Source organism: Pinus tabuliformis, chromosome 3_2 (assembly GCF_031772625.1).
Source record: "Pinus tabuliformis cultivar Carrire ecotype Pingquan chromosome 3_2, CPIR1, whole genome shotgun sequence".
Lineage (NCBI taxonomy): Eukaryota > Viridiplantae > Streptophyta > Pinopsida > Pinales > Pinaceae > Pinus > Pinus tabuliformis.
This window is the reverse complement of record NC_142302.1, coordinates 553,772,021-553,844,109: the sequence shown is the minus strand read 5'-3', so window position 1 is coordinate 553,844,109 and position 72,089 is coordinate 553,772,021. Positions and strand designations below refer to the sequence as shown.

At 37.6% G+C, this 72,089-nt stretch overlaps 2 protein-coding genes across 2 annotated transcripts; one reads left to right on the top strand and one right to left on the bottom strand.

The window, feature by feature from the left end:
• The first annotated feature begins 15,576 nt into the window (after positions 1-15,576).
• On the top strand, positions 15,577-16,338 carry LOC149181716 (uncharacterized). Its single transcript, XM_089414301.1, has one exon. The coding sequence runs from the start codon at positions 15,577-15,579 to the stop codon at positions 16,336-16,338; it is 762 nt and encodes a 253-aa protein (XP_089270427.1).
• A 1,533-nt stretch (positions 16,339-17,871) lies between these two features.
• On the bottom strand, positions 17,872-69,069 carry LOC149181715 (uncharacterized). The gene is made up of 4 exons (XM_089414299.1): positions 66,997-69,069; positions 62,923-66,883; positions 35,910-36,211; positions 17,872-17,928 (listed from the first exon to the last, which is right to left on the bottom strand). Exons 1-4 carry the CDS (start codon positions 69,067-69,069, stop codon positions 17,872-17,874), a joined length of 6,393 nt encoding a protein of 2,130 aa, XP_089270425.1.
• Between the last annotated feature and the right edge of the window lie 3,020 nt (positions 69,070-72,089).

Below are 72,089 nucleotides of genomic sequence, written 5' to 3'. Positions count from 1 at the left end.
TACCTCGGAAAGAAAAATGTTATTCTACCAAAAACATTAGTGTGTTTTTTTCATTTATTTTGCACAAAAACAATTGGTTTTTGCACAAAAAAATTTGGTTTTACTGCCATTATTTAAATATGTTGAAAATTAACCCTAAAAAAACATCGTTCCAGAATACACACTTTTCGTTTTTAGCATTGTTTTTCATGTTTTTTTGGGGTTTTTTTTGCTAGAGTTCCCATTTTGAGTTTATAGTTCTCGTTTCAAAGTTACGTTGTTAGTTGTATGTATGTTTTCCTCACTAGTTTTGGCATGCATGGCATATGCATGTGGTTGATTGGTCATGATCTGTCAGTGGCATGGAGGTTTTCTTGGATTGACAGTGGATCTACCTAGCCTTTCCATTTCCTAGATAGTCATGGTGTGGTGGGTTCATTTATTTGTTTTCCTGGTTGATTCTCATGTTTCCTTTAGCTTGGGTTGAGTTACTAGTACTGGAGCCTTGGTTGGACAAATGCTCTGGAGCCTTGGTGGGTTGACTTAGTCCTAGAACCTTGGTTGGACAAATTCTTTGGCACCCAGAGGCAGCGGTGGATTGGGTTACTAGTCTTGGAGCCTTGGTTGGAACAAACGGTCTGGATCCTTAGAAGACTTAGGTAGAGACCAACCTGGTGATGGTTTGTGATTTCCAACCGTGAGGTGGAATCACTGCTTGATGTGTTGAGGTGGTTTTGCCTCTGGAATCCCTGGATGGTTTTGATTGATGTGCTTTATGAGATCCCACATTCATGCTTGGAATATGGCACAGGGGTGACTGACTGAAGAGAGATTTCGCTCAGCGATGTCTATGGTTAGTTGGTTCATGGAAGTCTTAAACTTGGTTGGCCTTTGCATCATTAATATGAGGTTATTTCTCCTTGCTAGTCTTGGAGCCTTGGTTGGAACAAACGGTCTAGATCCCTAGAAGGCTTAGGTAGAAACCAATCTGGTGATGGTTTGTGATTTCCAACCGTGAGGTGGAATCATTGTTTGATGTGTTGAGGTGGTTTTGCCTATGGAATCCCTGGATTGTTTTGATTGATGTGTTTTATGAGATCCCACATTCATGCTTGGAATATGGCATGAGGGTGACTGACTGCAGAGAGATTTCGCTCAGCGATGTCTATGGTCAGTTGGTTCATGGAAGCCTTAAACTTGGTTGGCCTTTGCATCATTAATATGAGGTTATTTCTCCTTGCTAATTCATGAGTATTATATTGGTTTATATGTGGATTATATGGCTATTGTTTCCTTGATATTTTTGTTGTTATTATGCTAGTTATGAGCATGTATTATGACAGTGGCTATGTATGGCTCTCATCATGTTTTTACTTGTAAATGAATGAATAATTTATCAATGGCCTAATAGCTGAAATTGTAGCTAATGTGTTGATGCTTCAATGCTTCTTAACGATTCTCAAATAAGTATGATACCCCTATGCTCAATTCTATTATTAAGACATGTAGCTTTTATGTTTGTGACATGTTTAATGAAATACCTGTCATGTCTAATAGGGGTCCAGTCCAGCCCTTATCAATGTTTTTCCAAATGTATCATTGTTTTGTTGTGTAAATTCATTTTTGAGCCTGTCATTGAATTCTAGGCAGTGACCTGGGCCCTCGGCCTAAAAAAGTAGCACAAATTCTAGAGTCGCAAGCACAGGTCTGAGGAGAAAATTCCCTGTACGAATGCATACCTAGGTTGTGGGAGTGTCTAGAGCCTCCTAGACGCATGCTTGTCCATATCAAGGGATAATCTCGGGGTTTAATGGTGGAAGGTATATATGGTGTGTTTCCATCAATTCCATTTCCTTAAGGTGACTTAAGAGGTTGAATCCCATTATAGTGGCCTCTCGTCGCATATTTACCCTGGTTGGCATGTTACTTGGGTAGATGTGAGAGGAGAATGTTACATATTCATTATGGTAGAGTCCATGTATCCCCAATTTCTTCCCTTCTAGCCCTTCCTTCTGGTCCCCCCCCCACCCCAAAGGCCTTCATCAAACATAACTTTTACGGGGACTCAAAAGGAAATCCAGGCAAATCCAATTATGGTGGATTCTTTTATGATGTTGATGGGTAGATTCTACATGTTTATGTAGGTTGCATAGGCCTCAACACTAATAGTTTTGTTGAAATATGGGCACTAAATGAGGGTCTCTCAATTTCTATCTATAAACAATTTCACAAACTCATTATTAAAGGAGATTCCAAGACCATTATCAATATATTCCACAAAATTCAATGTGGATCAGATCCTTCCAAAGTCTCTAAGAGTTGGAGGTTCAAAGCTCAAATAGGTAATACTAAAAAGCTACCGAAATAAAATCATATCTCCCCTCCACTCATTTATGCAAAGAAGGCAACAAACTCGCTAACAAGATAGCCAATCTTTGTCTTAGCATAACAATTGATCCCCTTGACTTGGATGAGTGAGGACATTCCATAATCCATTTGAATGCAATATCAAGATCTGGCTATGAAGTACCTTATCCCCTAAGGAGGGTGCCCATGAGAAAGCATCCCCCCTACCCTTATATGATGCCAACTCACACAAAAGGGGGTTTCGGCTCACATTATATTTGGCGCATTGCATGTGCTCCCATCACTTCATCGATCATGGCATGAATCTGGAACAAGGTTAAGCATCATGTGAATATTGCAGGTGGCATAAGGAGGTATAAGAGGACTCAACAGGAGAATCCTATCAAATTTGAAGAGATATATGAGAAAATTGGAAGTATATACCACAAGTTGACCATTCTAGCCAAGAGATTAGCCAACATCTCCTTCTCCTCGAATGAGGTTAGTGACCAGCTAGCGCAGATTCTTGGACATTCTACCCAATAGTTGTTATGACACCCTACTTTTTTTCTTGCAGCACTAGTAGTCAAGGTATGGAACAACCAACATGTTTTTATAAGTTTTTATTTACAATATTATCTAGTTAGACAAGGTCTTGCTAACCTCAAAATTTTGTACTTATGTCACTGATCTAGTTTCCCTTTGGGCAGGCTAGTAGCAAAAAAATTGAACTATGTAATCTTCATTTGATGTAATGCACAGTACCTAACTTCAATATGTGTGTCAATGTGTAAATTTATTTTTTCTAATAATAATTTTAATATTTTACATAATTTAATGCATATGCCGATATAAATGTCGCATTTAATATTCTAGATTATAAAAAGAAGGAAAGAAGGAGAATAAAAAAAGTCAACATAATCAAAAAATTATGACTTTAAATATCAATTTGGGTTTGAGAACCTTATCATAATTAAACATGTTTTTAATATTAATTTTTTATTTTTTAAATATTATTATAGAAAAATATGTATGCGTGTGTGTTAGTATTTTTTATATCTTTGATAATTTATATATTTTAAAATTAAGAAAGTCAACAAAAACTTGAAATTATGAGGTCAAACAGTTTGATGGACTTTTATTTTTATTGTTTATTATTTAAGGATAAGACAAGAAAAATAATACAAACAAATAAAGTACGTATTATAATATATATCAAGATATAAAAAATAAATATAAATCACATCATTTTTAAAAGATATGTATTTTCATAATCATGGTCATATATATTTGTGTGTGCAAGTAGACTATGAAATTTTAAAACCAATTTAAAACTAATGTCTAAAATTCCTCAAACTAATGTAACTAATGTTTAAAATGACGTTACGACAATGCAGATGACTAATTCCTCAAAGCTCTCCAGGATCTGCAATTCCTCCCATACTATGGGAATGATGTAACAATACATTTTCCCATCTATGAATGACATGTTTCCCTCGCTTCCCCTTCTCTCCAGAACGAACCTCTTTCCCAGGTACCTCACATGGAGTGTATATTGACTACCTGCCTCGATGCCCCTCTTCGCAAAAACAATTGGCTTCCTTCAAAATTCAACTTGAAAGAAATTGTAGTCGATAATAAGTTTGAGAAAGTCCAAGTGGTCACAGTAGCTAACCGACTACACCTTGTATAAGCGTAGCTAATAAGTTTGTGAACTACCATACACCCACACAGACTTGCAACGCCAATACGAAGTTTTCATCAACTCAAATTCCTTTGAAATCCTCCCTTCACTAATGATGAGCAGAAGCAACAAAGTCAATTTAGTGTGTTGATCATTGTCCTCCTTCAAAAGTGAAGTCTGATAAAATTTCTTATCCTCTACTTGATATATTAATCCTCCTTTTTTAACGAAAAGAATGGCATATTATTCCTTTTTTTTTATCTTGATATACAAGTCATCCCTCAGTGATCACAAGCCCTCCAAGTTCTTGACATGATTGCAATGTCCATGTCATATTTTCCTTATGTTTTTATTCTATTCTTATGGAAGGTCCAAGATGAGATTCCCATGCATGTAAATTAATGTTTGATGTTCATACCTTACTTTTGTTTATCTTCTACTTTTACCTTGAGAGGAAAAGAAAAAGATACATTCTAGGTAAAATCCTTAAAAATGATAACACTCTTCATGTCTCTTTTTCAAGTACCTCTCTTTTTTTATTTTATTCTATTCTTCATCTTGTTGCAGGTCCGAGATGAGATTCCACATGAAACAGGTTTACATGTGAAAGAAGGCATTCCCCTTTTTCTAACATTTTCTCTTTTACCTTTACATCTTCATCTTTGACCATCGACCACTGGTTCGAGATGAACACATTGTCCATGTCCTTTTATTATTATTCTTTCCTCCATCTTCTTACAGGTCGGGGTCCTAGATGAGAAGGTTCGATGTTCAATGTTCTCATATAAACCAACATAGACCCATCTTAACTCTGGATCTATCAAGCGTCTATAGGGATCAAATTTATGGAGGTGCAAACATTTCCTCAAGTTGTGGACTCAAAAATGATGTTTGCAAATCAAGATATTTTATTTCTCTTTTCACTCTATATATTTGGAGTTAAGATGGATCTACACTCGTAATATATACAATATTTGCCAAAAAAAAAAAAATATATACGTAGCTATCTCATTAAACCATCTATTCTAATTTACTAAGATGTTTATAACATTACGATCATGGGGTCTTGGCCATAAACATTGTTAAAAGAGTGATCATGTTCATCTATGTATTTTTCTCAATATTGCTTCTTACATAATTCTAGAAAAGAAAGGTACTCGAGAGAAAATAACTCTTCTTTCTATTTTAAATTGAAAGGTACTCCAAAGAAAATAACTCTTGTTTGTGTTTTAAATTGACGATTATCATGGTCTTTCCTTCACAATTTTATTGATCAAAAGAGGTTTTATTGATGGACTATGTTATTTATGGGATTAGAAACAATTATCATGGTCTTTCCTTCAAAAATTTATTGATCAAAAGAGGTTTTATTATTTATGGGACTAGAAACAATGAAGCATATTTTATGAGAATGTTCCTTTGTAAATCTTGTTTAGTTCTAATTGAATCTCAATTCAATGGAATTCTCTAAAGCTATTTACATTGGCAAGTAATACTTGCTGAGACAAAAAAAATAGATGTCAAATTATTAAAAATAAATCGTTATTAAAATATATACTTTTTATTAAAATAAACATGATACTTCAAAACTATACACCAAACATTTGTCAAAACATTTGTCATAAGGAAACATGATACTCCAAAATTATACACGGAGGCTTACCATATCCCTATGACAATTGCTTGAAAACACTAAATAATCATATCATTAAAACACTATGTATTAGTTGTTCCTATTCTTGGTCAGTATCAAAACACTTTGATTAAACACATTCTTTGAGGGTCAATATGCTTGCCCTGTGCTAGTTTTTAAGCATGGATAACTCTTGCTAAGCTTGTGAATTTTATTTGAATCAAGATTCTTTCTGGGATATTTACATAGGGCTATCTAAAATTGTTTGACTCAAAAGATCTTACATTTTACACCATTATTACTTAATTTTATATATTAAAATATTTTATTAATAATCCACATTGTAATTATTTATTATTATAAATTTTTTAAATGTTACATATTAATTTTATATTAAAAAGTGAATGAATAATGAATTTCTCCCTTATTATTCTTATTAGGAAGTATTTTTATTCTTATTATGAAGTATTTGATATTTTTATTTTTATTTTTCGATTATTTTTTCTTCAAGATTAAATTTTTTATTATGTGCAACATTAAAATATTGTATCTTAACATTTTATATGTATATAAAGTTGATATTGACATAAATTAGTTAGCATAGATTTTCAAATAGTTTATTTAAATCCTACATTGAAATACTTTTGGAAAATATATAAGATAAATATTCTATTCACACTTTTGTTTACTTATAATTAATTTATCTTCTTTTTTTAAATTGACATGAAATTTTGTGACACTGAATATTTTATTTCTAACTTAGAGTGAGTGAAATATTTTTCCACATTGGGTTTTAATATCTATTTTTTCTTCTTCTTTTTTTAGTTAATATGAAATTTTATGATGTCATGTAGTCATGGAATTATTTATGATTTAGGATGAGTAAAACATTTTTACCACATTGGATTGTAATATCAACAACAAAATTAGGTTGTAATCGCTGATGTTTTATGATTCTTTCAAACATATTTATTTTTTGTTTTAATTATACTTAAAATTGATTTTTTATTTATAGAATATTTTATTTTTATTTTTATTTAAAAAAAAAACACTCTACATTATTTATGAGTATAAATAGATTCACACATCATTGTCACACTGGTTTGTAGAATGTACAAGGTTATAAACTAAAATTTCACAATGTAAAAAAAAAATAATTATGATATTTTAAATACTTGTAAACTTACTTAGTGTTTGCTTGGTTTTTTAAAAAAATCTTTCAAACATTTTAAGAGAAATTTTAATTAATCATTTTGTATTTCAATTAAAACAATTGCAACCCATCATTTTACAAATTTTTTAAATTTACACAAATATTACAATCACAAAATGTACGTTTTTGCAGTATAAAATGAACTAAATTAAAAATTTATTAACTTATCATCTCACATTTAGTTACGTTAATATCGTTACCTATCATCTCACATTTAGTTACTATCGTGTATTGATAAAATTAACAACAAACATATAACTACAAATATACTTTCTACAAAGTTTCAAGTGAGCTAACAAGTTTTAAGTAAGTACGGGATTTACTAAATCATAGTTATCAAGTTTGAGTTTGAATTTGAGTTCGGATTTTATATGAAAAAATTGAATGTTTAAATTCAATACGTTAAAAGTTTAGAAATAGACATTTTACATATACTTAAAATTTAATATTGAAAATCTAGAAAACATCTATTATCAATTATTTAGTGATCCAATGAAATCAAATTCTAAATTGTAACAATTAACAACAACATTTGTTACCTATTATTCTATATATTACAAAACTTTAAAATTTAATATTTACTCAAATTTTTAATAAATAAAAAAATTTAACATTTTTTTCTCTCATATATTTTTATTTAAATTTAATAAATATAAACATATAATCTATTTTAAAAATTATAATTTAATATGTTTTGAAATTATCAATAAATTTTGTATTAATTTTTTCTATCAAATATTTTAATTTAATGAATATATCACATATATTTATCATTTGGTTTACAAACTAATAATCTATCCTATCACTTCTACTGACCATCTGATTTTATTAATAAAATTCAATTTGCAAATCTTAATCCAAAAGTCTTTACGGATTTTATTAACAACCTTGTTAAGAAATTTACCTTGCAAAAATCCATTGTATAAATAAGCAACCAGCTTTACCATTAATTAAGAGGTAAGCTAGATGGCAGATGTCAACAATTTCGAGCGCCATGGCTCCTGCATCACAAAATATCGAGCTTGTGGTTTATTCCCCTCTCTGACGCACAGCTCTCGCTTGGCCACTGGGCATTCAGTGTCCTCTACCAGGATTGACAGGATTTTACCTGCACTAAACTGGTTTACTCACTAAACTGGTTATCCACATTGTCTCCTCGGTAGATGGTGTTTCCATGGTCGCTTCAGTTGGAGTTTTTTGCCGAATATACAGTTTTTGGTTGAATTGGGTTATGGATTCAATCTTTAACACAATCTTTCAAGTGCTCTTACATCAACACCACCTTTAAAGGGGCATCATGGCGTTTACGAGCTTCTACCGATAAATAATAACAACATTTCAAAGGTATGTCTCCATCGTTATTTATCGAACCATAAATTGAGTTTTCTGCCTACTAAAAGTGATTTCTGGGTAAAAAAATTCTGTGTTTTTTTCTAGGTAATTGCTCATTGAGCTGGCTTATAGTATGTTTCCCTGGTTTCTTCCTGGGTATATACACATTGTGCTGGTTTATGCAAATTTCCTCGTAACTTCTGCGAATTTGCTCATTTCTCTGGTTTATGTAAAATGTCTCTACTTGTGTGGCTTGCTAGTTAATACTCCGTCTATCTATCCTCCTAGCCCCATATGTCATGGGGATTTCAAGCCTTTAGAGACATTTTATCAGGGTTCTTTACCTTCAGGCTATCTTCAAACCAAATTGATTGTCATTTCCCGTCGTGGCTCAATTTTTCAAACCACCTTATTATCTCCAAACCCCACAAGCAGTGCTGGTTTCGGTTCTGCAATCTATGGTTTGTCTGTAACGGTTGTTACTGCTGTGTTTGAATTTCGGGCTCTAATTTTAGATCTCATATCGCTATTCACCATGAATCTATGACGTAGCATTACTTTTACTAGTTGCTTTCTCCACTCTGTTTGGATTGTCAATTTCCTCATCGTCTGGTGATTTTTTGCCATTGCCGGCCACCTTCGACGTCTCAGTTCTTTTCTCAGCGCTCCCAATTCGTCGGCTGGTTTTTGTTTTCTCGGGTGGTTTTTACTTTTTCCGGTGGGTTTTGGGTGGTTCCAACCACAACTGACGTAGCATATCATTTAAAACATACGCGTCAGCCGGATGCATCTCAAGGTATATATTTATTATTACATCAGTCCATATCTGGCGAAAAAATCCGTCTGTCAGTTTTTTATTATTATTCCTTTTTTTGGATTGATATCTTGGCGGTGTTCGACCTCCCGATTCTAAATATTTATGTACCTTGCACGCTCCCGTATCGCCTCTTTCTTCGGGAATTGGTGATCCCAAAGCTGGAGGTCCATTCATTGCATTAGACAGTCCTCCTCCCCTAATGTCAGGCCTGCATATCTTTATTAGGTTGTCAGGGTCCGCTGACTTTTATGCCACTTCTTTCCTTGTGAACCAAGCCCATGGCGGATTATTCCTCTGACGTATCTGCCAGCTCGACACTTATTCGTGCCACCATGGAAGCTGAATCCCATCGTATTGGTTGTGTTATCCACGTCCGCCAAAATAGTCCCCGATCACTTGATGCATGGCGTACTATCCTGGGTGACGGCAGTATGCCAGATGTCGCTCATGTGCCTCTTGATCAGATGGGTGGTGGGCATGCACTCCATCATCGTCGTTCAAAACATCACTCCATAAAAACTGCTCCACCACCTCCGGCTTTGGCTTTGGACAGTGATACCCTGGCGGACCATATTAACAGTCTCCAAAAACGCGCTTTAGTAGGTAGATGGTATTTCTCGGAGATGGAGGACTCTGAAATGTGTAAATGGATAGACAAGAAATGGAAGTCTATGCTAGGGTACTTGCCTACAGTTGTGAGGCTACTGAAGGGATGGTACAATTTTCATTTTCTCAGTTAGGAGGACTTGGAGAAAATTAAAGCCATCCCATGGATTCATGGAAAAATCTTCCTTGCCCTCCATAAATGGTACATCGGGTACAATCCTCTTCGCAATACACCTTCCAACAAATTGGTATGGGTCAAGTTACCTGGTCTCCCACTTGAATTATGGACCAAACAAGCTCTCTCTGACATTGGCAATGCCATCGGAAAATTTATCTATGCTGACCCACACTGTGTGGGGGCACAGGACAAGAGGGTTGCCTGGATTCTCATTGAGAAGGATTATCGTGGTGTTTTTCCAGACCACATTGAACTTCATTAGGGTGACACTTTCCTCCAACAAAGGATGGACTATTGGGGGTTCCCTTCAGATGCTCTTTCTGCCACAGAATTGTTAAACACACATGGACAGTAAAACAAGGAAAGATAAATCAGTGAGTTCATTTTTTTATTAACAGGAGATGTACATTTATAATACAATGTTGTGACTCTTGGGTTTCAGATCCCAAGGTCTCTTGGACTACTTAGTCTTTTCGGCTTCCACACTAACCCTTTAGGATTAGGTGTCCAACATTCCACCCCTTAATCCGAAGGGTTATGTATGAGTCCAAGAAGAGAGCTGTAATACAAAATGTGCAAAAAATGCATGGCAGCACTAGGCTGAATGTGCTCTATGAAATGTTGGTAAAAAGGGCGGTGGTTTAAGGATGACCACCAACACTCAAACGCTTAGTGCAGTTCCCGGAACTCTTCCAAAACTGGCAAGAAACTGAAGTTTTCTACTAGAGGAAGTGATCCTATTGTTTTAAAGAGGGAAACCTTCAACCATAAAAGGGAGGTCTCACCCCGCATAAAAGGTAAAACTTCAACCTGAAAAGGGAAGTCTCAACCTGTGATGGTTTAAGGATAACCAACAACTCTGGAATGCTTAATGCAATTCCTGGAATTCTTCGAAAACTGACAAGAAGCTGGTGTCTTCTGCTAGAGAAAGTGTTCTCAATCTTTTCACGGGCATCTTTGTCTCTGGCTACAACTCTGAAACTGGTGTGGCAGGTTGTGGCTCAGGCTCGCTTGATGTGGCTTTGAAGCTTGTAGATGACCATCATTTCCCCCCTGTCAGATACAAGGTGAGATGATGGAGAAAACTCAACTGCAAGACTGTTCAATATTCTGGAACAAGTTCTGACATGTGCTTTAAATATTTTTTTGGCTGTTGATGCCCATTGCCAAGAAGCGATCCATCCAAGATGAATCTTTGTTCTTGCAGGACGTTTGTTTTTTAAGCATCTGTGTGAAGAATGGCTGGTTTTATGACAGTGCTTACATGGATGAAGATCAAAACAGTGATCTTTCGAATGGCCAGCTCGGTCACAGTGTTGGCATTTCACAATCTGTTGTTGTTGTTGTTGTGGAAGAGGAGCAGATTCTGGAATAGCTGAAGCTGAACTGTCATGAGGAGCAGGTGAACTGTCATAAATGAATCCAGCACTCTGAAACTGAATGGGCTTTGAGTAGTCTGGAATATGAAAGGACAAGTCCTTGTCATATCCAAGACCAGTTCTGTGCTTGTTGTGGAAAAGCTGTTCCCAAGGTCTGATGATGGGCTTGGGAAGTGCAGACTGAGTTTCTGCATCTGCATGTACAGTTGCTGCTTTATTAGGTACTGAATCTGAATGAACTTGAACAACATTGACTTGCTGTTTATGGGAGTCTGCTTCATTGTTCTGAACAGAAACAGGTTCAGAATGATGACTCCACTGCTGTAATTCTTCCTGCTGTAGCTTTGTTTCCAGCTGCAAAAACTCAATATTTTCTTGTACATTTTTCAAACAGATTTGAATGTTTGCGACAATGGCTTTATCAATCATAATTGTATTGTCTGTGGTAGAATGTATTAGAGTGTTCAGTAATTCTAATACAACACTCATTCTATCCATTTCACAATAATATCACTGCAAAAAATTGATTGGTGTACCACTTTGTCTTTAAAAAATCTTCAAGTATGTAGCTTCTCAATATACTTCCATATACAATGCAATGAACATATTCCGCATAACAGGATCAAGAGAATATCTGGAATCTCCTCTACAACCGAACACTTCCTCTTTGTAACAGTGAAAACACAAAATAATGTACCATATACAGTGGCAACTTTGGCTCAGGAATCGATTATCCGTCCGAACTAATACCGAATTTCTGGAAAGAAGCGGTTCTCGTGAGTTTACATAATCTGTTCCACCTACTGTCTCATGCAGAAATATATTATATCCTGCCCGTGTTCCACATGTCTTTAGTATGCGCATTCCAATATAAAACATTGATGTGTCATGACTAGATTGATAATTCCCAAAACCAGCTCTTTTTCTGGATGAGAAGTTCACACCCTGAGTTAAAGTAACAAACACATGTATTGGAATACGTGCATCAGGACCCACTGCCTTTAAACGAAACTGTGAACAAGAGAATGTGTAACAAGAAAAGTGACTTGAGCTTGAACAATTTCCGGGGCATGAAGTCTTATCATGCAGGCTATATGACAGTGGCTGGATGGAACTATCCAGTGCACTACCTTGTAAATTCTGTTTTACGGCAGCAGCCCGGAAAGAGTCTTTCTGTGGGAAATGATGGTCAAAAAATAGAATATTTAGATAGCAGTAGAACCTCAAAACTGCACTTAAAAATGCAAAATAAAACCCTTTTCGTTCAGAAGTAAAACAATGGTAGCTCCTAAGTTTTCCCAACAAAGTTTCCGATAATAATCAGAGTAAGCTAACAAATTCTGACCATAAAAACTATCGAGTTTTCTAATGAACAAAACTTATGCTGCAGCAGTTGCAGCTGCATTGCGTTTCCTGGCCTCATCAATGATGGACAGCTTGACACCCTTACCCTTCGGTAAAGAAACCCAAGGCTTTGTGCCTTTTCCAATGGTGAATATCCTTGTAAACCTTACGAAATCCCCATTTACCAATATGCTTTCATTGCGGAACCGTTCGTGGCGATGTCGAGCTATAACACTAAAAACATGAGAGTTTTCCAAATCACAAAACACTTTGAAATTTGACTGCTTTGCTTACTGAAAAGCGTATGCCCATAGTCTGTACAACAGTTATTTATATAATGATTGCTCACACAACTTATTGAATAACCAGGTATGGAAATTTGCCCGCTATGTTTGCTCAAAAGCGTATGCCCATCGTCTGTACAACAGTTATTTGTATAATGATTGCTCACACAACTTATTGAATAATAGGTATCGAAATTTGCCAGCTATGCCTGCTAAAATGCGTATGACTATCGTCTGTACAACAGTTATTTGTATAATGATTGCTCACACAATTTACTGAATAATGGACATGTGAGTTGTTCACCAGGCTGCTTCAAATTGGCACAGCTTGCAATTTAAGTCGGTTCTGTGTTCCTTGTGTTCACAATTTCAATCTGCAATTCTGAGAATTACCCAGGGAACCCATAATTCTGTGATTTCACTTTTCACAAGATATTCTTAATGGATCTCTACCAGAATTATTGAAACTATTATTGAAACTTTGAGCATGGAGTTTCTCTAGCCAGCACAAACCCAAAATTTTGAGCAGAGAAAAGCAGAACGAGAGCCTCCTCTGATACCAGATACGATACCTCCCTCTGATACCAGATACCAGATACGATGGGAGCGTTGAATAAATGATGGTCTTCTTCAAGCACGGGGCCGTCCTTCACTGGGCCAAGAATATATTGCAGCCTGATCGCGTCTCTGAAAAGTAAGCTTCCGTAGCGGTTATTGGATCCTTCAGTTCTGGTGCGTGATCGACCACTGAGTGGCAGAGTTGCTCCTCTGATTATCGTAGCGATGTCTTCTATACCTGCAACCACAGAGTCTCTCAGTCGTGCCTTAGACATCAAGAGCACTGACCCTGCAGGGGCTATTTCTTTTCTTCACCAGATAATTGAGAATCCTTCATCTTCACCTGAGTCTCTTCGGATCAAAGAGCAGGCAATTTCAAACCTTTTTGATCTCCTCACACAGGAGAAGCGGGGGGAGGAGCTGAAGAGTCTCCTTACAGTTCTACGCCCCTTCTTTTCTCTGATTCCAAAGGCTAAGACTGCTCTAACTGCAGCCAGAACAGCTGCAAATGCGATATATGTTCCGCCTGCTCAACAGGGGACTATTGATCTCCAGAGTGGAATCCTTCATGCCGAGGAGAAGGATTATAAAACAGCTTGTCCATGCACATATCCTTCAGACCGGCTTCGAACCCGATACCTTTTTAGAAACCAAACTTATGATAATGTATGCCAAGAGCGGGTGTTTGAGTGAAGCTCGCCAATTGTTCGGAGTGCAGAGGGCGCAGTCAAGGAGTTACAATAGAAGGCGGAGAATAATGTCAGATATTTGCAGCGTCTAAATAGTGGCAGCGTTTAATGGGTAGCGACTGTGGAGGAGCAGTGGACAGACTCCTCAGGGACAGAATGCACAGTTTCACATTTATTACAATGCAGCCAACGTATGGAGAATTCAACCGTTTATGAAACAGCGTTAAACCGATATGGACAGATGTGCAACAGCAGCAGCTAATTATATGGAGCAGCGCAGGAGCAATGGACAGAGATGTCAGTCAGGAGTAGCGCGTTAGCAACAAAAACGTACACAGTGACAGAGATAATGAAGACCACATCAGCGCTATTCAGGGCAGCTCAGACACAGAATTATGGGCAGAGGTGCAGGACTGACATGCACATAACAGGCCACAGAAAAACAAGCGGCTCTGATACCATGTTAAACACACATGGATAGTAAAACAAGGAAAGATAAATCAGTGAGTTCATTTTTTTATTAACAGGAGATGTACATTTATAATACAATGTTGTGACTCTTGGGTTTCAGATCCCAAGGTCTCTTGGACTACTTAGTCTTTTCGGCTTCCACACTAACCCTTTAGGATTAGGTGTCCAACAAGAATTGTTCATATGCGTGATCAATGCCCTTTCCGACCTGGCGGACACTTCCATGGAAAAAGATGCTTCAATGGTGCCATGGTGTCTCGGTCTGACATGGGTAGACAAAGTCTCAATGGTAAACGAGCTATGCCACACAATCATCATCCACATCATCTAGGTATGCATTCACACCAAAATTCCCATCTTCCACATGCTTTCGGTTCAATAGTTTCATCACCCATTACTATCCCATCATCCCCGAATGTCTCCCCCAAATCGGACTTTCCTCTTTCTGACAGTCCACCAACCTTCATATGTCATTCACCACCTAAGCCTACCACTAGTCAGGACATTCCAAATCCTTTTCAGCCCCACATCCATATCCGGACATTCCGTCTACCTCGCATGTAGCATACGTTTCCCCTTTGACACCACCTCGTCATCAGTCAAAAGACAAAGGTCCATGTATCAGCATTACTCCACCAAATTCCCCTACAGCTTCGCCTACAAATTATATAGGGAGCGACCTGGACTTCCCCTTACAAAGGAAGACACTTGATCTTTGTACCCTCACTATCCACAAGCCTGGGGGTCAATCATCTCCCCACATCAGCCCTACCTCTGCGGGCAACATTACTGTGTGAAGAAAGCAAAACTGTGGTAGTCGTCATTTTCAGGGACGATCCAATAAAAATCCATTTTCCTCCCCAATGGACCGGTTTCTGGTTGACATCCCCATTGCTAACATCTCCCCCTCATTGGCCCTTAGAGCACGGCTGCCCGAGAAAGATCTTCCATGATGTGCATCATCTCCCTTAATATCCGGGGTGTGGGGACTACCCCAAAATACTTAGCCCTCAAACACCTTTTGTTGTCTTTATAGCCTTTCATTATTCTTATTCAAGAAACGATGCACAATGTTCCCTGTACTGTCCAATACTTTTGGAAAATGTTTCCGAACTGGTATATATCTGCTACTGCTGTTGTGGGTCTCTCGGGTGGTCTAGTGGCCTTATGGGATCCCAACTGGATCAATATAAAGGCCTATGAATGCTTCGTTGGTATCTTGCTAGAAGGCAGTGTTCATGGCATGCCTGATCGTGTTCATGTCTTAAACATATATGCCCCATACAGAGATAAAGGGAATTTTTGGGATTATTTCATATCTTCTAGTTTGATGGACCTGGAGTCGCTTATTATAGCGGGGGATCTAAACTGCACTATTTGTCTAGATGAAGTTTGGGGATGTTTCAGGAAAGTTGATCCTCTTGCTGGGAAAATACAGGATGCCATTCTCATGAACAACTTTGTGGACATTTGCCCCACCAAAATTGCCCCTACTTGGGACAATGAGTGTATTAGCTCTACCTACATCGCAAAGAGACTGGATCGATTTCTGAACCATGAACAATTGCTGGACCGTCTGGGGGATGCCCAGGTAAAGATCATCAGTAACTTCATATCGGATCATAGACCCATCACTCTCAAATGGAGGAAAATGGAGCTTCGCATGGGCATCCCCTTCAAATTCAATAGAATAGTCTTAGAGGACCTTGATTTTAATAAACTGGTGCTCGAAACTTGGGGCAGCTTTGGCTCTGCAGGGACCTCTCCCATGGTCAACATTCTGGAGAAACTTGACTCCCTCCGGGGAACTATCAAACACTGGTAGAAAAAGAAAATTAGGGACAACAAGAAGGGGCTTGTTGATATCCAAAATAGTCTGGACTCTTCCCATTCCTCCATGTCCACTCATTATCTCCCTGCTCACATCCGCTCAAACATTCAATCACTGGAACTCGAGAAGAAGCAGATCCTTACTATGGAAGAATCCATATGGCGATTAAAGAGCAGGGCGCTATGGTTAAAGGAAGGTTATTGCAATACAAAATTCTTTCACATATATGCTAACCATCACCGTAATATAAATACCATATGGGAGATTACGGACTCTAATGGACGCATACACCAGACTCAAGAGGGGATAAGTGATGCTGTTGTACAATTTTTTCAAAATGCTTATGGCATCACTGAAAACATTTCTGCTAAAGACATGGTTTGGGGTATAGATCCATACCCAATCATGTATGATCCGGAGAAAATGATGATTTTTTTATGGAAGTCTCTGAACAAGAAATTTTGAGCGTTCTTAAATTGTTTAAGAGTGAAAAAAGTCTTGGTCCTAATGGATGGACAATCGAACTTTTCACACTCTTTTTTGAATCTCTCAAAGTTGACCTTCTGGGCATGATTGAAGAATCCAGGACCATGGGCTTCATCCATCATAAGATAACTTCCACATACATCGCCCTCATTCCTAAAAACAACTCTGCTAATGGTTTCACTGACTTCAGGCCTATTTCTCTGTGCAACGTCATCTATAAAATCATATCGAAGACTATTGTTGGGCGTATGCGCAGAACTCTCTCACGCTTCATCACCTCAAAACATCATGGTTTTCTTCCGGGCAGACTCATCCATGACGTTGTGGCAAATGCACAGGAAAGTATGCACTCGATTCACACCAAACATCTTGAAGCTGGTATACTACATATTGATCTTCAAAAAGCATATGATTGCCTGGACTGGGGATTTCTCATACTCGTCCTTAACAAGATTGGTTTACATCCCAGATATGTTAACTGGATCATGGCCTGTGTGGATAATGTAAACTATGCTATCATTATCAATGGGTACCCAACAAGGTTCTTTCGGGCTGGCCGGGTTCTCTGACAGGGATGTTCGCTATCCCCTCTATTATTTATTCTGGTCATGGATTGCCTAAGTTTGCATATAAAAAAAGTGGTCCCGGAGGATCAATTTCAACCACTAAAGTTGGGAAATAACATCAACATTTCACATAATCTCTTTGTTGATGACATCCTTATAATGGGTATGCTCTACCACTTTTCTTGGTTATATCTATTTCACATTTTCAGTAGATTTGCAAATGCTTTTGGGTTGATCATGAATATTAATAAATGTGGTTTATATTATGGACAATCTTACTTGGAAACAATTGCATATATCAAAGGTTTATTTAGAATCAAGGCAATGCCTATACAAAATGGCATGAAATATCTTGGCTATCATCTCAAACCCACCTGCTACAAAACCGCAGATTGGAAATGGCTTGCTGATAGATTCTACAAAAGAATCTCTGGGTGGGAGTTTAGATGCCTGTCTTTAGGGGGACGGGTTATCCTTACACAAGTTGTTCTGTCACAATTGGGCGTCTATTGGGCTCATCTTTTCCATATCCCTGCCTCCATCATTAATGATATAAACCATCTCATGGAAAACTTCATCTGGGCGGGTAGCCACAGTGGGAAAAAATACCACTTGACCAAATTATCAAATATCACTCTCCCAGAGGGCATGGGTGGTTGGGAAATTATGGACCTTCGTTGTTTTGGTGGGGCAATGCTCATAAAATCCCTCTAGAGGGGCTTATTTGGAGCAGGCACATGGAGCAAGATCATCCAGCACAAGTACCTAAAGAATAAAGATTTCAGTGTTTGGTACAGATATGGCTCCATTGGTATCAAACAAGGTTCAGCCATGTGGCTAAGTTTTTTGAAAGTAGACAAGTATTTCATTCACCATCTAGAATGGAAATTTCAGTGTGGCAATAACATTCTTATTGGCATTGACCCAATATTGGGTGCTGGTTCGGATTTCTCTATTTCTGACAGTATCATCCTACACTTGAATGAGCGTGGCATTTTTTTTCTGGGGCCAAGTTATAAATAGGTGGCATGGTTTGATCCTTATATGGAAAAATGCCTAGGATTTGGGGTTCACTTGCCAAAAGGAAGGGGAATGGATTCAAAGTATTTCAATAATGAAGCAGCTTGGCATTTGCTGCATAGGAACACAGGACAAAATTGTATGGTCAGGTAGAATGGCATCTAATAACATTATAGTGGCAAACACATATTATACTCTATCAAATATGGTTGCCAGACAGGGGGATTTTAAATCATAAAAAGATCGCGTAATGTAAGGAGGTGGAGGAGTTGCCTGGAAAGTCATGGAAATTTAGGTCATATTTAAAGAAAATTTCGTAAAGATTTTTGTAAATCCAAGTTATAGTTGTTAAATTTCAAAATTTTAGATGTTCTAGACGTTTTTGATGGTGTTGAATCCATTTCCACCCTCAAAAATGCTATTCAAACAATGCCTCTACAAGATTTTTTGAATTTTTTTTTACCCGAATTCCAGTCACTTTTGACCATCTCAGCAATTCCTCCACTTCATTAGCCGACTCCTAAAAAAATTATTCCTACACTGATTATTCTTAAATCGTTAACCTAATCAAATCATGTACACGACAATGAATATAATTCGGTACAGATCCGAATGTCTAGTCAACTCATGTGCATGGCAGAGAATATAATTCCATACAAATCCGGCTGTAAAACATGGCAACTAATATAGTCAACTCATGTGCATGGCAGAGAATATAATTCCATACAAATCCGGCTGTAAAACATGGCAACTAATATTTACAAGTTTATTGAGCTTTTAATGTACCTTTTAAGAAACCGCATACATAACATGGGCATCCACATTCTTTTTATCCGGTGGGCATGATTTGATTTCTCTTGTGCATTCAATGTCACTCTGTCCTCGTGATTTCAAACTGCACGCCCACTTGATAATTTGAAATGAAATTATAACTTGGGTTCTTTTGGTGGTACGATTTTCTTTCTTGATATTCGACGTTACTTTTTTGATGTTTTTAGTCACTTTCTTGGTAATGAATCTTCACACTTTATGCCAATGTGTATGCTTTGGCCTAGTTCCTAGGGTAGATATTGTTTTTCTATTTTATTTAAATTATAGTACATAAATATGAGTTTAAAGATCAATTTCTTTTATATGCAAATTTATTTTAAAATGAAAAAATAATGTGTATTTTTACATTATTTAAATTGTATTTTTGAATACTATAGAAATTATATTACTTAAATTTATAAGTCTAATTTTTTTCTTGGATTTAGACAAAAAATGGTATACCTAAAAAATGATTAAAGTGCAATGAGACTACTTCAAATGTTTTAATCAATAAAACTTAATTTTTTCAATATATATATATATATTTTTAAACAATATATAAAATATTTTACATAACATGTGCACTGAGCCATTTTATCTTTTACATTAAAATGATTTTTTTATTAATATATAATTCATATTAAAATATTTTGTTCATAACCCATCTTATTTTATTATATTAGGTCATATGGACAACTAATTAAACATGCATTACAACTTGAGTGGGCCTAATGGTTGAGAGCATGTGTTTCCTCTTAAGATGTCACATGTTCAAAACCAGAGGGGGGTAGAGTATGTATGTCTTCGTAGACTTAGTAGTAAAATTGTTGCAAGGAGGTGGGGAGCCTCTCGCCTCAACAAATGTGGGTATTTTCAAGATCTTTAAATACTTTAACTAATAGGAATTGTTTCCCAAATTTAGTAGCGAAAAGTTAACTCCACATCTGTTAGATTTTGGAATCCACGTTGGCTTGTAAGTTTGATGGGTTTGGAATCCATGTTGGCCTGTAAGTTTGATGGGTACATGTGTAAAATTAAACTTATGAACCGATTTTGTTATAGTAAAATTTGAGTATCTAAACTTATTGTTCAATTATTGACTCACTCCTTATTACACTCAAAAAAAGGGAGAGTTGCTTGGTTGGTTTAGGATTTGATTTATTAGAATCACAACAAATTAAATCTTGTTTGTTAAACGTGAAGTCGAATTAAAAAAAATAAAAAAGGCAGCGTTGATATCAATGTCCTCAGTCGTTTGCCACTGACGCCAACCTACAACGTCATCCCAGTGACTCCATTGTGTAGTCATGTATTCCGCGTGACATAATTGGAGAATTCTAGAGCTTCTTTCATTTATAAATTTGTAATATCTCCTATGCCTGAGCAATGCAAGCCAAGGTAAGGCCTTCCAGTAATGAAAAGCTTGTGTTTTTTGTGCTTTCAGTTTTTCATTCTTGTTTGTGATCTGTTGCGTGTCTCTAAAGTTGTGAAGTCTTGTGTTCTCTGTGCTCCTATGCGCTCCTCTGCGCCCATCAACTGGTATCAGAGCCTTCTTGGTCTTGGTCTTGTTGTTGCTTTAGACTTAGAATGCGAATAGTTAGATGTAAAAACTATTTTCCTTCATGGAGAATTGGAGGAAGAAAATTATATGGAGCAGACAGAAGGCTTCATAGAAAAAGGAAAACAAGACCTTGTTTGCAGGTTGAAGAAGCCTCTATGGGTTGAAACAGGCACCTTGACAATGGTACAAGAAATTTGATTAATTCATATTGGAACATGGTTTTCACAAGTTGGAAGTTGACCATTATGCCTATATTAAGAGGTATGATCAAGGAAAGTATATCATATTATTGTTATATGTGGATGACATGTTGATTGTTGGGAATGATAAGAATATGATCAATAGGTTGAAGAAAGATTTGGGCAGCAAATTTACAATGAAGGATTCGGGTCCAACACAAGAGATATTGGGCATGAGGATCATGCATGACAGGAAAAACAAAAGGTTGTGGTTGTGACAAAAAAAATATATCAAGAAGGTGCTTGATAGGTTTAATATGTAGGATTCCAAGCCATTCAATACACCCCTTGCAACTCACTTCAAGTTGAGTACTAAGTTATGTCATAGTGATGAGAAGGAGAAGGAAGAGATGAGCAGGATTCCTTATGCACATGAGTTTGATCTCTATGGGATGATTGGATGATGAAGGCTATTCCACAATCTTTGGAAAAGGAGGCTGGAAAATTAGAAAAGGATCATTGGTCATGGATAGAGGACCCAAGACATGAACATTATATACATTGAAGGAAATGATAGGAAATCATATTTGGTTGTTGTCATAAAAGAAGGAAATTCAGTAGATCTATGGCATAAGCGCTTGGGTCACATGAGCGAGAAGGGCTTAAAAATACTTGTTGATAAAAATTTATTGCCAGGTTTGGAATCCTACAATCTCAATCTTTGTGAGCATTGTATATATGGTAGACAAAGAAGGGTTTCATTCCTTAGAGGTTGCCATGACAGAAAGAAAAAATTGTTAGAATTGATACACTCATATGTGTTTGGTCCTGTTAACATCAAGTCATTAGGAGGAGAATCATATTTTGTAACATTTGTAGATGATGTATCCATGAAGGTTTGGGCCTACCCTATGAAAAGTAAAAGTGAATTATTTGAAATATTTCAAAAATTCCATGTTGTTGTTGAAAGAGAAACTAACAAGTTTATCAAGTGCTTGAGAATAGATAATGTTGGAGAATATTGCTCAAATGCATTCAAGGAATATTGTAACGGGTTTGGCATAAATCATGAAATGATTATGCCTAGTACTCCTCAACAGAATGGTGTCGCAAAAAGGATGCATCACACCATTATGGAAAAGGTGAGAAGTATGTTGTCCAAATCTAGTTTGGAGAATAATTTTTGGGCCGAAGCTGTAAGGACAACTTGTTATCTTATAAATCGATCTCCAAGTATAGCCTTGGATGGCGGCATCCTTGAAGAAGTTTGCACTGGTAAGAAGTTGAATTATTCTCATTTGAAAACCTTTGGATGTCAAGCATTTGTACATATTCCAAAAGAAAATAGAACTAAGATAGATGATAAATCTATGAAATGCATTTTTTTGGGATATGCGGATGAAGAATTTGGTTATCGTCTATGGGATCCAGTCAAACATAAAATTATTAGAAGGGAAATTATATTTAATGAGTTAGAAATGTTTAAGAGGACTCTAGGTGAGGTGGAGGTCAAGAAAGTTATTGACAGGTTTGAAGAGCAACAAGAAGACATCCCACCAATGCAAGAAAATGAACAACAAATTCTGGAGCGGGAAGGACAACAAGTGTAAACTGATGAACACCAATAAGAAGGAATCTTGCAGGAACCTTTACAGGAGATTCAACCTGATAATGCACCACCATAGTTGGTTCGCATATATTCTAGGCCTCATAAGCATTCACAAAGGTATCCTCCTTCAAACTATATACTATTGACCGATGAAGGTGAGCCTAGTTGTTTTTAAGAGGCTTGTAAACTTGAGCACAATAAAGAATGGAAGAAAGCGATGGAGTAAGAAATGAACTCTTTGCCAGAAAATAAAACTTGGGAGTTGGTAAAGCTCCCAAAAGGTAGAAAGGCTCTACAAAACAAATGGGTTTATAGGATTAAACATGAAGGTGATGAAAAGGAGAGGTATAAAGCACGAATGGTGGTGAAAGGATTTTCCCAAAAGGAAGGTATTGACTTCACTGAAATTTTCTCACCTGTTGTTAAGATGTCATCCATTAGAGTCATTCTTGGTCTTGTTGTTGCTTTAGACTTAGAATGTGAACAGTTAGATGTAAAAACTACTTTCCTTCCTAGAGAATTGGAGGAAGAAAACTAATGGAATTATATGGAGTAGCTAGAAGGCTTCATAGAAAAAGGCAAAGAAGACCTTGTTTGCAGGTTGAACAAGCATCTATGGTTTGAAACAGGCACCTCGACAATGGTACAATAAATTTGATTCATTCATGTTGGAACATGGTTTTCACAGGTTGGAAGTTGACCATGGTGTCTATATTAAGAGGTATGATCAAGGAAAGTATATCATATTATTTTTATATGTGGATGATATGTTGATTGTTGGGCATGATAAGAATATGATCAACAGGTTGTAGAAATATTTGGATAGTAAATTTGCAATGAAGGATTTGGGTCCAGCACAACAGATATTGGGGATGAGGATCATGCATGACGAGAAAAACAAAATATTGTGGTTGTTACAAGAAAAATATATCAAGAAGGTGCTTGATAAGTTTAATATGAAAGAATCCAAGCCATTTGGTACACCCCTTGTAACTCACTTCAAGCTGAGTACTAAGTTATGTCCTAGTGATGACAAGGAGAAGGAAGAGATGAGCAAGATTCCTTATGCTTCAACAATTGACAGCTTGATGTATCCCATGGTATGAACACGACCAGACATTGTATATTCAGTGCGAGTAGTGAGTAGGTTTCTTTCCAATCCAGGAAAACAACATCGACAAGTAGTAAAATAGATTTTGAGGTATCTCAAGGGTACTAGTCATTATTGTTTATGTTTTGGTCATAATGAGACTATGCTTAAAGGATTCATAGATGCAGATATGGCTGGAGATATCGACACCAAAAAGTCCACTACATGTTATTTGTGCACATTTGTAGGTGCAACAGTATCTTGGGTGTCAAGGCTACAAAGAATAGTAGTTCTCTCTACAACAGAGGCAGAGTACATAGCTGCAACAGAGGCTTGTAAAGAGATGTTTTGGATGCAACGATTCCTAGGAGAGATAGGTATAAAACAGGACAAGTATGTGCTATATTGTAATAGTCAAAGTGTCATTCACTTGATGAAAAACCCATCATTTCACTCAAAAACGAAGCACATTGACTTAACGTACCATTGGATCTGGCATGTGTTGGAGGAAGGACAATTATCCTTGGAAAAAATCCATACAAATAAGAACCCTGTTGATATGCTCACAAAGATTCTACCAAGAAATAAACATGAGATATGTAGAGGCATGGTAGGACTTAGTGTGACTTGATTCGGGATTCTTCATTCGGCTTCAAGTGGGAGAATGTTAAACATGAAGCTGAATATATATATATATATATATATATATATATATATATATATATATGTTGGATACCTATACCAATAGGTTTCATATTTCATGATTGGCAAGGGAAAGTCCAAATATGCTCTGCTTTGATGTCACAAAGATCCCATATTTCCTAGAGAACAAAAGGTGTGTAAAGTGTTTCAATGTTGATGACCTTGTTTCAATTTTGGTGGATGATCCAACAGTTTAATCTGGATCATGCCATGTTTTCAATTTTCAGTTATAGAATAGAGAAAGGAGTCTGTCCAAACTGCTTAATCTTGGCAGACAACTAGTTCAGGTAGAGAAGAAAAGGCTCCCAACAGCTTAATCTGGGACCTTGGAAGAGATAAGGGTAGAAGTAGATAGAAAAAGCAAAAGAAAAAGCCAAAGAAAAGAAAAGGCAAGTAAGGGTCTGCAAGTCCAAGTGCACCCTCCAAGAAGAAATAAAAATGCTAGGCAAGTAGCTGGGTAAGTAGTTGGGGTTGCAGAAAGGTTATCCCTACCATTGCAGAGATGGTAACTGTGTGCATCAAAGCAAAGTCAATTAATTGACAAAGGTGTTCTTCTTCATCAAATTGCAGCAGGAAGCATGACTAATTTCCCTCATTCCCCTCCAATTTCATTTCTAACATCCCCTCATCAGCTAAGATTCATGGAAGAGACTATGGTTTCATGGTGGTTCTTAATCTTTAGAAGCCACATTTCTTGTCTAAAAATCTTTTCATTTTGATCTACTCTTAAAACCAAGTTTGTTTCACATAAACTTAATGGTTTCCCCTCCACTTACCCTCTCATCCATATTAACTCTAATTCTACTATGTAAATCCCCTATATTACCTTTCCCCTATTAGTACTAACACCATGGTGTATAAACCCCAAGCATTATATAAATACCCCTCCCCTTGGCAATATAGCCAATAAGTCCTATATCAGGGATCAAAGTGGCATCTGGCCACTTGGATGAACCTACAACTCATCTACCCTCCCTTTCCTCAAGTCATTCCACTCACCAAACCATTATTTGCCAAGAGAAACCTTATAAAAACCCTTTTACCCATGAAAACCCTTTGAAACTGCCAAAATTCCCGAAAAACCCACTTTCTATTCCCTAACCAAAGTTTGCGCATATAATTTGATTTTTGAAATACATTGGAAAAATCATTCAAAACACGTATTTATGCCTCCGCCCGCTGCCGTATACACTGGTCATGTCACCTCCCCGATGGCCGTTGGATCGGGCCCTCCAGATCCGACGGTCAGCATCCATATCGGAGCAGATCCTCTGTCCGGGCGATATCTTCCGACGGCCGTATTTTGGGTACGTCACTCCGCTGCCACGCGCCCTCGCCACAGCGCGTCGGAGGTACAACTGATACTTACCGCCACCGTACCGTAAGCGGTGCGATACGAAACCGCTGCCGGTTTCCGGTTTCCCCATTCCGCTTGCATTACGTCCTCGCCGCGTCAGCTCCCCGTCGCCTTACGTCACCGCCACCTATGCCGTCACGTCAACTTTCGCTCCAGCCATTGGCCGATCTGTCCTGCCACCTCATCATCCCCGTGGACCAATCAGAGCTCGCCACGTCACCCAATGACGTCAGCATGACGTCATCCGACCTTGACCCCACCAATGACGTCATGCTGACGTCATCGCAAAAAGGCGCCAAATTGCTAAAGGTCTATATTATGGCCAAAAATCGCATTTTTTACGTTCTTTTCATTCATTTTTCGTTCTCTCTGCTGCATGCGGTTCACGTCCGAGCTTACTGTCAACCTGCTAAATCGACCAGGAGACCTCCAGCGTACGAGTCCAGCCTGCATATACGACCTCTGCTCACTGTTTTACCAGGTATTCTTCATCATTTATCCTCCGTGCGCCTGCAATTCTCTATAAATCACTCCGAAAGCTTAAAAGACGTTAAAACTTATAAATTCACCAGTGGATTCCTCTGCAGAGCTTCCAATTTCCAACTACCACCTCGAAAAACACTAGCCGAGCTTTGTTCTACCTACATTCTGTTGAAAAACTAAGTTCTGTCTGCGCAATCGCGGCAGGCTCATTTAAACCAAATTTCACCATTGAGAGAGACAAGGAAAAGCCAAACATTGGTCCTAGTTGCCATAAATAGTATTTCAACTGCTATTTTCTAGAATCCCTCTCTGTTCCTGATAATCTAACCTCCCTGGTACAGAGGCATTCCCCTGTGCTGTCCTGCTCAAAACAAAATCACTTTACACTTGATTCAAAATCCTCCTGTGCAATGGAGACACCTGTAGTGCTAAATGTTCAACCTCTGAATGCTCCTCAAAAGGACTTGAAATGGCAAGCCCTGGCAGATATGGATTACCAAATTTCAGAAGAAAAGCTTATAAGCAGCAAGTTCCACATTCATCTGTTGAATGAGTTGAAGGCCAAGCATGAAAATGGGACAGATATATTGGGCTTATGGGACTCTTTCCTCCCTATTTTTAAGCTCCCTCAGGTCAACCAATTCCCTGAACTAATCCACCTCTGTGCTGAACAATATGATGTTTCTCAGAGAGCTGTTGTTGACCCATCTGGTGCAGTACTTTTCTATGTTACCCCTCAAGCAATCAGAGACATGCTTTGCTTCAACCCTCAGAAGAAGTTGGTTCCTTTATCACTGGTAAACCTGATAAAACAAGGGGATAAACTCACAGATGCTCAAATTGTCAAATTTAATCAATTATACATCAAAACTAACATTGTGATGGGCCCTCCAATTCTTCATGTATACCTCAATGAGCTGGGCAGAGACCTTGCAGATATGATTTCTCCCATCTTGGGGTATAGTTCAATTGAGCATATTGATGCAACTGTGCTGGTATTGATGCTTATGTTTGCTCCTGGCAAGTCACCAATCTGTTATGACTACGCCACCTACATATCAGACAAGATTCATGAGCAATTGATGAATTTAAGGAGAGATAGGATGTTCAGATACACCTCCTACATTTACCATTTGATCTTGTACCATCAACATGAGAAGTTTCACTTTTCAATCAAAAGAATGGATGCCCAAGGAAATCCCAGATCAGTGGTCTACTGGTCATCTGTCTTCCACATTAGACCTGAGTCTCCATATACTTACTGTGAATTCATGGATCTGTTCATCCATCCAACTATGGCAATGCTGATGAGCTCACCTCCTCCGAGACTCACTGAACACATGCAGAGGGTTCTTCTGCTGTCCAAATCTTATAGCATTGGGGACTGGTACTTCTACCAAAACCACACTGTCATCAGGATATATGGGTGTGATCTACCTCCTTTCAAATTACCCAAGTATGTGCCTATGAGGCTATTTTCCCTAGAGTACTTTAGACAATTTGGCAGAGTTGATGTGCTTCATTTTTCAGGAAAAGGCAAAAAGGCACAGTTGAAGGTCAAAAGCCAACTTGGCCATATTATCTATAATGAGAGGGAGCAAGGATGGAGGGAAGCAGAGAGAATGCTTGAGGCCCTTGGCCTGCAAACCAGTTTCGTATGGGTACCCTATGACCCTAATCATTTCATATCCACGAGGAGGCTCAAATATAAGTTATCTGCCTATGATCACCATAGCATCCCTCACATTGAAAAATATGCAAACCAAGACAAATGGAGGAGAGGGACCTTAGAAGAGCCCTTGTCACAAGAAGAGCTGAACGAGAGGGCACTAAGGAATCTAAAGAAGTTGGCTGACCTTGAGCTTTGTCCACAGGTATTCACACTTCCAACCACACAAACGGGAGCAGCTGAATCCTCCTCAACTGCCAAGCAACAAACTGCCAAGGCCACTGAGAATATATCCAGCAGAGGCAAAGAAAAGGAGATGGAGACAGAGCAGACACATCAAGAGAAGAAGCAGTCACCTCCAGTGACTCAAGAGCAGACAGACAAAGAAGAACAGCAGCAGGCAGAGCAACAACAGCAACAAGATCTGCAGCAAGGAGAAGGGCAACATGGCAGACAGCAGCCCTTACAGCAGGAAAGAATGGTTGATACTCCAACAACCACCGAGCAACAGGCTCAACAAAGAGTACCTCCTAGGCCTGAAACTACAGTTGATACCTCGGTCCTCCAAACTCCCCAAAAGGAGGACTTAAGCAGAAAAAGGGATAGAGAAACTCCCCTCACTTCATCTATCGACCAAGGAGAAAAGAGACAAAGATTAAATGATTTCTCAGAGGAAGACATAGCAATAAGACAAGCATTGGGAATGGGCCCACCCAGCAGAGAAGCTTCAGCAAGTTCCTTCCAGCAGGAACAGGACAGGACTATGGGAGGAGAGGTCAGCTCCTCCAGCCAGCAGAAAGAAGGACAAGTAAGCATCAAACAACAATTTATAGACATCAAAAGGAGGAGTGATCCTATCAAAATACAGCTGTACAATCATCTGCTAAACTTGGCTCCCACCAATCAGCAAAGACTCATGTCTGCCTTTGATGTAAGTGAAGGAAAAATGATCATGAGTCATTTTATGCCCACATCACTGTACCCTCAATCTGCCTCAGACTACCTCAGGACCAACCTGGAGGTCATGGCCAAAGACATACACCCAATGGATAAAATTGAGCTGCATAAACAAACTGGCGAGATGGTGTATGCCTCATTAGCAGATGAAACATTGGAAAATTATAAGCTAAAAAGCAGTCTCAATGCCACAGCCTCTCAACTAGAATTGGAGAAGGCATCATCCCAGGCAAAGGACAACAGAATAAGGTCCCTGGAAGACATAATCATTGAAATTGGGCATGATCCCAAAGATCTGTCAGGGATACAGGAACTCTTGAAGTTAAGGGATGCTGACTTGGCCGCCATGAGGAAGAAAATCAAACTCCCAGCCACCATGCACCCTCAGACAGATGAGGTAGCCAAACAAAGACAGGAGAAGGACACCACAGATTTATTGATTTCTATTTATAAACAACTTCTGCAGGCCCAAGAGAAATTAGGAGAGTCTGAGGCTGCACAAGCGGCACTGCAAGCAGCACTAAAGCAAAGGGAAGAGGGCCAGACCTCTCAGCCTCCCCCGGTCATCAATCTTGAGAACACTACTCCTACCACTGTGCCTCCACCTCAACAAACTGAACAAACAGCTACATCCACTTCAGCAGCACCAACAAATACAGAACAGGCACAAAGCCTAGACATGCAGAAACTGAAGAATGAGATACAAGTCCTGGAAGCTCAAATGACAGAGCTGCATGAGACCAGGGAAAAGCTGGCCAAGATCAATGATAAACATGATAAATCAAAAAGAGAAGTGGCAGAAAAGGGCAGGGAGATCAAGGCCCTTAATGACAGGATCAAAGAGCTGGAAAAAGAGCTCAGATTGGATAAGATTGTATCTGAAGTCAGAGCAATGATATGGGCCAATATTGGCCAATCTATTACAGATCAATGGCAATACATTGAGACAATCCATGAGCAATTAGAGCTCATCCCAAAAGCACAAAAGGAGGTCCATAGAGCAAGAGCTGCATTGAGCAATATGCCTGAAGTGGCCACCAGAATGATCAATGTACTCAATAATAGGACAAGCTCTCAGTTAGCTACCATTGGAATCACAAACAGAACTGAGACTATTCAAATAATCAAGAGGGTGCTTACTTTGAGAAATTTGGTGCAAACACTGGACAGAAGAACTCAGGATATGCACACTGAGGTAAACAGGTTCATGGAGAGATTTCAGGTATTGCAGAACAGAGGACTCCCTAGCTTACTGAACAGCGGAGGGAAGCTATTCACCCATGAACAATATGCCAAAAGAGTGAATGCTTTTGCTTCAACTCAGATCAATGAGAAGGTCAGCACTTTAGAAGATACAGGGCCAATTACAGGACAGGTTTTCTACAGTAAAATAGAAAATCTATTTTTTATAATGAATGAAATCACACACTTGTTTGATACAGCTCCCAATTTCTTCAAATACACAGAGGCAGAGGAAACAATGGAGGCCATTCTCAGGCATCAATTGCCTCCACAGGACTGGTGGGTCAAGGCAATTCAAATGATTTTATGAACAGCAGGCCATCCACTAAATTTCGGTTACAGAAAAACTGAATTGTCATGCACAGGACAGTTTATTTCGGTCAGCAGGCATTTAAGACGAAAGCTGAGCCAACTCAGCAAAGCCCATAGCCAGCACAGCAAAAGGAAAAGCTACAGGTGTCCAAGCCGAGAAAAGACAGCGGAACAGCTCCACAACGCCTTCTTCAGCATTGATGCGGATCACTCCAACCGACTCGTTGGATTCCCAAAGCTAAAATATCTTCTGACAAATGCAAGAGCATTTATGTTGTATTAAAGGAAGCATTAACTTTTACTCCGCTGTAATGACAAAGTTGGTGAAAGAGTTATTTCTCAGATGACTCAACGCCTTGATATTTTGTAAAGATGTTTTGTATTTATAGAGCCCTCGCACTAGAGATGAGGGTTGTTGTTGATTTCTCCTGAAGAAGTTCTTATGCTGTAATCCTTTCAGAAGTTAATAAAGAAAGCAGTGGAATTTCTCGGATTTCTGAGGTGTTGGATGCGTTCTGGTGTCTGTTGATAACTGCTGGATTCCTGTGTAATTTCACCATACAATAAGTATCTGTATCTCTCTCTGTTAATCAGTTGTTTTGTTAAAATCCATATACGTTATCTGATTTCAATACTAAACAACAAGGAAAAAGAATAGCTTTCAGGATTTATTCGCTGAGTACCCTGAGTTCAATCTGTGTTGTTTATGAATGTTTTCTTCAGCTGTAATCTAGATAAGTGTAATTCTTAATTGCTGCACTTTCAGAATACATCTTTCACAGTGGCCTTTGTCACAGGAATTCAAGTTTTGCTCCTGTGCAGTGTGCTCACCTTCACCCCACCAACTTAATAGAAAATCCTTAATTGCTTTCTGTTGGTTGACATACATCACCACCTGATCTAATTTTGTCTGTTTAAAATACACAATAGGCCCTGCAGTACGAGCACCATCAAACCAGCATACCAAATCACTTCATTACTCCAGACTCCATTGCCCAATGGTATTTCACTATCTAAACACTATATCATAAGACCTGAAAGAGATCCTTCAACCAAAAACATAAACCAAAACCTGAGCACAATAGCTAGCCTAAAACACCATCATAACAGAGACAAATCATAAAGAGAGAGCCCTCTCTGATCACAGTTTGGCTAGAAACTGTGATCCAAAGATTGGTTAGTGGTTACCCCGGCCGTATTCCCTTGGGAGTCATAGGGAACAACCTGGGTGTTAACAATATATATATGAAATAAAATAAAATGGTGTCGACCTCATCGTCCTCAATCGTCTGCCACCCATGCCACTGATGCCAACCTACTATGTCGTCCCAGTAACTCCACTATGCAGTCATCTATTCCACATGATAGAATTGTAGAATTATAAAGCTTTTTCCATCTATAAATTTGTAATATCTCCTCTACCTGAGCAATGCAAGGCCCTCTAGTAATGAAAATTTTGTGTTTTCAGTTTTTTTTCAGTTTTCCATTCTCGTTTGTGATCTTCTGCATGTCTCTGAATTTGTGAAGTCTTCTGTTGTTTGTGCTCCTCCGCGCCCATCAATTTTTCCCTCTTTTATTTTTAAATTACATCAAACAAACAATAAATAAATAAATTTCATTCCCCTCAGTGGTAGAATTTATGTTGAACGTAGTTTTATTATGCAGATTCGGATGAGATAAATGTACAGTCCCCTTCCTCGCTTCTCACAATTTTCTATGCAGGGAAAGTGAACATTTACAATGTACCGACAGATAAGGTAGTGTAGCAGTCTTGCACAAGAAGGATTTTTGCTTAGCTTGTGGATTTTATTATATTTCATTGGAGTCCTTGCAATATCAAATTTGCAGAGATTTTTTTGGTAATTTGCATTGAGATTTTTTTGTGTTGCGGTGGCGGTGCAGGCAAAGGCCATAATGGCAATGGCTAGCAGAATAAATGGGACTCCCTCATCTTCTGCGTTGATGCCCTCTACACCTTCAACTCCCATTGCTCCCTCCTCGTCACTTGTAGCGAGTGGTAGCAGAAACCAAATTACTCTTACGATAAAAGGTGATAAGAGGAACTATAACTAAATAGTAAAAACCATTCTAATTACGAATGTTTTCCAATTAATGGAAAATGTAAATTTGACAACTGTTTGCAATTTTTGTTGCAGTGGCACTTCCAACAACTCCAAAATATTGTTGTTGCAGTGGCACTTCCAACAACTCCAAAATTTTCTATTCAACGATTTTTAGAGAAGAGAAATGAGAGGCTCCATGAAGGAATGGCTCCTTACTCTCCCCGCTGCAAAATTGATTCATGTTTAGACTCCATGTCACCATATAAAAAATATCAAATACCTTTTGTCTTTCAAATTCTTTTTATTTAATTAAAAAGAACCCTTCACCTTAATTGGTGGGTTATTGGCGGAAGTTTTAAAATGACAAGTTTTGATGTTGGAAATTGTAATAGAAATTACTTTTATTTGATTGTTGGAGCAGACATTTCACTTATTTGAATGAACAAGGAAAGAAATGAAAGAAAGCATTTTTTATGGGAAAAAAGTCTTTGCACCCTGCATAATATTCGATAAATAATCTAATAATCCAAAACGAATTAAAATATTTGAAATTTTTCCATGTTCTAAACTTGTTCTTAATCCATATTATTAAATATCTCACAAACTATCTATAATTTTTTTAATTTAATTAAAACTTACAAAATCTCATTATTAAAGTGACAAATTTTTCAGCTGAGAGAGTCATTCTACAACCAAGTATGAGGGGATGTGTAAGTTTGTCTGTGCCCCTTTAAAATAAAAACAAAAATTAAAAATTATGTTCTAAATAGAAAAATAATGTCGGCTAAAAAAATGTTTGAATTAGATGTTTAAATCTTATACTTTTCAAAAATATTTTAACAAGAGATTTAAATAAACTATTTGAAGATTTATGTTAACTAATTTATATTGATATCAATTTCATATATATCTATATATAGAAAGAAACAAATTTTAGTTTTTATAGTTAAAATTTTTATTTGGTCCTATATATATTCTATTTAGCATTCAAAAATACAATTTAAACAATGAAAAATAACACATTATATTTTGCACTCTAAGAAAGTTTGCACATGAAGAAATTTGATCCCTCTCGGCTCATGTTAGATCCATACTTAAGATGAATCTATTTTGGTCTAGCCAAAATTCGTTAATTATCTAATGGGAAAGGGATGTATACGTTTTCTCTGTCGAATGTAAATGTTTCTTGTAAATGGTAGTCAATTATATTATATTTACCAGCATTGATCCATCTTAAGCATGGATCTAACATGAGCCGAGAGAGATCAATTTTCTTCAAATGCAAACTTATTTTAGAGTGCAAAAACTATGTGTAATTTTTCATTGTTTAAATTGTATTTTTGAATGCTATAGAGATTACATTACTTAAACTTATAAGTCCAAAAATTCTTTCTGATTTCTACAAAAAATGGTATACCTAAAAAAGGATTAAACTATAATGAGACCACTTCAAATGTTTTAACCAATAGAACTTATTTTTTTCAATAGCTTTATATGATATATACATAAATTTTTAAAACAATATATAAAATATTTTACATAACATATGCATTGAGTCATTCTATCAGCACACATTAAAATGTTTTTTTTATTAATATATTTTGAAGTATACGTCAATATTAATTCATATTAAAATAGTGTGTTCATAACCCACATTGGATATTTTATTATATTAGGTCATATGAACAACTAATTAAACATGCATTACATTTTTTTTCTTTTTTATTATAGCAGGCATTTCTTTTATATTTAGAGAATATTTTATTTTTATATGAATAGGGATACGTATCAACTCCAAGTTGAGCACGGGCATACAGCTTGAGTGGGCCTAATGGTTAAGAGCATGTGTTTCCTCCTAAGAGTTCATAGGTTCAAAACCAAATGGGGGTAGAGTATGTATGCCTTCTAGACTAAGCCAATATCATTGCAAAAAACCATTAATTTGCAAATAAGCCTTGGTATAATACCATTGGCCAATACCATTCCAAAAAACCATAATGCACGTTCGACATTTTTTTATTAATTAATTTAATTAAAAGAGCAGAAAGGGCATAACTACTTTTGAGATAAGTTTAAACCTTTGATTCATGACTACTACTACATATATTCTAAAATATTATGCATAGTTTAAATCCCTACCATCAACATAATAATTATTGATAATTAAATTATATGTATACCTATTCCAAAATAGACACAAAATAATTAAATTTGTTAAACACAACCATGGCAAAGATGGGATGTGAAAAATAAAACATGAATTATATTTTATAATACACTCTTGTGACTCTTCGATTCATATTCCAAGGTCTCTTGGACTCCCTTTGATTGTTCAACTTCCACACCTTAACCCTTAGCAGATTAGGTGTCCAACATTCCCCCCTTAATCCATAGGGGTATATACGAGTCCAAGAAGAGAGCTATAATACAAAATACAATAATGCATGACAAAAATAGGCTGAATTTGTTCTCTGAGATGATGGCATAAGGTGGGAGAACTCGAGGTCTCAACCGACGGTGGTTTAAGAATGACCACCAACACTGGAACACTTAGTGCAGTTCTCAAAACTCTTCCAAATCTGGCAAGAAGTAGAAATCTTCTGCTAGAGGAAGTGTCCCTAATGCTTTGAAGAGGGAGACCTTCAACCTGGAAAAAGGGAGGTCTACAACCTATGATGGTTTAAGGAAGGCCACCAACCAAAGGAATGCTTAGTGTGATTCCCGGAACTCTTCCAAATTTGGCAAGAAGTTGAAGTCTTCTGCTAGAGGAAGTGCTCCTTAATGCTTTGGAGAGGGAGACCTTCAACCTGGAAAGGGAGGTCTGCAACCTGTGGTGGTTTAAGGAAGACCACCAACCAAAGGCATGCTTAGGAGCTTCTGTGTCTCTATCTACAACTCTGAATCTGGGTATGGTTGTCTCTGGCTATAGGCTTAGGCAACAAGGCTTAGACAACATGTTTAAGTTGTGGCTAAGGCTCGCTTGATTTATATTTGAAACTTGTAGATGACCATTACTTCCCCCTTGTCAAATACAAGGTGAGAAGATGAAGAGAATTCAACTGCAAGACCTTTCAATACTCTAGAAGAAAGTCTGACATATGACCGAAATATCTTCTTGGTTGTTGAATCCCACTGCCAAGAAGTTATCCATCCAAGGTGAATATTTGTTCTTGTAGGATGTCTGTTTTTGAAGCATCTGTGTGAAGAATGAGTACGTTGACCACAATGCTTGCACTGGTGAAGATCAAAACAGTGAACCTTCACATGGCCAACTCTATCACAATGTTGGCATCTGATAATCTGTGGTTGTTGTGGAAGAGGACCATAATCTGAAACAAGTGAAGATGAACTACCATGAAAAAACCCTACACTTTTAAATTTTATTGGATTTGAGTAGTCTATAGTATGAAAGGACGCCTCCTTATCATATCCAATACATGTTATTTTCTTTTTGCTGACAAGCTCTTCCCAAGGTCTAAGAATCGTCTTGGGAAGTGCAAGTTGAATTTCTTCTTTTGCATGCAAATCTGCTCTTGCACTAGGCACTGAATGTGAATCAACCTCAACTTTGTATTCTTGCTTCTGATTGGAGTCTGTCTCAATCTGGAGCAATGGATTGTTCTGAACAGAAAATAGTTTAGAATGATGCTTACATTGTTGTATCGTTGTCTCAAGCTGCAAAAACTCAATATTCTCATATGCATTTTGCAGACAAGTTCTAATATCAAACAAAGTATCTTTGCTGATTTTAATTGTGTTGTCTGCAGAAGAGAGGATTAGAGTGTTTAGTAACTCTAATAAACCTTGAATTTTCACCATTATTCAAACAACTGAAGTCAAAAAAGACCAAAAAATGTATTAGTAAAAGCAAGGAGTTTCAAAATTAATTGTTCCCAATGATAAGAGGGAAATCCATTGAAGAGAAGGATAATCCCATTATTGGTTGAAGACTCCTCTCAAATTCAAAGAGAAGACAACAATGTTACCAATAGTACCATTCTTCAACACATTTTATGTCTTCCTCCAAGCTTTGAAAATAAGAGGAATTGATATTCTAACCACTTTTTCCACAATGGCTATATCCAAGCTACATGTTATCCAACATATTCATGTATGCAGAGAATAAAAACCCATAATCCACCAAGTGGCATACCCACATTTTCAACCATACTAACATTCACAACTTCATGCTCACCCTTAAAACTGCATTGTCTATCAACTAGTAGGCAGACAGGTCTCTAGTGAGAATCACGAGAATCATTGCTGAAAATGACAATTACTCAGACATGCAGGTCCGTGGTCACAAGGATTCTTCAACTTCCAGCAAGAGAAGGTTCCACTACGATGTCACCATATCTTTAATGGGATTCTGTCCAACGCACACAATACATTCATTTGACCAAATCATTGATTCAACGCAAGTGCCAATACAACTTATATTAATAAATATGAATAATAAATATAACCAACAGATATTGAATGCAGGTGCCAATAGATATTGAACACAAGTGCCAACGCAAATATAACCAACGTAGGTGCCAATAGATATTGAACACAGGTGCCAACACAAATATAACCAACGTAGGTGCTTATACTCAGGTCACTGTAGGTTCACTGGTTTTGTGGCAAATTCTAATTGCTTGTCTTCGGATTCAACACCATTATCTAATGACAAATTCTCTGTCGCCACAGAAGCAACTCGCACGAGCTTAATTGAATGTCTTTCCTATGGATTAGTAACCTTTAATGGGAAATCATATTCATTCATACGCACGACTTATAGAGAAAATAAGTTAAACAATGCAGAGGATTTGTTAGGATTACGCACAGCAATATGCCACAGTTCACGACCTTTGACACCAAATATAATATATACATGCCACGAAGAGGAGCCTTGAACGCATAGATTCATCACCAGTTTACAGGAAATTCTTCAACGCATTGTATATATGATATATATCCTCTTGCAAGAGCCCATGCACCATTGAAATGATAGTCACGACTTGCACATATTCAACCATCGTACATACATTCCAATGCATAAGAACCAGCGAGAATCCCAAGGCAGCGCCTAACCAGCCATATATCAAGTATTAAATGTATCCGAGATGCATTCGACATAGCTTGTTAACACGCAAAATGCCTTTTTTATTTAATGACGAGTTTTGCATTTTGCTTATTAACGAGTTATGTCGCGTGCATCTCCCGATGCATTTAATACTTGATATATGGCTCGTTAGACGCTGCCGAATCCCAAGGGGCAAAGAATGTAGCTTACAGTATGATCCAACACATGCAGAACAATGCACATAGACTCCTTCAAGTGTTTTGTATTAGTGTAACAACAACAAGATTGAGGCACAGGTGGGTGAAATGGTCACAAATGGAGCAAGCATATAGTATTCCATTCTTCTTCTTCTTGGCCACAAGTTATTGAAGAGCAGAGGAAACGGTGCCAAGTAGAGAAATGGCAAGAATAGGGTTGATACATCCATCGCAAGATTAAATACTCAAAGCACAATCTATTCAACGCATACTTGAATGGAGACGGAATTGTATACATATGAACCAATTGTATGTGTATGAATGGTTAACCAGCGCATGAATAGGTAAAATATGGAGGAGACGTGATAGAGAATCTATGATTGTGTGTGTGGAAGATTTAATAGCAGGGACAACTCTCAGAAAAATTGGTGCTAGAGCTCCTAGGGTTCGATGCTCATTACAACAGAACAAAGAAAAGTATGTCAGGGATTCCAAAAATTGCGTTGTTTTGATAGGTAACGCAGACGTAGTCTTATGGGCTGAGTGAATGGAAAAGAAACGTTGTGTAGAATGGCATGCAGAGAAAATAAATGATTTACCAGACAAGCGCCCAGGTGGAGTAGAGTAACAGTATTTCTATAGCTGACAGGCCAAACATAGAAATGGCAGACAAGTTCTGGAGAGGAATTATCATTTCAGAGAGCATATTCAAAATGACAGAGTGCCCAGATGCAGATCCCAAGGAGGCAGGAATGAGGGCAGAATTGGTCACAAGACAAGTGGATCAAATGGATCAGGGCCAAAATTTGTCTTGCTCTGATACCATGTTAAACACAACCATGGCGAAGACGGAATGTGAAAGATAAAACATGAATTAAATTTCTATTAATAGAGATATACATTTATAATACACTCTTGTGACTCTTCGATTCATCTTCCAAGGTCTCTTGGACTCCCTTTGATTGTTCAACTTCCACACCTTAACCCTTAGCGGATTAGGTGTCCAACAAAATTACATAGGATTATTTACAGTATATTGCATTTTTTTCCTTCTAAACAACATGTAACCAAATTATATATATATATATATATATAGTCAATTGAGTTTAGTTTAGGTGGTTGCATCGAATATTTATTATCCTCCCTATCCAAGTTCAAGTATCGTAAGTTGATATGTTGATGCTTCGGAATTGCGTAGTCTAAATAACCCACAAAATAGCCCTGAAATAATAGAAATTTCGGCAAGATTATGACAAAATCTAGCAGAATTTTTTGAAATTTTGGCTTACAGTTGTCAAACTTCAGGATTTTTGGTGCTTAGGGGTTCTTGATGGTGTTGAATCCATTTCCACCATCGAAAAAATGAATCAAACACTCCATCATTCTGATTTTTTGAAAAAACAATTACCGGATTTGGGCAAAAAATCTGCAATCCAGGTGAATTTGTGGCTTTGGTAGACAATGCCTTTTGGAATAGAGTGAGTCTATAGTGAGGGATTGCTTAGTACTAGCAATCTCTCTATTGCCTTTGGGCTAAGAGAGAGGTCCAATAACTAATGTCCAAATTTGTTTATATCTATATATATATATATATATATATATATATATATATATAATTTCAAAATATTTTCACTTATTTTATGTTAATTGAATATACTCAATTTTCTTTAATAGATGTAGATATATGGTTAGATTCATCTCTACCTAAAAAAATTCAATAATTCAATTTTTTAAGTTGAGAAAAAATGTATTTGAAAAACGGAGAAAAAAAAAGACCATGTTATTCCTTATTTAAAAATAACAAAAAATGCATCCATATTTAAAACATAAATAAAAATTTCTAAACCTATTTTTTAATCAAGATTCAACCTTCACTAATTTTTGTTGGAAAAGGGATATGATGACAACATATATAATTACCATTTTTTATTTCATATATATTTCTCGTTAGTGGATCTAATCATGTAATTATCTTGATTTTATATTAACCAGCATAGATCCATCTTAACTTCGATCTACCAACTAAGCAGAGATCAAATTTCTTTTCACTTTAAAAGAGGTTTGTATGTGAGTCAGCAGATTTGATCTCTGTGAACCCTTGGTAAATTCTTAAGTATTAAGTACTAGTGTTTTTTTTGCTAAATAATAATTTTATAAATTATAATATATTAATAATAATTTATGTTGAAAATTTTGAAAAAAAAAGTATAATATATATTTATTTATTATTATTTTAAATTATTAATATTAATTGTTGAAATTTAAACTTGTAAATTAATAAAAAATAATTTATATTTTTAAACTTGATTTGTGAAGTCTAACTAATAGATTAAATGACTTTTTGGTATGGAAATACAATTTCTAGAAAGATTGTTATTTCTTGTTAGTTAAACCACACTTTTGAGTGCACAAATTGATTATGCACCTTAAAACCCCTTGAGGCACTTTATCTTTGCAAATTAAAGAACTTAAAAATAAGATTTTTAAAAATTTGTAATATATTTAGAATAAAATTGACCAAAACAAAATGCTTCAATTTAATCTATTAATTTACATATTTATAATTTTAAATTTCACTTAAAAATTGAGATCGACATTTTCATATATATATATATATATATATATATATATATATATATATATATATATATATCTAGTTGAAGTGCTTAATTAGTCTCTCATATATATATATATATATATATATATATGAGAGACTAATTAAGCACTTCAACTAGATATATATATATATATATATATATATCTAGTTGAAGTGCTTAATTAGTCTCTCATCTATATATATATATATATATATATATATATATATATATATATACACACACACACACACACATTTGCATTTATTAAATCGTTAATATATATAGTTATATTTTATATCAAATATTTTAATGGAACCTTTTTCACGGGAATTTGGTGACAATTTCAAGCAAGACTGTGATTTTTTGTTGTTTAAAATATTTTTTTGAATGCATAAATGGATTCAACACCTTGAAAAGCCCTTGGGCACTCAAAATCTCTACCATAGATTTTTAATTTCTATTAAGTTAAATATTATATATAGGTATTATCTAACTTATATATGAAATGGTCATTTTTAGGGCATGTTCTCTCATTAATTTTAACAAAAATCTCGCAGATATTTTTAAAAACTTGAGTTTAAGTTGTTTAATCTATATAATTTAAGTGTCCCGTGGGGTTTTTAGGGTGTTGAATCCATTTATGCATTCAAAAATGTGTTTTAAACAATAAAAAATCAAGAATTTGCTTGAAATTGTACCACAGATTCTGATGAAAAAGATTATTTTGTATATAAGTTAGACTACTCCATACAACTTGCGTCCATATAACCTATTAAACTTCATTTTTAGTCACTGGATTTTATTATGTTAAATAGTTTTTGAGAAAAGTGTCGCCCATGGTTTGGTTTTGTACTTTATATTTATTTAATCTATTAGTTTTTGCCCATGGTTTTTTACTTAATATTTATCCAATTCACTCATTTTTGTTTGTTAATTTTTCTTTTATAAATTAAAATGAGCGAGATAGTTCATTGTTAGGTGAAATTATTTTTCATTTCACATTATATATATATATATATATATATAGAGAGAGAGAGAGAGAGAGAGAGAGAGAGAGAGAGAGAGAATATTCTTACACTACGCCTACACATATCCCCTATAACGGGTTGTAGAGCACCTATGGAAGAAAAAATATAATTTATTATTTAAAAATGATATCATACTATGATATATTTTTTATTGATAAGTTGTGCGAGTATTGCACATTTAATCTTTTCCTTGAGAAACTATGACCCAGGGTGTAAGGTCCTTGAGTGTGTGACGCGTTTGGGGGCCGGGCGCGGGCGCGGGTGTGCGACGAGCCGGAGCGCACGGGCGGTTGTGCGATGGGCGCGAAGGTGAACGGCAAGCTGGCGCACACGACGGGCGCAGGCGCGGGTGAACGACGAGATGAGGCACACGATGGGCGCGCGCGGGTGGACAGGCGAGTTGGAGCACACGACAGAAATGCGACGAAGGACTTGCGACGAAACCTGCGTGCCAAATGAATTGCGATGAGGAGTTATACCCGGTTGGAGCGTTTAGTGATGCACTTGAGGGCCGACTCATATGGAGGGTGGTCCGACTTAAAAGATGGGCATTAAACGATGGCCAAGGGGTGTGTAAATGTTGGTTGGGTGGTCGGCTGGGCAGCCCCACCCACATGTTACGAAGTGTATAAAAAGGATGCGTTTGGGAGGCATTCGAACAACGAACTCAACACAACAACTTCACACAAGAAGTGCGCAGAAAGACAAGGAAAAGAGTGCATAGCTCGTAAGCTTAAGACTTGGTTAGTGCACGAAGGTAGCTCGCACTTGGAGTTGGGTGAAGGCGTTGGGCAAGGTGTGCCCGTGGGTCGGTTGAGGCGTGCATGACGATCGTGCAAGTGCTCATTTGTGCGAAGTCTTGGCGTGGGTGTCTTGGTGGCTCGGGTGAGCGCTCGTCCATCGTGCAAGGTGTGCACGAAGGTGAACAGAGGTTTTCCTTGATTGTAAAATTGGCTAAGTATGAAACTTGGATTTCCAAGTATACTTGTAAAAGTTTGTAATATTGAAGATTGAATAATACATATATTTCGGGCAGACTCATTGTTCAGGGAGTTGCCCCTCCCTTTATACTGTGCAATTGTGTTCTTGTTATAATTGTTGTTGATAATGAATGAGTATGGGTGTTCATTGGTATAAAGGATAAACATAATAATACTTGGTTGCAAAACACAAACTAAGTAGGAGAAAGTGAATTAGGCGTAGTCCACGAACATAAGTATTGGTGAAAAGAAAGTGTTCGGTGGTGCTGCACCTCGCTAAGAGCGGTTGAAAGACTACTGCCGGCTTGGGGGCGTGACAGTTGGTATCAGAGCTGATATCCGGGTTGATGAAGAAGTGTTGATCCCACTACACTATCATGAGTTGGTATCAAAGCAAGGTTGCTTGTGACGAAGTACAGATATTGAAGCTGATTCAGGGTTGAAGAAGCTTGAAAGTTGGTGATTGAGCAGGGTTGCTCATGACAGGTACTTGCAGGTGAAGGAAGTTGTTTCACATACAAGTGGAACAAGAGCTGGTTCATGTTTTGCAAGGAACTTGGTGAATATGGAGAAGACTGAAAAGGCAGAGATGGTGGATGAACCTATGATAGGTGAGTCTAGCCATAATGCAGTTGAAGTCTTCCGGTACAAAGTGTTGGAACAAATGGGTCGATGGAGTTCTAACTGGGTTTCGATGAAGGCTGAGAACATGAAGATTCGGGAAAGCTGTTCGGAACTAAGAAGGGAACTTGAAGAACTCAAGAGCCAATGCGGAAGTACGACAGATGTTGAACTCAAGGAACTTGATGAGGAGATCCGACAGAGTGGCCTTGGCCTTCAAGAGCTCTTTGATGAAAGAGCCCGATTGAGGAAGGAAAATGCCAGGGTGGAAACCGAAATCAAGCAAGTTGAGGAGGAGATAAAGAAGAAGCTTCTTGGTAAGAAGATCATTGTGATTGAGCAGGAAGAGCTCGACTACATTGACAGGCTGGGAACTCACTACCGAGACAATCCAGAGGATATTCGGAAGTTTAGTTCTATGAAGGTAGTCAGTGGACACTTGGTTGGTGCACTTGAGCAGGATGCGATGGAGGACAAGCTTGAAGGAAGTCAAGCTAGACCAGGATCAAATTGCTTAGAAGAGCCAAGCAAGGAGGTGAAGTACCTTAGGAGGAATGTCAAGTTGGGGCACGAGCCAATTGACACTTCTGAGGCCGAATTCTTGAAGAAGGTTGCTGATGTGAGACACAAGATAAAGCCGACAGAAGGAGGTGAATCCTTGAAGCTGAGTTTTGTGCAGGTGACCGTGAAGGGCAAGAGATTTGCAGCTTTGGTGGATACGAGAGCTACTCATAGCTTCTTAAGCAGGAAAGCAACAAAGTCTTTTGGGAAGAAAGCAAAGATGGAGAGGGAATGGAGTGCTTTCAAAGCAGTCAACTCTACCATGAAAGCTGTTGATGGTGTGATGGAGAACACTCAGGTGAGAGTGGGATCGTGGTTTGGAAAGTTGGACTTGAGGATCGTGGACATGGATGATCATTCTATGGTGCTGGGGAAAGATTTCATGAGGCTTGCACAAGCCATACCAATGGTGGACCGGGACATTCTCTTGATCACAGCTGAAGGAAGAACCATGATGGTTCCGATGAATAGAAGGAGTTGCTTGGGGTATAGACCAAGGATGACTTCTATGACTTTGTATCCCAAAGATCCGAATGTGAAGCATGAGGATGTGGAGCAAAGAGGACTTGGGAGTGTGACTCAAACAACGAAGGAAAGGAAGTTGATTGACTTCGTTGCAAGAGCTGGGAAGAAGGATGAAGGAAGTGAGAAGGAAATCTCATGAACATGGAGACACTTGATAGGAGCATCTTCTACTGATGATCTTCACAATGGAGTTGTAAATGAAGGGAGTCTAAGTACTACTTCAGAAGCAGTGGTTGATGAGGATTATGGACGTAGAGATCCTGCTGGCATAGTGGACTTTTGCAGGTATGCTATGGGCATATATGACTTTCAGTTGACAAAGGACAAGCTAGGTGAGCTTGGATGTACATGTGAGGAGATTGAGGCTGTGCATAGATACTTGAGGACACAACATCAATCTGACACATGGGTGGATGAGAGTCAGGGAGGAAACTTCCTGGCCCTCCTTTCTCTATAGACAACCTTGGAAAAGGGTTGGTGTGGAGGCCTTGGTAGGGAGGAACCACACCAACTTTACAAGGGGCCTTGAAGGAGGCTTCTTTATGACAGATTGCAGACTTGGATGCAGATGGCCAGATGTTGGGATGAAGTCTACATGGGTTGGACATCATGGACAACTAGAGTCATGGACATCAGGTTGGAGACATGAAGCATGACAGTTGTGCAAGGACATTATGCCAAAGCATGCGTAGAGGTGTCATTCATAGACATTCTATGGGGAATGCCGAAGCAAAGGATGTTGTGCAAATGCTATTGTGACATGGAGATATATGAGCTAGTGGAGAGGTTGTACACTCTTGTGCAACAAGACCATGGCTTGGACATGTTGCAGATGGGATGGAGTTTCCATGGACCTGAACATGGATTGAGAGCAGATTCTTGATGAGTCTGAGATGTAGCAGAAGTCAGGGGGAGACTTATGGTGACATAAGGATGTGCATTCTTGTGATTTGGACGTATGGTTGGACTGATCACCCGACTAGTTCGAGTCATGGGGGGTACCAATGTGCAGAGGTATGTTGGCATTAGTCGAGACGAGTCAACACATGGCAGAGGGATGTTGCTGTTGGGTCGACATGGTGACACATGATACAAATGTGTTGGCATGGTGGAGCATCTGATGAAAGACTACATGGAGGGAGGACACATGATGAGCTTGGTGACAGTTGGTTGCTGAGGCGAGACATGGTGGAGATGGAGTTCTACATATGTTGCAGGGATGTTTGCAGTATGTGGAGGAGTTGACATCATGGATATTGATGATCTTGGTGGATGGCTACTAGGATGATATGTTGTCGAGGACGACAACAATTTCAGGTGGAGGAGGATGTAAGGTCCTCGGGTGTGCGACGTGTTTGGGCGTCGGGCGGACCGGGCGCGAGCGCGGGTATGCGACGAGCCGGAGCGCACGGGCGGTTGTGCGACGGGCGCGCGGGTGAACGGCGAGCTGGAGCACACGACGGGTGCGCGGGTGAACGGCGAGCTGGAGCACACGACGGGCGTGGGCGTGGGTGAACGGCGAGCTGAGGCACACGACGGGCACGCGCGGGTGGACAGGCGAGTTGGAGCACACGACAGAAATGTGATGAAGGACTTGCGACGAAACCTGCGTGCCAAATGAATTGCGATGAGGAGTTATACCCGGTTGGAGCGTTTAGTGATGCGCTTGAGGGTTGACTCATATGGAGGGCGGGCCGACTTAAAAGATGGGAATTAAACGATGGCCAAGGGGTGTGCAAACGTTGGTTGCGTGGTCGGCTGGGCAGCCCCACCCACATGTTATGAAGTGTATAAAAAGGATGCGTTTGGGAGGCATTCGAACAATGAACTCAACACAACAACTTCGCACAAGAAGTGCGCAGATCTAGTGCGCAGAAAGGCAAGGAGAAGAGCGCATAGCTCGTGCGCTTAAGACTTGGTTAGTGCACGGAGGTAGCTCGCACTTGGAGTTGGGCGAAGGCGTTGGGCAAGGTGTGCCCGTGGGTCGGTTGAGGCGTGCACGACGATCGTGCAAGTGCCCGTTTGTGCCAAGTCTTGGCGTGGGTGTCTTGGTGGCTCGGGTGAGCGCCCGCCCATCGTGCAAGGTGTGCACGAAGGTGAACAGAGGTTTGCCTTGATTGTAAAATTGGCTAAGTATGAAACTTGGATTTCCAAGTATACTTGTAAAAGCTTGTAATATTGAAGATTGAATAATACATATATTTCGGGCAGACTCATTGTTCAGGGAGTTGCCCCTCCCTTTATACTGTGAAATTGTGTTCTTGCTATAATTGTTGTTGATAATGAATGAGTATGGGCGTTCATCGGTATAAAGGATAAACATAATAATACTTGGTTGCAAAACACAAACTAAGTAGGAGAAAGTGAATTAGGCGTAGTCCACGAACATAAGTATTGGTGAAAAGAAAGTGTTCGGTGGTGCCGCACCTCGCTAAGAGCGGTTGGAAGACTACCGCCGGCTTGAGGGCGTGACACAGGGGGTCTAAGTTGTCAAAATCACCCCGGGATCGCACTCATCACGAGCCACACCAACCCTTAACATGGATGGATTTTTTCTCATGGATTTCTGAACCAATGACTTTCACATCACAGAGTGCCTTAACAGTGCACCAGTTGTCAAAATCACCCTGGGATCGCACTCATCACGAGCCACACCAACCCTTAACATGGCTAGATTTTTTCCCATGGATTTCTGAACCAATGACCTTCACATCACAAAGTGCCTTAACAGTACACCCCACCACAGTCTATTCTACACCCTATGGGTCATAATATGATATATTATTTTAAAAATATATGTATTTACTTATTTTGAAATAAATATAGTAAATTAAATAACATAAAACTATTTAATTAGTTAGATTTATATTATATTAATTTAAACATATTAACTTAATTAAATTTTTGTTATTATGATATTAATGTTGAAATAAGGAATTACTGACAGGAGGGAACGACGGGTCGAGGGGAGGGGGTTGAATCAGTAATAGTGAGGTTCTTAAAATTTAAGGTCAATTCTTATATTTCCTTTTACTTTTGTCAGTTACTTGTGAGAGAATTCATACAACAATATGTATATATATACAACAAATTAAAACACTCACATAAGCACACAGTCCATCAATTTAAGAAACATACACATATTAACACAGATAATTTTTATGTGGAAACCCAAAGGGAGAAAACCACCAATTTGTTTGTTATTATGATGTAAATTAAGCACCTACTTAATTACATCAAGTTTTTTGTAAGCACCTACTCACAAGAGGCCCCAACCCCCTTAAGATAGCAAGCCACCACTTGCCAAGAGGCACCAACCTCTTATGAATGCAAGCCACTACCTTCTCTAACCACTCTTATGCTTTTCATACAATTTTCAGACTGAAAACAAAGGCCAATACAAATGCTCAGATATATAAACCTGATTTATTGTTGCACCAACTCCTTCCCTTTTGTTTTGTAGTTCCACTTTCCACTGATTTCTCTACTGCTCGACAAGCTCTAGTCTCGGCCCTCTGCTCTACTATAAACACAGTTAATCTCTTGACACTTAGCCCAAAATTATAGTTATGTTGTATAGGAAAAAAGAGTTTTTAATTGGTCATTTTTACAAAAAAACGTTGATAATCTCGTTGTCAGCGAATTTCTTCAGAAAATATTATTGGAACATTATAGTGTTGGTATCCCTGCTATCGGTGGTTTCCTTGTTTATTACAAATAAATGCTGACACTAAAACTGTCAGCATTCTCTGAAAACTTTTAAAAGCATAGTTAATGTGATAACAGTTGGCTCCACGGGGATGTTGTCGATCATGGATGGCAGCAAGAACCCCATAGACTAGAAGCCTGATCCATTAGGTGGATCCCAACCAGTAACCCTGCAACTTGTAAATTGTACCACACTGAAGTCCATACTGAAAATGCAAACTGAAAAACTATACTGCAATGTGAAAGATGAAATCTTTTTATTACAATCAAATCCACACTTGAACTCTGGTTTCAACCTGAACACCAATTGCTGAAAACTAAAATTTGAAATGCCAAAGTGAAAGGACGCTCCATCTTGTGAGCTTATTTGTGTACATTGTTCCTATTCTAACCAGCTGAAATAACTGCTCAATCAAATAACACAAAAATGCCAATGCAACCAATCCAGTAGCTGCTCAAATACCGTGGCTCTTTACCGTGCTTCAACAAAATAAAAATTGGACAGTATAGTGGTGAAGGAAACTCATGATGTAATTTGTATCCACAGTGAAAAAATGGATGAAAACTCAAACTAAAAAAACCCTCCATGTAGTCAACTACGGGATCATAAAAATGATGATCTATCTGATGACCCTCAAGGTATTGAATGACTGGATAATCATGGTTGAATTTCTCAGATCTGTTTTCTATTTCAAATTCATAATCCAAAACAGAAAATTTTCCACTCTTAATGACAGAAGGAAGCAATGTGTCTTTTCATTGTTGTTGAAAATAAATTCCAAAAGAATGATCTTGATATGGAAAAAAAAAAATTTGATCCTCTAATATTACAAGCTCTATATGAATTTCCTTGGAATACTCTTCTAAGAAATGAATCTTTTCTTATGAGCTACATTTGCATGACTTTAAATAAGAGGACAAAAATGCAGAAAATTTTGTATCCACTTCACCATCAGTATACCCATCATTCCATTCTCTAAAACCTTGGATGGAAACATGATCTACTATAAATTTTTCTTTCTCCATCCATGTTTCCAAAAAGATAACCCAAAATCTTGTTATGGATGTTATGGACTTCGCAGACAAACATTCAATCCAATTTTTGCACTTCCCTTGGAATGAATCATAAAATAATCTCATGTATACATCTTCACACTTGACTTTAAGAAGATCAGTAAAGGCACGAAAATTTGCAATATGTTTCAAATTCAGGCTCAAATAATCACCACTAAATTTTGGTCCATTTCTCAGAAAATATTCATCTTTGGGTAGATGATTAGGAAAACCAAGAATAACTGTAAAATCTAAACTTGCATACCTTGAAACAATAGTAGCAGCGTCTGAATTCTTCATTGGCCTAGTAAAATAACCATTGAACCATCTGAGTTATGAATCCTTCTGACAATTGAGTAGCCATGGAAGCTTCTAACTCTGGATTCTTGAAAATGGAGTCATCGAAGCAAACACCTTGTAGCCAAAACTGATATCCAAATCTATGTTTGTCTTTATAGGAAAGACTGCAAACTAAAACAAGTTTCTAGCAAAATTTAATTACAAAATCTAAAAATAATAACATACTTTATCAAATACATGCATATAGAAAACTCCCTAATCCTATCTGCATCTAAATATCATGTTGTTGTTGGATTCATGGCTGGAGATAAGGATCAACAAGTTGAATTTGGTGAGGTGGCATCCAAGTCAACAACTGTCCATGAGCTTTTTTCTCACGAACTCCTGAAAAATAGGGTCTAGTGATCCCTTCTAAAATCCAAAACCGTGATATCTGTTAAAAAATTGAGAGAGGTTTTCTAAATGGGTTTGTTATGGACAAAAAGCTCTTTCGGTTTTGAAATATTCATTCTCATTTGTTCGGGACATGATTTTGAAAACAATTACTAAAATAGGATTGCAAAATCCTCAAAAAACAACCTTTCAAATATCCTTTCAAATAGTTCAAACCACAACACCTTTTAGAAAACTGAGAGAGGTTTTTCTAAATAGGTCTATTGTGGACAAAAATTCTTTCGGTTTCGTAAAATTCATTCTCATTTGTCTGGAAGACGTGCCCAAAATTGTTGTATTGTACAGGAAAAACAAAGTTTTTAACTGGTCATTTTTACAGAAGAAACATTGATAACTCGTTGTCAGCTAATTTCTTCAAAAAATATTATCAAAACATTAAAGTGTTGATAGCCCCGCTATCGGTGGTTTCCCTGTTTATTACAAATAAAATGTTGACACTGAAATTGTCATCATTTTCTGAAAACTTGTAAGAACATAGTTAATGTGATAATAGGAACCAAGAGGAATACCTTTTCATTGGCCAAGCTATAGGGTTGAGTTGATAGATTTACCCAGTCCTTTAGCCATGAGGAGAAATATGTAAGGGGAAATGGGGTCTCCCTACCTAATACCCCTTGAGGGGACAAAATTGGGAGAGTGAGACCCTTTAACTAGGATGGAGAAGAAAGTTTGGAAATGAAGGCAAGAAAAACCCAAAAGCAACGAGCATGTGAATAATAAATTTCCATCTCAATTTGTCAAATTCTTTTGACATATCAAGTTTGATGAGAATACATGCAGACTTATTGGAATTAAGCAAGTGAATGTTTTCATGGGATAGTATTATACACTCCATAATTTGTTATCCTTCCACATAACTAGTTCTCTTAGGGAAGATAAGTTAGGGGATAATGGGTTTTAGTAATTTTGTGATAACTTTGGAGATGATTTTATAGATAACATTACATAGGGAAATAGCCTTCAAATCTAAATGAGAATCAACATGAGATTTTTTAGGAATAAGAGATATAAAGGTAGCATCAAGGGCTGCTAAGATAGAGGAGGAACGTCAAAAGTATTCTACTACATGCTAAACACCCTACCCGATAATTTTCGAGTAAGATGGGTAGAAATCAATGGTATAGTCATTGGGACCCGGGGACTTGCATTTAGGCATTTTCATAATAGCTTCTTCCACTTCTTGCATGGTGATTTCCTTCAAAAGGAGATCATTATGTTCCCTTATTACAAGTTTGGTAATATGCTTTATTATTTTCCTGATAGTAGGCCTTTTGTTTAGAACCATTTTCGTGAGTGTGGCTTGGAAATGATTCATAAGTTCCTAGTCTATTCTATCATGGATTTCCACTTTTTGGTGATTGGGTGATTTTATGCTTGATATTCTATTACTTTTCTTGTGGTTTATCATGGATTTGTGGAATAATTTAGTGTTTTTTTCTCCCTTCTTAAGCCATTGTACTTGGGATTCTTTTCTCCAGAGAATTTCCTTTTGCTTCAATCTTTCCTCCAACTAGAGGAGAGTAACTGACTCTTGATCTTCCAATTCCTCAAATCTTCCATTTGATATTATTGCTTATTGGATGGTGGCCATCTCTTGTTCTAGCTTTAGTTTTTCTTTGTGGATGTCACCAAAATATTCAATATTTCTATTCTTGATTTTCATTTTGATATCTCTTAACTTCTACTAGAAGTGATACATAAGGGTTCCATGAAAATGATTAATTTTTTCCACCATTTTTCCACATTAGAGAGAAAATCAAGATGTCGTAACCAAAAAGCCTCAAACTTGAAGAGCCTATTCCTGGGACTACCAGTCTAGCCCATAGAAAGTTCTATGTGAAAATGATCCTATGTACTATGAGGAATCAACGAGTCTTAAATCTATTTGATATGTGCCTCCTCACTTATTATTCCAGATGTATAAGCCATTGTGTGTGCTTGAATCTATAACTTTAGAATTATTGATAAATTCCACAAAGAGGGGGATTTCTTCATTGTGTCTATGAATCCCACCTTTCTTTTCATTGAGATTTTTTATCATGTTAAAATCCTCGCCTATAGTCCAGAAGTTTTCCCCTATAAGCTTTGAGGCTCTTTGGAGGTTTTGAAGGAATACTTTTTCTTCAATGGTAATAGTAGGGCCATAAACATTGGTTATTAAACTCGAATTCGCTGAACCAATGGGCTAAAATTTAGTAGTTAGGATTCTGGGTAGAGAAAAGGAATCCTAAAGAGTGATTAAGGAAAGGTTCCATGTGATAACAATACCTCCTGATGCTCCTTGGGCATCCTAGGCTAGATAGTCACAGTTTCTCGAGACATTCTTTAAAATGTTATTCAAAGACTCAGAAAAACATTTCATTTCCTGAATCATCGTGATGTCAGTGTTTTCTTGGTGGATTTTTTTTATGAGTCCTTGCTTGGATTTTCCATTAAGACCCCTAATGTTCCAAAAGATGACTTTCATTAATGATGTTGAGAGGAGGGTTGAAACATTGCATCCATTGGTGACACTCTACTAGTGTTCACCAAGTAATCCCCTAGGTCCTATAGATAGGAAAAATAAGAGTTGTGGTTATCGTTATTACCTGGTTCGTGAGCTTGAAGAAGAATTAGATCTTGATTTCAGATGAATTCTTTGGTGGTCATTTGAACTTGCTCCTCAGGAATGGTTGTTGGGTATTTGTTTCTCCATTCTTCTACAATTGATTGCAGATCCATGTTTTGCAGGTCCATTGCCTCAAAATAGTCAACATTAGAAAAATATTGGGTGTTATCCTCCAACTTTAGATCCTCCTCGTAATTATTTTCAGTCAGTTGTGCATGCACATCTTTTGTTAGTTGGGGTGGTTGCTGACTTGTTTTCCCAATCTCTTCCATTTTGGACTTTTCTCCTTCAGTAGTTGTCTTGTTTTCCTCCAGCTACTGGAGGATCATGTACGTGTTATGGCCTGCTGCATTTTCATGGAAGTGTATCGACCTTTCTTTGTGGTATCTAAGATCATAACAAATGCCCTATGGCATTTCCAATGCTTTCTAATATTTTAGTATCCCAAAACTCTTGAGGGAAAAAATAAATACGGATCTAGATTGGGGCCGTTGAAAAGTATTATTTATCAGGGTTGAATCTCTAAACCCATCGCTCCATGAATAAGCCAACCAAATTCATGAAATATAGTCCTCCCCAAAATATGTGATCTCTATCCTCTATAGTGTTGAATATGGATGTGAAGAAACCCTTGGATCATAACTTGAGGTCGAGATCTGCTTTAAGTGTCCAATTCTTCAAAATTCAACCGAGTAAGGTTTTTTTCAGGGCCAGAGAATTATAAACTTGTATATTACCGCATTCTCTCTCATATATTCAATTTCTGCCCCTATTTTTTCTGATGGGATTTCCAAGATGGGAGCTTTGATTGTTTGAGGAAGGTATGAACCATTAGCTTTTGGATTGTTCGTTGTTGGAGTAGCAGAGTGTTAGGATATTCCGACACATAGGAAATAGTTAAGTATAACTTGGTCTAGTGTAGAGTTAGGTAAAGTGTGTTTCTTTACTATGTACTTTTGTAACTTACAATCCAATGGTCATGATATGTTCTTGACATTAAGTGATCCAACAATTCATTCTCTCCTCGGTATTACCGACACTTGATCTGTGGCTTAACACCCGATTGGTCCATGATCTCTATTTAAAGAGCATGGAGGGTCATTTGTAGGGTGACCGTTCATGGGAGAATCTTATGTAAATTTTCTTTATTTTATTAATAAATTGCCTGAAGTGGTCACGTTGGCTCAGGCATTTTAACCACATCAAGAATACTGGTGTATTGCTCTGTCATCTATTTGTGAGCAGTGTCCTTTGGTGTTATATCCAAGGAACTTACCCTATAAATTCCTACATCGTATCAGAGCTATTTGAGGGCCGCATCCATTGGTGATCCAAATTCGAAGCCAATACAACTGCATTTGACTACTGTTTCCTAGATCTACTACTTTTGAATGCTTTCGGGTCGAGAGGACTGCTTTATTGTGTTAGAAGCATTTGTTCCAATGAGTAACCCCTTTTGTTTTAGGCGAAAAGGTTTCTGGTAGCCCTAGCTACGTCCTTTTTAAGATCTGGAGGTATAAAGTCTTTATTTGTAGTTCTAGTTATTCATCTCTCTGTTTATTTCGGTTTATTTAGCTCTCAGTTTTTTACTACCGGATCTATACCTTTCATTTTTGTGTATTCTCTTTGCCCCGTGACTCTGTTCGATCTGGGCAAATCAGAAACAGAAAGGAAGGATTTCTCTCATGCGTATGCTCTTTTCCGTCGCGCCATAGTGTCATCTCGGAAAATCAGAAACATTGAGGAAAATATTTAGTTTCCGACAAAAGCTAACTTCAAGCCATAATGTTTGGTTTTTTTTGCATGTCCGTGTTGGGTTGTGTGGTTTTTTGTTTGTAGACAAAAAAAGTTTTTTCAAGTAAGCCCGCACCCCAAAGCTTCAGTGTCTAAAAAAAAAAACCTTCCTCTTTTCCAAAAAGTCCTAACATTTTAAACTAGCTCACCTGGTCCAAAGCTACTTTATGAGAATAGAGGTCTTGGGTTCAAGTCTTTCTTTTTGTTGAATCTAACTTATGTTTTAAAGTTACTTTATGTAAAAGTGTTCTCACCTATTATAAAAAGTGAGTCACTTATATTTCTAAAGTCTCTTTATCTTTTATTTAAGTTACAATTTAGTGAATAGCTCATAAAGTACCATTGTAAAAGTGACTTTCACTTATCTATAAAAGTGGGTCACGTAAAATGTTTTTTAAAGTGAGCTAATTAGATTAAGTTTGGAAAGGGAGGGGATTTTTTTCAAATATAACATTATCATTCACTTCCGCACATTCACACACTTTGTCAACATCTTCAACAACTTTTCTTCAAAAATCCATAACTTCTTCATCCAGAAGCCGTTTTCAGAGCTGTTTTTTTAGTCGACCTAATTTTTCGAGATATTTCCATTGGAACACTTAGTTTCAGCGTCTACAGCTTCAGTTTCTATTAAAATGGAAAGTCCATGCCAAGTTATTCTTAATCGCACCAACTACTTCCAATGGTGGTCCTACATTGTGGATTTACTAAGAAGTAAAGGTCTTTACAGAATAGCCTCAGGCCAAGAAACTAAACCTAAAGATGAAGATAAGAAAGCCAAATGGGAAAATAGGCAAGATCAAGCACGTAGGTTAACAAGGATGTCTATTTCTCCATACCTTAGATTCCATATCGCAGAACTTGATACCCCTAATGAAGCAATGAAACAACTCACTAAAGTTTTTGGGATTAAAAATGAAATTAGAGCCCATTAACTCGAAAATGAGTTGCTTACGTTGGACCCCAATAATTTTTCTTCCATTGAAGATTTTTTGTCCAAGTTCAAGACCCTTAGACTTCTCTTGGAAGGTGTTAAGATTAAGAAAGAAGATGGTAGCCTTATCTATCCCATTCTTCCTAAGTTGGGACCAACCTACTCTGTGTTTGTTTGCACCTTCCATTCTACTAGAGAAGCCTTCATTCCTCAAGGACAAGACTACAAGTCCCCCTCTCTTGATGCCTTTTGTGATTATTTAATAAGAGAACAAGAAAAATTCTTACATCTTGGTCTTCTTAATCTTGGAAACTCTTCTAAGAAAGCCTTAGTTGCCTAGCAACAACCAAATTCAAAGAATCCTAAGAAGCAGTATCCTAAAAAGAATGGTCCTAAACCAAACAAGGGTCATAAGCAATTTCAGTCTCAAAATGAAAAATAAATTCAACAAAATGATAAGGAAAATAAAAAAAAAGGGAAGAAGACTAATAGACATTGCAACTTTTGTAATCGATATGACCACTTAGAACCCAAATGCTTTAAGGAGATGGAAGCCTTGGAAGCAGCAATGAAGAAGCATAACATCCATTTGGAGCATTCTTCAACTTCAACTTCATCTTCAGGAATCGAACTTTATGCATGTGGTTGTTAAGAATCTTGGTCTGGTTATGCACTAAATGTATCTTCTTCTTCTCATTCTCATGAGTGGCTCATTGATTCTGGAGCTTATTATCACATGGCCAAAAACAAAGTCATGTTTTCTTTTTTAAATGATTGTAAGACCAAAAATATAAATGTTGGTGATGATAGATCTCTTAGTGTTGTAGGGACTGGAACTATTCATCTAGAAATTGGTCAATTTAATGATGTATTATGTGTTCCAAGCTTATCCTGCAACCTTCTATCTATATATCAGATGACTCATTCATGTGAAGGTAAAATCGTTGAATTTTCACCTCATGATGTTGTAATTAAGGACCTAAGAGATCCTAGAAAGATTTTAGCTACTGACATCGCTGATGATTCTACAAGGTTGTATAAGTTTAACAACTTTGGATCATCAACTCTTCCCTCGATATTTGTTGCTCATAATGATGAAGTGAGCAAACTTTGGCATGAGCGATTTGGTCACTTAAATTATCACTCCCTTCAAAATATATGTAAATAAAATATGGTGACAGGTCTTCCTATGGTATCTTGCAGAGATGGTGTTTATTCTGGATGTGTACTTAGAAAATGTCATCGTGATAGTTTTGAAAAATGTGCCTCTTGGCACGCCTCAACCCCTTTACAGCTTGTGCATAGTGATTTATGTGGTCCACTTCCAGTTGCTTCATTCTCTAGCTACAAGTATTTCTTAACTCTCATTGATGATTTCTCTATACATACTTGGGTATACTTCTTAAAACTAAAAAGTGAAGTATTTAACATGTTCTTGGCCCTTAAGGCCTTTGTTGAGAAACAATCTGGACATTAAATTCTTAAGCTAAGATCTGATAATGGCAGAGAATATGTTAACAACAAATTCATCAACTTTTGCACTGAGCATGGAATTGAAATGCAACATATTGTTCCATATACTCCACAACAAAATGGTGTAGCTGAAAGGAAGAATCACACCTTAAAGGAAATCACTAATTGTATGCTTCAATCTAAAGGACTTAGTCCTAATTTTTGGGCAGAAGCAATTAATTGTGCAAATTACATAGTAAATCGCACTTTTACGAAGGTTTTAAAGAATATCACTCCAGAAGAAGCATGGAGCTCAATTAAACCAGATGTAAGTCACTTTCGTGTTTTTGGAAGTGAAGCATGGGCCCATATTCCATATGAGAAACATACAGCCTTAGAACCTAACAGTGATTTTTTTTTTTTGGATATTCTGAAGATGTCAAAGGATATATACTTATTCCACTTAAGTCCAAAAATGTTATCATTAGAAGAGATGTAAAGTTTGTTGAAAATATATTGACCTACGAGCCTAGTTCGACGGATGTGCCACCTCTCTCTATCCCTTCTACTTCTAAAAATATTTCTTCTTCAGATGATGACAGCGAGGATGACAATCCTCCCCCACCTTCTTAGGATCCTCCTTCAACTCCTCAGCTTCCAAAATGGGTCCGTGCTACTCGGGATGCAGTAGGTGCTCTTGCAGGTGATCCTACAGATCAACAACATACACGTTCTCAATTCGATAGAGCCTCTTATTTACTGGCTCAAGCTTTAGCGAATTATGATCCTGACACCTTTGTAGAAGCTTTAGGCCATCCAGATTGGGATGCAGCTATGAATGAAGAATATCGTTCATTATTGACAAATGATATATGGGATCTTGTTCCTCTTCCAAAGGGACAAAAACTTGTTAGATGCAAATGGCTTTACAGAACCAAGTATGGACTAGATGGAAAAGTTGATAAACATAAAGCTTGTCTAGTTGCTAAGGGTTTTTAACAAGTTGAAGGCATTGGCTATACTGAAACCTTCTCCCCTGTTGCCAAAATGAACTCTATCTGCCTTGTTCTTTCCCTTGCTGCCTCTTTCAAATGGGAAGTCCATCAGATGGATGTTAAATATGCCTTTTTGCAAGGGGACTTGCATGAAGAAATCTATATGGAACAACCTTCTGGCTTTATACAAACAGACTCTAGCTTTGTATGTCAGCTTAAGAAATCCCTTTATGGTCTCAAGCAAGCCCCTAGGGCTTGGTATGCCAAAATCAATAGCTTTCTTTTAGATACAGACTTTTCTAGGTGTCATTCTGACAATATTGTCTACACCAAGAAAGTGGGTAAGTCTCCTATCATTCTTATTCTTTATGTTGATGATCTTATCCTTACTAGTAGTGATCCAAAACTTATAAACCATGTGAAGTCTAGCCTTAAAAAGCAGCTTGAAATGACAGAATTAGGACACTTGCATTATTTTCTTGGTCTTCAAGTCTTGCAATCCAAAGAAGGTATTTCCCTTTCCCAGTCCAAGTATGCCTATGATATTCTACACCACTTTCACATGGAAGACTGTAAGCCAACCCCTTCTCCCTTTCAGTATGGAGTCAAACTTTTAGTCACCTGTACTTTCTCTGACACTGATGCTACCTTATATCGTCAACTTGTAGGAAAACTTTTGTATCTGATCCATACCTATCCTGACCTTTCCTTTGTTGTTGGCCTTATTGCTTGGTTTATGCAAAACCCACATGAAATTCATTGGAAAGCAGTTAAACCAATATTTCGTTATGTTCAAGGTACAATTCAGTTTGGGATTCATTACAGTGCAGAAGCATCTCCTCTATTGGTTGGTTTCACTGATTCTGATTGGGCTGGTGACCCTGATGATCGAAAGTCTACCGCAGGTTATGTGTTCACTCTTGGTTCTGGACCTATTACATGGGCATGTAAGAAACAAAGTTCCATTTCTCTTTCTTTAGCAAAAGCAAAGTATCATGGCGTCATAGAAGCTAGTAAGGAAGCCTTGTGGCTTTGTCAGATCCTGTCAGAGTTTGGCTTTTAGCAGCAGCATCCAACTACACTTTGGTGTGATAATCAAAGTGCCATTCAACTATGCAAAGATCCAGTCCAACATCACCACAGCGAACACATTGAACTACACATGCACTTCACCAGAAAGCTCATTCATGGCCATGTTCTTGAAGTGCATTATTGTTCAACCGATGATCAAGTTGCAGACATCTTTACAAAGGCTCTCATAGAGGCGAAGTTTACTAAACTTCGATTTATGGTTGGAGTTCAAGAAGTTGTCACTAAGGGGGGATAGGCTCTAATGCCTCCTTCCTTCTCCTATTGTGTCATATTTTTACATCCGTCAATCCTATCCTAAGTTCTTCTTAAGGGGGATGTTAGTATATTCCGATACATAGGAAATAGTTAAGTATAACTTGGTCTAGTGTAGAGTTAGGTAAAGTGTGTTTCTTTACTATGTACTTTTGTAACTTACAATTTGACGGTCACGATATGTTCTAGACATTAAGTGATCCAATAGTTCATTCTCTCCTCGGTATTACTGACACCTGATCTGTGGCTTAACACCCGATTGGTCCATGATCTCTATTAAAAGAGCATGGAGGGTCATTTGTAGGGTGACCGTTCATGAGAGAAGCTTATGTAAATTTTCTTTCTTTTATTAATAAATTGCCTGAATTGGCCACATTGGCTCAGGTCGTGGATTGTTTCCCCCTTTGAGGGCTTTAACCACATCAAGAATACTAGTGTATTGATCTGTGATTTGTTTGTGAGTGGTGTCCTTTGGTGTTCTATCTGAGGAACTTACCCTGTAAATTCCTACTAAGAGGTAGCGAGTAGCCTCATCGTTGGTTGTATTAGATGGGTTTTCCTCCAGATGTGGTCTGTGAGCTGAAGAATTGTTGAATTTGCATGAAATAGCCTAATTAACTTTGAAAGCAACTAAATCTTTGTATAAGAAGCCTCTCGTACCCTCCCTATAAAAATACCATTAGAGGCAAAAATGTTGATAGCTAAGACTAAAACCCTAGACACAAAGACAACATAACTTTCCATCTCATATCTAAAACTATTTTCATATAAATCTATTATTCTTTATATTATATAATATAATATACACTTAAAATATATATTTAAATTTTATACATATTTCAATCATTTTGCAAATCCATTAATTCTTATTTTTCCAAATTTCCATCATCATTGATTTACCTGAAAAATCATCCTTAATTTACAGTGGTACTTTATAAACTAATAATATATGTAAATAAATTATAAAATTAACCAGTAAACAAAGCCTACTACGTTTTTACATACTTGTAATATGTATAGTACAAAAAGTGTTCCGTTGAACTCCATAATATGTTAAATTTAAATATCTTTCCAACGCATCAGTTAGTTCAGGACACATTCTTGTAGACTCTGAAATTTAAAACCATAAAAAATAAATTAGTTGAGACCATTCGTTGTATCTTCATAGCCACACATTTTTGAGATGATAGAATTTATGATTTTTTACTTCGATGATTATTGAGTAATTTATTACATATTTTTATTTATTTTGTAATTTATAATACATATTTTTATTTAGTTATTTATATAATATATGGATTTGATTAAATAAAATAGGGTGGGCATTTAAATTAAAATATAATATGAAGTTTTATAATTATATTGAAAGGAACTTTACACTCCAGTATAGATGAGATATTATAGTTTAATAATATTATATTATAATGTTACATTAAAAGATAGTAAAATAATATTAATATTAAAAATATTAATAATATTTTTTAATATTAATCATAAATAAAATATTTTTATTTTTATTTTGAATAATGTAATTTTGTATAAATTTTAAAATAAAGAGAGAAAATGTAATTCAAAGTAAAAGATTTTTGATTTGGTTTTTTATTTTTTAGGAAGAGGGAGATGTGTAATTCTTTCACTATTCAATATGGAGTTGATAAGTCGCATTTAAAATAATATTTTATATTACATCTAGTAGGAAGGAGACATGCTTGTTTGTGATCCATATATAATTGACATGTGGTGAATCTTACCCGGACCATAGGAGGGTCAACCCCAATTTCGAAATAATAATAATAATAATAATAATAATAATAATAATAATAATAATAATATATATCTATATATATATATATATATATATATATATATATATATCTATATATATATATATAACAAATTCCCATGAGCTTATACTGATATTGTCATTGGTCAATACCCAAAACATTATGGGATGAAAGAATCTATCACCTTTGAGAAATTACGAGGGTTGAAGATGAAAAATACTCTCTTATATTGTTATCTTATACCCACATTTGGTCTACTTTTCAAAATATTTGTCACACTACTAACCTTCTTGACTTTTAAGTCAATAACATTATGGTGATATTGAAATGCTTCTCTTAATGCTTTTCGAACATATAAATAAAATGCTAAAGAATTCTAGGTAATCTCTTACCTTCTTAAGGTTCAATAGACCATATCGATCTTAATGGATGTTAATAATCATCATTAACAACAAAATATGTATAAGTACTAGCATAGATCCATCCTAAACATGAAACTATCTAGTGCTGGGGGATTAAATCTCTTGATGTGCAAATTTTTATTCAAGTTTTACAGTTTAAAAGAGGTCTACACCTAAAGATATTTGATTCCACTTAAGGCTTGATACATCTATGATTAAGATGGATTTACATTGATTTTATATATGAATTCTCCAATTTTGAGGAGGATACAAAAGTACTTAGACACCATTCAAGTGAACTTCCCATCCAAATAAATGCTCTCTCTTATGGTTGTTGTTTTCTATATTAGAAACAACAAGGTTGTAATCTTGGGAGATGAAAGCACTCAATCTTACAATAGACTATTAGACATTCACAAACTCTCATATCTTCATGTTTTTGTGACATTGGATAGACTTTTTATGCAGCCAAAGGCTACCTTTCTATGCTACTCGTATGGTTTCCCTAGTGGCAGACTAGTAGTCACAAAAGGATAATTGTATTTTGGTTATATATATATATATATATATAAACTACATGTTGAGCATGGAAAAAATTACACATCATTTTGACCAACGTACCAATAAAATATTCTGACAATACAATCCATTATGAGATTGTAGTTTTTCATTGTTTAAATTACATTTTTAATGCATAAATGGATTTAGAGCTTTGAAAACCATTGGGCACTCTGATTTTGTAGACTACAAAATTTAAACTTGTAATTCCAATAAATCCTTTTGTGGCTAATGACCAACCACTATGGAAAATAGACTATAAAATTTAAGTGTAATTCCAATAAATCATTTTGTGGTTAATGGCCAACCACTAGGGAAACTAGACTAGTAGCACATAAAGGTAGTTTTTTTCCATATAAATAGTTTATCTAATTGCACAAGAACATGAAGATATGAAAGTTTGTAAAAATCTAATAATCTATTGTAAGATTGAGTGCTTTCATCTCCTAGAATTGTAGCCTTGTTGTAGATATGAAAGTTTGCAAAAATCTAATAATCCATTGTAACACTGAGTGCTTTCATCTCCTAGAATTATAGCCTTGTTGTTTCTAATATGGAAAACAAAAGCTATAAGAGAGAGAATTTATTTAGATGGGAACTCGACCTGAGTGGTATCGAGTACATTTGTATCCTCGTAAGAATTGTGTGCACATATAAAATGAACTAGCATAGATTCACCTTAACCCTAGATTTATCAAGCGATGAGAGGAATCAAATATTTTAGGCTTTGTCCTCTTTTAAAGTGCACAACTTGTATAAATATTTGCAAATCAAGGGATTTGATCCCTCTGGACACTTGATAGATTCAGGGTTAAGATGGATCTTTGCATATATAAAATTATATTACTTAATATGGGCATGAAAGTATTTTATTTATGGCTCACCGTGGAATACTTTTTTTTGTCATTAATATTTTCTTTTTAAACACTACATATCAACTCTATATTAAGTATCAAAAATTTTACATCTCCTAACATAACTAGCACAATGAGAATAAGATTATTAATGAATAGCCATAATGAATATTTATTTTCAATGGATAGTAATAATAAATATAACTAACACAATAAAAATAAAATTATTAATTGTTTATAAAACTTTTTTTTTTTTTCCGAAGAAAAAAGCCGAACTTTTCTATTAGTAAAATAAAAAAGTTACAATCGAATGAGTGAACATTCAGCAAAATTTTGCTTGAGCCATAGAGATATTCAAATCTCCTCTGTGGTGCCTTCAAACCATGTCTTTTAACAAGAGACTAAAAGTTCTCCTGAACGCGGCCTGTACAGCCATATCAAAAAATAATAGTCCAAACTGTCTCAAAGTATCTGGGTCTCCTTTTTGTAAGGAAAACAACCCAATGCATAATATCAAAAAACAATTAACTGTCTCTCCTGCTTCAGGAGCATTTGCAAGCATATTCAGACAAAAAAAAGAAGAGATATATTATGTGTATGGGGGAAGATCCGACACACGGATCTGATCCTGAAACTGCTCTGTTATCCTCCACGAACCCAGAATCTGCTGTAAACCTGCTTTAGAATACCTGTCTGCCTCTTCATTTTTATCCCTGTAAATATGATCAATGGAGAAAACATTAAAATGAAGTTTAAGATTTTGAATTTCTTCTAACAGTGGCATCAACATATAATTTCTGCATCTAAATTTCCCATTGACCCAGTTTACAACATTTGCAGAGTCTCCAAAAATCTGAACTGTGAGAACATTTCTATGAATGAGCCAGCAAAGGAGAAGTTTTAGGGCTGATAATTCAGCGAAATTATTTGTGCCCATCCCAAGACCCACTGAGGCTTTTAATGTATGTGAGGGACTTAGATGGATAATAATTCCGGCTCCAGTGGAGTTGTTTTGAGCTGCCCCGTCAAAAAAGGCCCAGGGGATGCCTTCTCTGATGATGAATTCCTTTCGCTGGTTCGATGAAGAAGGACTTTCCGGTTCAGGAATGCTGGCAAAAATAGCTGAGGCTTGAATTGCAATGACATCCGCTGGGGTGGCTTTTTCTTTAAAAATGCATCCATTCCGGGCAATCCAAATACCCCAACAGAGAATAGGAGGAAGGTTCCTCAGGTTTTTCTCAGGATAGTGGGACCACCAGTATTCCCAAGCAGCAGATAGTTCTTCCCCTTCCCATCTCGCGGTAATGTTCAAAAGTTTTTTTGTTTCCTCCCAGACTTGTCTAGTGAAAGAACAGTCCAAAAATAGGTGAGGAATGGATTCAGATGCAACCAGACATAAAGGGCATCTACTCGGCCCCTGCTTGAAGCGAGCTTGTAGAATTTCCCAAGTAGGAATCTTGTTTTTTAAGGCGCACCATAGAAAGATTCTGGCTTTTTTGGGGCATTTCAGTTTAAACAGAAGCTTCGCCCACCAAACCGGGGGGTCCCATCCCTTTCTCTTCATCAGGAAGTTATAGCCGGCCTTTGGGGAGTAAAAACCAGTCTCAGCATGTGCCCAAACCAGTGAATCTGGTTTGTCCTTTAGTCTGACATTTGATCGATTTAGTTCCTGGATGAAACCCCGCCACTCAGCTCTCCAAATGGGATCGATGTCCAAGTCCTCTTCTGATTTCCAAGCCTGTCCCCAGATGGACGATAACTCCATGCTTGCTATCTGATTTAAACTTTTGATTCCTTTTGCGTCAAGGTGTGCAATCAGACCAGGAGATAAAGCAAACAGGTCATTGCACCCTACCCATGGATCCTTTCCAATCCGCAGATTTTCTCCGTTCCCCACTTGCCATGCTAAGCCTTGTTCTATAATTTTAAACGCCTCAGTGGTTGCCTTCCAAATGACCGAGCAATTTCTGCCTTTCTTGTTTGGACTCCTGATCCAGTCTTCAAGCGGTACTGGATCAATGTATTTCCTTTTGACTACTCTAGTCCAAAGGTTCTCCGCCTTAACAATTCGCCAGCCTGATTTTGCCGCCAAAGATTGACTGAAATCCACGAGCTGCTTTACTCCCCACCCACCCCACTCCTTTGGTCTAGCAATCTTATCCCAAGCTACCCAGGGAAGCACTGAGTCTTCCTTAGAACCAGACCACAGAAATCTGCTACAAATCTGCTTGATTTTATGAATAATCCCTTTGGGAATCCATGTCAGTGCTGCCCAGAAAACCGGAATGGCTTGGAGAACAGAATTTACCAGAGTCAATCTACCAGCTCTTGACAACCACTTGAAGCTCCAGTGGGATATCCTTTGTTCAATTTTTGCCACTAACCAATGCCAATCCTGTTTTCGGTAAGACGACGGCTTTAACCAAAACCCAAGGTACTTGAAAGGCTGATCCATATGGCAGGTTTCAAAAGGCAAGTAGGATGTAATTGCAATCTCCTCTTGCCTGTTGAAGCCTTCCATGATAAAATGAGACTTCCTGGGATTGATTTGAAGGCCTGTAGCTTTCAGAAACAGGTCAATGATGTCTTTAAGAACTTTTATTTCATTTATATTCCCATTTGTGAATAACAATATATCATCAACAAATAGGAGATGAGTTATGAAAAGGTTAACAACAACTTCCAAACCTGTGAGCAAACCTGATCGCTTGGCTTTTAATATCAGTCTACTGAGGCCTTCAGCAGCCAGGAGGAAAAGCAAAGGAGAAAGAGGGCATCCTTGTCTCAGACCTCGCTGGCTTTTGAAAAAATGAGAGGCAGCCCCATTTATCAATACAGCGAAACTTACATTTGTAATGCACCCCATAATCCAATTTATAAACTCCACCTTGAATCCAAGATGTGTCAATAATAACCTGAGATACGACCAGCTGATCCTGTCATAGGCTTTGGAAAGATCAATTTTTAACACTGCCCCTTTTTTCTTTGCTTGTCTGATGCTGTGGATGGTTTCCTGGGCCACCCCTATCGCTTCATGAATTTGCCGGCCGTCCAGGAAGCCAAATTGCTCATTTGATATACAAACAGATAAAATAGGTTTCAGACGTACCGCAATGATTTTTGCTATAATCTTGTATATGGTATTGCAAAGGGAGATAGGTCTGAAATCTTCAAAAGAATCCGGATTCTCTTTTTTTGGGATGAGGGCAATGAAAGTTGAGTTAAAAGGGCCATAGATTTCTCCTTTCTTTCTTGATTCCTCCACAACTTCAGTAAGCTCATCACCAATAAGATCAAAAAAGTGAGAAAACAGCTCTATAGTCCAGCCATCCGGGCCCGGGCTTTTATCTTTTGGCATTGCTTTTATAATACGCTCTACTTCCTCCTTAGCCACTTCCCTATAGAGATTTTCAGCTTCCTCCCCTTCCACGAACCTAGGGAAAGCTTGGGCTGTTCTGATAATTTCGGCTAAAGAGATCCCCCCAGGATCAGAAAAGAGGGATTGAAAGTGGCTCTTACCCAGGGAAGAAACAACCTCAAAGGAAGACACCTCCCTTCCTTCAGGATCTTTCATCTTCCATATAGTATTTGCATTTTTCCGGCCCTTTGCATAGTTATGGAAGAATTTTGTATTTTCATCCCCAGCTTTCAACCAAATGGCCCTACTTTTCAGCCTCCACTCCTCTTCTCTGTCCAACAAAATCTTTGCTCTACTCTTTTCTAAAGCCAAAATTTTTTCTTTCGACTCCTGGGTTACATAAGCATCAGCTTCAGGATCTTCCAGCAAACTTAGAGCCTCGTCAATTTTAACCAACTCCTCATTTTGTTTCCTTCTTCTGGCTGAAGCCCATTCAATGGTTGCTCTCTTAAGCCTTTTTAAATTCTCCATAAAATGGGCTCCTTTATTATCCGGAGGATTTGGCCCCGGATGTCTCCAGGTATTCCTGAAAAGCTGTTGAAAAGACTCCTCCTGAAGCCAAGAGGCATTGAATTTGAAAGGTGAGGCCGGCTTTGAAGGGGGTTTTGAGAATTCAAGGAAGATGGGAAAATGATCCGAGTTTCCCCCTTCACCCACCCATTGCCTGAACAGAGGAATATATGAAGCCAGCGATTCATTAATGAGAAAACGATCCAATCTTTTTGCAATTCTCCCCTCTCCCGTTCTTCTGTTCCTCCAAGTCGGTTTAGCCTTTACAATATTTACATCAATCAAATTAAAAGTCTGAAGAGCTTTTGAGAAAAAATCTGACAACGGGTCTTCCCTCGCAGAGGGCCCCCAGGCTTCTGCAATCCCCAGAGAGAAATTTAAATCACCCCCTATTATCAGATTTTTATTTTTTAACAGCTCTTTAGAAAAAAAGTCATTCCAAAAAGGGACCCTACCCTGACAGGGTCCATACACATTTATAAACAAAAAAGGCTGATCAAAATCATTAGAGAGGATCTCCATACCAAGAGCATGGGGCAGACCCCAACAATTTTGAACCTTAAATCTTCCTTCCTTGAAACCAATGGCAAGCCCTCCAGAATGACCAGCAGCATCTAGAGCAGTGAAAACCCAACCCGGAAAGAGGGATCGCAGGATGGTTTCAACTTCAACACTTTTGCCCAAGGTTTCCTGGAGGAAAACTAAATCCGGGTTGTGACGAGTGATTAAATCTTTCAGAGCTAGTTTTTTGGGTTTACTAGCTAAACCCCTGCAATTCCAAGAAAGACAGATCATTTGATAACCGTCTCAGGGGTTTTTGCTGCTCTAAGCGCCCCAGGAATCGACATTTGTTTCCCGTCAGCCACATCAAATTTTGCCTTAACTTGAGCTTTTGAAAAAAGAGATTTCCGCCCTCTGCCTTTCTTAGAGGTGCCCTTAGACGTCTCAGGACTAAGACCACCCACCGTCTCCAGGATATCATGGGTGAAAGCGGGTCTCTTATTGTGAGATCTGAGGTTATAATGTCGGACAGAAGACGAACTACCCAAAACCTGACTCTTCTTAGAAATATCCTCACAGTTCAGTTTTAAAGAAGGAATAGCTTCTGAGAGTGATTCAATGTTTTGTAGAGGATCATCATAATTTGGAACCATAGGGAAATCCGACGCTATATCACCGTTAAAAGATTCGGAATTTACAGAGAAGATTAATGGAGAAGACTGCATACCGGATGGGGCTTCCTCAGATGGGGCGACCAGAGCTGCCTCTGGCTTTTCCTTGTGGGGCTGGACCTCTGCATCACGAGCCGGAATCTCCTCCTCCCGCGGCACGCCTTCTTCCGACTGGTGGATAGGATCTTCTTTCTGATGATCTACCTCAGTGCTGTTTGCCTCCACCTGAACCTCGGATTTCCCCAGCATTCCCTCCCATTCCTCTTCCTTGTTCTGCGTCTTCCTTCTTCTTTTCCCCAGCGGGCAATCCCTCGCCAAATGCCCGTACTCATGACAGCGGTGGCATCTGAAGGGAAAAAGTTCATAATCTAAGGTCTGCTCGTAAACATAGTCCTTATACTGTAATGTAACTGATTCAGCAAGCCCATCCGTCGGATTAAGCCTTACGAGGATCCTCGCCACCGCTCTTTCAAAGGTATGCAGGAAAGATCTATCAGCATCCAGATAAGTGCCCAAATGGTTCCCAATTGACTTAAAGACTGAGTCCACCCATAAGAACGGAGGTAGATTTGGAGCCCTGACCCATACAGGGATTTCGTCAACCTTCTCCTTTGAAGCATCGAACAGAGGAGACCATCTTTTAAAAAAGACAGGCCTATTCCCGAATGCCCAGTTTCTCCCCTCGACCCACTCCATAGCTTCTTTACTATCGAATTTAACCATAAACCAACCCTTTACCAACGTGGCGGTCCTGAAAGTATTTGCCGGGGTCTCCAACCACTGACTCTCTGCCCACTGCTTTAAAAATTTTCCAGAGACATACCTCCCTCTTGCTCTGCCCACAAGGGTACATTCTGCCACATCCAGAGCATCCTCGACCTGAACGTCCATACCTAGAACCAAGTTTGTGACCCGCTTCTTTTTCCACGGTTTGGCCTTCTTTCTTTTTTCCCCTACCTTCTCTGGTGCCGGCTCTGATTCTCTACCTCCTGAGTCAGGGTTCGAACCTCCTTCATCCCTTTGATGGAAATTTCCATCTTCCACGATTCGATGAAACTCATTGCCGGATGGGGTTTCAATCAAACCTTCCACAGGACTTCCCGCTTCACCTGGTGCCGTAAAGCCGCCTGCCTCCGCCTTTCCAGAAACAAAAGGGTTTGCGGAAACCCCCGGATTCGAAGACTTACAAAAACCCGCTAGAGCCTCCTCCTCCTTTGAAAAACTCTGCAAAGATTCTTTTGTAAAGAGGGTTCTGTTAACAGCCGGATGGCTGTTCCTATCTCCCGAACCTTTCCCAGCACACTGAACACCCCCCACAGTCCTCCACACCCCTTTATTTTGGGAAAAATTGATGATGTCCTCAAGACCGCCCGATGAAACAAAAATTTTTGAAGGGGAAAGGGACTTACTGTTTGGCGAGGTACTAATCTTGTCTTTCAGCGAGCCCGACCTTGTATGAGGGTTTAACTCCTCCAAAACCCTGCCTCCTTTTCCGAAACCGCTAGCGAGCTCCAAACTTTCTTCCAATAACCCTTTAGCCGGATTTGAACGCCACGGACCTCCACCCGGGAACAATGCGGACGTATGGCTGACTGAATGCCCTAAGATCTCATTGATATTTTTCTCCGTGACCTCCTTTCCCCAGACCGTAAGAATGTCTTCCGGGGCTGGGTCAAGATCAACCGATTCGCTTTGTTTTACCATGGTAAATACTCTCCGTAAAACTCTGAGACCGCCTTAACAGCCGTAAACCGATGAGAAGCTGCAGAAACCGCCTCTGTTTTGACCGTTTCAAGAAAAAACCGCAAAGGAAATACCGCCAGGAGGGATTCCACCACAGAGAAATCGCAAAGGAATAATACCGAAAACAGCCGTAAACCGCAAACCCCGTTCTCCGGAACCAAAACGCTTGCAGTCCTAATCCCCAGCTGTCGCCTTCTCCAGTTGTCCGCCTAAACCGTCCTCGGTGTATCCGCCAGCTACTCCAAACCCCGTACCGACAGAGCCTTCCCTGCGCCACCTGCATCACCTAGGCCTACGGCCTAGGGTTCCCGGATCAAACCCTACCCCATGCATTCTGCCTCCGGGTCAGTCTCAAAATTGATTTCAATTGCTTATAAAACTTTAATTAATATATAAAAACAAAAGATAAATACAAGCTATCAAACATCCAAATTTAATTAGTAGGCAAACCATGCACATAACCATCTCATCTAAGACCTCCAACCTAATGAAAAGATGCCGGTGGACACTGCATTTATCTGAAGGACTTGCATGGCTTGTAATCGGTAAGGGAGGGATTATATATCAAGATCCTAAGAAAAAGAAGAAGAATATGCTAACAGAAAAACTTAAGAAAAAGAAAACGCTTAGTCTAACAAGATGGAGGAGTTGCCCAAAAAGTTATGGAAATTCCTTGCTAAACCTTCCGAATGCCTTCCTTTGAGCCACTCAAATCGTTAAAAATTCCAAATGCATTCCCTATGTGACCTGGTTAAACGTGGCCGAAGGGGAACACAGCAGCCGTGTCATTTACCAGCAATTTCGTTGTAATTCCATTGACAGGAATCCAAAGGGAAAAAATAATTCCATCGATAGGAACATAACGTGTACTTAGTTATGTAGGTATGAATTGGCATTGGAGAAAGTAGTTCTCGCTTAAAAGTTTTCAGAAATTATATTTGCAGTTATGGTTGTTATTTTTCCATAAAAATTATATTTGTAGTTATATTCCTGTTGCTAAAATGGTAAATAAAGATAAGGTGATATATTAATAAATTTATTTTAAAGTTTTAAATTTAGAGATTCTGTACTTTTCTATGCAAAAAAATTGGATATCTACCTATGTATAAATTGGAGAATGGGTTCTCACTTAGAAACCTTTCAAAAATTATATTTGCAGTTATGGTTGTTATTTTTCTTTAAAAAATATATTTGTAATTACATTTCTGTTATTATTTTTGAAAAGGTAGTAATATTGATTTGATTTGTCTATTCATTATTATTAATTTTGTATTTATTATGATAATTTTTTTACTTTATAAATAATTAAAATATTTTTTTATTTTAATTAAAAAGATTGTTAGCATTTGACATATGTATCATCTTAAGTATACAATTCTCTCAGTTTTCACGAGGATTACCAATTTTCACTAGATGTAATTAAACAAATTGATAAAATTATATATATATATATATATATATATAATCTTTCAAAGTTTTGAACAAAATTAGATTGATGTAACTAAAAAGCTATTTATTTCATGTCTTTGTTTTATTACATTAGTAAGTTTCATGTTGTGTAGTCACTGCGATGGTTTACTTTCACTCAATAGATCTACTTTTATTAGCCACCAAATGTTGGCCTCTTTTTCTTGTTTAAAGTAGATCCAAATTAAATGCCCTATATTTGATTCATGAATTTCTTGATAGGTATGGTCTGTTGCAGGATCTTAGGACGAAACTTGCATGGAGAATATGGTCTTCCATTGATCTTGGCACTGAAATATATGTGGTTGAGAAGGTCTTTTCCATCAAATTGGTATTAGAGCTAAGAAAGGATCACAAGATCCATGGTGGCTGTAGAGCCAGTGAGAAGAGGGCCAAGAGAAGGACAATGGTAAGAGAAGGATGAGAAGTCTGAAAGATATTTATGATGATTTGGATGTTAGTTCAAATTTTGCATTGTTGTCATTCCAATCTTCTTCGTTTGAAGAAGCAATCAGAGATGAAAATTGGGTGAAAGCCATGGATGAAGAAATTGAAACTATTGAAAAGAATGATACTTGGGATTTGGTTGATTTACCAAAGGAAAAAAACCTCATTGGTGTAAAACGGGTATACAAGACAAAGTTGAATGAGAACGATGAAATTGACATATTTAAAGAAAGACTTGTAGCAAAAGGATTCTCGTAGCAACCGGTTATAGTTTTTGGAGAAATGTTTGCTCCATAGCCAGATTGGATATTGTAAAAGCAGTTCTAACCACAACATCTCAGAAAAAAGTGGAATCCTTATTTCTATCTATCCTTGCCTCATGTGATAGAAGTGATCCCATCAACTCATCAACTGTTAATGATGCCAAATCATTGGCTTCTTCTGTGGCTGCTACCACAATATCAAATTAGTATCAAAGCTGAGGAAGGATCAAAAGATTTGCAGTACCTGCAGAGCCAGTGAGAAAAGGGCCAAGAGAAAAAGGCCAACAAACTTTTTAATAAATTTGCATTGCAAATTTGTCAAACTGTTAAAAATGCTCAAATTTCGCACTTCGTTAGTGTAAAAACCGCACAAATATCGTTTAACTACGATTCTGTCAAAAATCGTTTTAATTGCGCACTATATTACATGTCGAGGTGTGCAAGCCCTAAAAAAAAGGCACTTCGAGTCAATATGGAGTCAATGCTTGCTTTGATGTTTGAATGTCACGAAAGGAATAACACGTGGAGTTTTTTTTTTAATTATCTCAAACACCTCTTAGGGGAGGGACGCCATTAGGCGAACACCTCCACATCAACCACCCACAATGCCACGGTGGCACACCCTTGTTTTGTACGACACCTGTCCCATGCATGCAATGATGTGTTGTCTACCTACTAAAACTAATTCGGTAGGTATTTGGCGGGGTTTAGGGTTTCATTCAGTGATTACGTTGTGGGTAGTTCATTCCAACGTTCATTTCTGTTTGGGACCTGTTCTTGTCCGTTCATAGAGCCAGTTGTTGA

Coding starts and splice junctions, on each gene's coding strand:
- LOC149181715 (XM_089414299.1), bottom strand. CDS start 69,069: ATGGTAAAACAAAGCGAATCGGTTGATCTTGACCCAGCCCCGGAAGAC. Junction 66,884..66,996: donor CAGCAAAAACCCCTGAGACG/GTTATCAAATGA, acceptor GTTTTCCTCCAG/GAAACCTTGGGCAAAAGTGT. Junction 36,212..62,922: donor AGGTTTACAGCAGATTCTGG/GTTCGTGGAGGA, acceptor TCTCTTCTGCAG/ACAACACAATTAAAATCAGC.
- LOC149181716 (XM_089414301.1), top strand. CDS start 15,577: ATGCACAATGTTCCCTGTACTGTCCAATACTTTTGGAAAATGTTTCCG.